The 72089-nt window shown below is 40.6% G+C and overlaps 1 protein-coding gene across 1 annotated transcript; it reads right to left on the bottom strand.

Annotated features, from left to right (window-relative positions):
• Positions 1 to 13979: 13979 nt before the first annotated feature.
• On the bottom strand, positions 13980 to 65969 carry GPRIN3 (GPRIN family member 3). Its single transcript, XM_069485510.1, has 2 exons — positions 65849 to 65969; positions 13980 to 16652 (listed from the first exon to the last, which is right to left on the bottom strand). The coding sequence occupies exon 2, from the start codon at positions 16537 to 16539 to the stop codon at positions 14236 to 14238; it is 2304 nt and encodes a 767-aa protein (XP_069341611.1). The 5' UTR covers positions 16540 to 16652; positions 65849 to 65969; the 3' UTR covers positions 13980 to 14235.
• Between the last annotated feature and the right edge of the window lie 6120 nt (positions 65970 to 72089).

Genomic DNA, 72089 nt, shown 5'->3' with positions numbered 1-72089 from the left:
AAAGATGAAATACGTTGGGTTTTTTTGGGTGGAACAGGTGGAGAGAGAGATGTCTCAGGCTTGTGGCAGGATGTCATCTTGGTTAATTATTGGGGAAAGCAAAGGTCTGAGGCTTACTTACCACTGCTTAAGAAGCCACAGTGCAGATCTAAGGAAAAGAAGACCCAGCATGGCAGCAAGGTAGAGCAGGCAGGGTGCAGGCTGTAGCCACTAGCTTAGAGAGCAGGTGTGGGCTTCGCTAGACAGGAGGGAGGTTGAAGACCTCCAGGGCCCACCGAGTCTCAGAGAGGGAGGCCATCCAAGCCTTCCCAGCAGAGGGCAGTCTATACTCAAAGACATTTATCTTGTGACAACTTAGTGCCTATTTCACACCAGTAGGCTTCTCCTTCACTGAAAATAACACTTGATCACATGGGAAAGAAAATCTTATATGGATATGATCTACATTTCCAATTTTATGCAGTATTACCCCTAAAAGTAGGTGAGAATAACAAACTATTAATAATACTGGAGGGTAAAGGGGCCTAGATGGAAGAAGTCATCCAAAAGAGAAATTGATCTGAAATCTCGTTTTCTGATTTAAAAATTGTGCATTTGGCCTTTGACTCCTGCATTAGTCAGTTCTGGCAAGGAACAGTTGGCATTTTCAAACTGGGTAATCGAGGGGAGACAGGTTATAAAGAGACTATTTATAAAGGTATAGGTAGGTTTTCGGGCAATCACAAAGTAACAGTGCAGCATCCTGGGTCTGGTGACAGGTTGGGGTCAGGCGTCACTCTCAGGCCTGAGAGTCAAGGGGAAGGAGAACTTGCCAGCACCCAGCCTAGTGCAGAGGTCTGCCTCGTAGGGGTTGTGGCTTTGTTGAGCTCGACGCAGCCAACACGAGGCACCCTGATAGCAGGGATCCAGGAACAAGTGCCCTCACCTTGCCTTCTTCCCTGCCACCATCTCCAGCCAAATACCTCTGGTTGGCTGAATGCCATGGGTAGCGCCACGGCCAGGGAGCCTTTTGAACCTGCCTGCACAAGCCTCCAGGTGCACATAACAGGATGAACAAGGGTGAAGGGCAGATAGAAAAGAGTGAATAAAACATATACAATACAATAAATTTATATTGGCTTCAATATTAGAATGACTTAAGTACTTACCCATTAAAACCACCACCCGATTTTTCAGGAAAATTGATGGTTCAGGATGGAAGAGTTTGTGTGTCCTAGTTGGGGTAGCATAGACATAAACAAGTCCTTGACTACAAAACTGGGTCTTTGGCAATTTGGAATCTCTAACTGAGTGGAATGCTGCTGTATTAGTTTTCTATGGCCGTGCAATGCATAGCAACTTAATATAACATAAATTTTTTAGCTCACAATTTCTGTAGGTCAGGAGTCTGGGCACAGTGTGGTTTGATTCTCTGTTCAGGGTTTGCCTGTCTCAAATCAACTGCAGGGTTGCAGTGCTCATCTGAGCCTGGGGGTCGTCTTCCAAGCTGAATGGTTGTTGGCAGAGTTGACTTTCTTGCAGTTGTATAACTGGGTTCCTGTTTCCCTTCTAGCTATCAGCTAGGGACCCCTATTAGCTCCTAGAGGTTGTCTGCAATTCCTGTAAATGTGACCTCTGTGGGCAGTTCACAGCAAGGAGGCTGAGTTTTCTCCAGCAGGCCAGCTGGAGAAAACTCTTATCATTTAAAGGGCTTGTGTGGCTATGTCAGGGCCACCCAGATAATCTCCCATTTTTAAAGTCAACTGATTTGGAAACTGAATTACATCCAGCCATTGAATAACTGGGAAAAGGTATGTGGAACCCCCTCGATTCAGCCACAGGTCATTCATAATTGCAAATGTAGTCTGAATTCAAATTAAAAATGCCCAGTCAGTCTCATGTAATAATCATGTAGATAATAGTGTATCATAGCACTTGTTTACAATTCAGGGTTTTCCTCTGACCAGCTCTATAGACCCTACATGGGGAAGGGAGTTGTGATTTTGATTTTTGTTTTCTCTTTCCATCCCTAGAGATTCTACCAGGGAGGGAGAGGAACAAAGAGAATATGGGAAGTTCTACTTTGCTGCGTGTTGCACTCTCTGGCTGTGGGAGGTGTTCACATCTCACTCGCTGTCATGGGGCTTCCCGTGGATTCTTTGCAGAGTCTGCCCCTACAGCTTCACACACTCACATGTCCCCGGGGATCTCCAACTTGCAGAGCTCTTAGCACAGGTGAAGTTCTCCCTTCTAACTCTTGGACATAAAGCTCCTAGTTCAGCCCCCATGAACCTGGATGGTCTCCCCCAGCGACATTCAGCTGTGGGGAGTAGAGATTTGTTAGTGAAGTTGAGCGTATTTTCCTACGTTTACGATGTTTGCTGATACAGTTTGACTAATCCCTCTATTGTATCTCTCATCTTTTAAAACTGATTTGTAGGTGTTCTTCCTATTTTCTAGATTCTAATATTTTGTCAGTTATATGACTTCTCTTTTCATTTGCATATGGAATCTTTTATTACATCTAAGTTCTAAATTTTAATGTAGTTGAATTTGCCAATTTTGTTTCCCTTTTTCCTCCTTTTCGGAATTGGTAGTATTTTTATTAGTATTTAACTTTATATTTAAAAAATCAGATGGAATGTGACAAAGTTAAACTCATCCAAATAGTTTTCTCATTTTTAAAGGTCTGAGAATTTTAAATGTTTAAATGCATTGCCCTCCTGCTTTAAACAACAAAGGAAAATACTTTTAAAGGTACATTTTTTGTATCTCATAGTCATACTTAAATCATTCTTAGTATTTATCTAGATTTATAAAAACTTTGTTAAATAGAAGAAAATGGCAAAATTTCAGCCTTTTTACAATAGAGTGATCAAGTTCAAGCAAAGGAGAAAGCAAAATTCAGAGGTGCAAGAGAAGGAACTAATGTTTATTTTGCTACAAATTTGCAAAGTATGTATTGTTATCCTCAATTTGTACAGAGGAACGCACTGAGCCCCCCCGCCCCCACCGCCCCCACCACAACAACAAAAAAAATTAAATGACTCAGCTAAGAGATTTAGCTTGTTTGATTCAAAGCTAAGATTTGAATCCACAGTCCTTTGATTCCAAGCTTAGGTATTTTACCACTATATCTTTTTGATCATCCAGTTTATATGTATTGAGTATCTGCTATTGGAAAAAAATTGAAACACAGTGTGTATTTATATACAATATCTCCCAAAGTTGAGACATTTTGCTGGAAATACCCAGCAAAATGTTTGACATGTAGCCATTATTTTTGTTTTGACTTTGGGCTAAAAGAACATAGCTAACAAGGAAATAGTTTCAAGCCCTTTAAGAAAGTCTTATCTTGCTTTTAAACACCTATGATATCTTTGGCAATGACATTCAGCTAATTAGCATTATTTTTAATGGTAGGCCAAGGCTCTTGTGTAATTTGATTGAGAGGTGTCAAGTGGGACTAAAAAAAGGTGTAGGGAAATATCATTCCTGAGATGCCAACGCTTCCATCAGAAATCTCTGCAAGCACTTTCAGCTTCTATCCCGACAATTTGAATTTCAACTATGTTAGTCCTCTGTGATATATTTAGAAAAACCAGCTGTAGAACATAGGACAGCGATAAGGGTCTAAACATTTTTAGAACTCTATAAATTAGCTCACTGATTGTCTAGAATGGTGTAGAAGAAAATTAAATAATGTTGGCATTTGTAAGTTCATTAAGAATGTGTGTGCTGTGGTCTGACTGTATCCCCCCAAATTCATGTTGAAATCTTAACTCCCTCTTCAGATGTAGCTGGCAGGGAGGAAAAAAAAAGACTTTAACTCCTAAGGTGATGGTGTTAGGAAGAGGTGATTTGCAAAGTGATTAATTAGTTCATGGTTACGGAGCCCTCATGAATAGGATTAGTGCCCTTATAAAAGAGGCCTGTATCCTAGACTGAGGCAGGAGGATTGCTTCAGGCCAGGAGCTTGAGACCAGCCTAAGCATAAGAGAGACCCTGTCTCCACCAAGAAATAGAAAAATTGGCTGGGCGAGGTGGCCTGAGCCTATAGTCCCAGCTACTCAGACGGCTGAGGCAGGAGGATCGCTTAAGCCCAGAAGTTTGAGGTTGCTGTGAGCTATGATGATGCCATGGCACTCTAGCCCAGGCTACAGCGTGAGAGAGTGAGACTGTCTCAAAAAAAGAAAAAAAAAAAAGAGAGAGAGAAAGAGATTCCTCACGTCTTCCACCATTTGAGGACACAGCAAGAAGGCACAGTCTCTAAGCCAGGAAGTGAGCCCTCACCAGACACCGAATCTGTCTGGATCTTGGACTTCCTGCTTCCAGAACCATGAGAAATAAATTTTTGTCATTTATAAGCCCCTAGTTTATGATGTTTTGTTAGAGCATCCCGAATGGACTAAGACAGTGTGGTTGACTGAAAATGATTCTATGTGGTTTACAAAAGGAAAACCTTCACAAAAACAAGATGTATTTTGAGTTCACAATCAGTCCAGCGAAGCCAGACTATGCTAACAAGGGTGTTCTACCATTTACTACTCAACATTAAAGATGTGGATGAGTGAGAAGAGTTGGCTGGAAATGGTACTGAAAAGACAAACACCTGCTGGTGGGACATAAACAGCTACAGGCATAAGACAAACTATCTCAGCCCCTGAGGACTGTTGCATGATACAACTTCTCCATGAATGGCATTTATCTCTCGGAGATGAGGTTTAATTTTGCCAAGAATGAACGTTTAAGTATACAAGAGTTAAATAATGGCAGCCCCAGGGCGCCATTTTAGTTCAAAATCGTAGGCATTTATACAAGCACAGTCGTTGGAGGGAAAGGATAGCTCCTGGAAATTTTGAAACAATTATGAAAGTTCACGGAAAATTCACTAGATCATTGTTTTGAGATTTTGGGTTCATAAATCTTGTCCTTCTCCTTCTTTCCAGTTCCTTTATGAGTTGAAGACAGATTCAAGGAGACAAAAATGGATCAAATTATACTGTTAGTTTGATTAATGGTCAAGCCAGACTGGAGGACATGGCTGGGCTTTCTCTTTCCTTCTAGGAATCCAAACTGCAGGATCCTAATTTACATACTCAGGCGTAGGCAGAGAGGCTGGAACTACACAGTGGACGCCTGGAAGGAGCTGGGCAAGAGGCAGCTGAGCTTGGACATGAGGCAATCCAAGTGCCCTGTACCTCCATCCCTACCTCGTTTCCCCACCTTGCCTATATTCCCACAAATGCTAAGCCTGCTAAGCTCTCCTCACTCTCCCCAAACCAGACAGCACAAACATACACATACTGCTCTGCCACCAAGCACAGGAAACTGACGTTTCTGATGGCCAGGCTGCATTGGTGATTCTATGGGAATTCTATTTTAATTAGAGAAAAAAAGCTCTTTCATTGTAAATACTTTCAGTTCCAGTGCAGATTCCTGGCAGAAATGTGTCACTTTGAAAATCAAATGATTCTGCACATCCAGGGCTAAAGGAACAATTTCAACAATCGCAGCAACAGCAGTAACAACATCGACCAAAACAGAGTAAATTTTATTCTATACTATGTTTATTATGGAAAGTGAGATGCAAAAAAAAAAAAAAAAATCATATTCTAAAGGTTTTAAGGGTAAAACTAAGTCATCAATTGAATTTCAGTATTTTTAACATCCGTTCAAAATGAAGGTGGAAGTATATGTAATTTCAAAATCTTTATCCTTGGATAAGTCAGAACATTTCATCTTTTTGTTCTAGGAAATGAAATTTTATTGGTCAATATCTGGAGGATGGGAACTTTCTTAAATAAACAATTTTATGACCTTTGCATATAGACATTATGAAAAGACATAACTTTAGATTCTAATATTGATACATTCATAAGTGTGCTTTCCATTTTGAATATTACTGTTTCTTCAGCGATTTAATATTACACTGTACTTTTGGTCTTTCTCAGCTGTTTATACACATAAATGATTCTCATATAGATAGTGGTAATTTTTCTGGGTATCATTTAAATTAATACACATCTTTCAAAATAACTACATAAATTTATCTTCTAAGCGACAGTAAATACTGACAAACATCAAGATATCAGGTATGCTGCACTTATAGACATGTATGATTTTAGTAGGTAACTACTGCCAGCTATAGTTGTAATGGTAGTGTTCTTATAGTTGCTTAACATTTTATCTTTATCTAAGACATAAAGATAGCACATTCATTGTCTAAAACATGAATATGTATTTAAACGTTATTCTCAACCTTCTATTGAGAAGTAGTTATATTTGTACTCTGCCAAATGGAATTCTGTATGAAGAGATGATTCTGGTATTTCCATTCACATCTTCAACCCAAAACCCAGCCAACATCATTTTTAGTGTCAAAGAATCAGTTTCAAATCATATTAGGTTTCAGGAACCAGATCTGACTTTTTGATCCCCAAGAGAGCATTTCCTTTGACAAGAAATGAGAGGAATTTGAACATCAATTTGCTGATTAGAATTGTGATAAACTGGTAAATCTTGTCCAGTGTTGACTCTTGCTGGCTAATGACTCTAAACTTGTTAGCAAGGTCCATGTCTATCACCTGGACCTTGTTATCAATAACACTAATTTCTTATTTGATTTCATCTTAAGGAACTCCCAATTGCTAATATCCTATTATCCTACCAACATCATCTGTAATTTTTAAAAATTTTAATCTTTCATTTCTTTTTAGTGTTGGTAAGCATTGTTTTGCTGATTTCAAGAGAAGAATGTCTGCAATAATTTTCCACTTTGAGTGATTATATACTCTTTTGAAATCTAGAGATACATCTCCACATCTCCAAAAAACAAACAAACAAACAAACAAAAAGTAGGGCTTTTATCCGTTTGTGCAAATTAACATACTAATAAATGTCCAAATGGAGTCTCTAGAACACAATTGTTTTTCACCAGTGTTTGCCATTTCCAGATATAAAGTTAGATGCTTAAAGATCGGCATTAATACTTGGAAGCTGCTTGGGTACCAGTCTGAGCTTCATTAGAAATGCTACCTAGATTTCTGTAGCCCAGGGAGGCTGGGCTTTTCTAAGCATGAGATCTGCTTCTAGGAAGTAACACCATTGAATGGGGAGCATCTGACCCAATACTCATGTTTGTACAACAGAACAGTCATGGAAAGATGTAGCTTTCAATTTGGTTGTTTTGATTTGTCATTTATTTGAATAACCAGTATGAATAAAATGCATTTGTGTGTGCATATATATGTGGATAAGCTATTTACAGTTATGCTATGGATACATTTTTCTGTGTAGCAAAGGAAAATACATATTGATTAGCCCTTTTGAGCTTTTGAACAACTATTTCTTTTTCCTGCTTTTCTGAAAATGCTTTGAGGATTTAGATAATTCATACAAGGTATGTACACAATCACACCCATAGTATGTACATCCTAGCCACACACTTAACACAGAGAGGATGTGTGAGGAATGTAAATCATTCCAGGGGTCAAAGAACTGACCTTACCTGTGACTAACGGTGTGTTTAATCAGCCCTGGCATATTTAGTAACATGCCAATGTACTGATTGCTATATTCAGCCTTTGTGATAATGATGCTATCTACTCAGAGGTGATTAAAAAAAAAAAAAAAAAAACGAAACCAAAACAAAACCAAAACAGCCCTTTTTTGCCCTGCAAAAATGAAAGGACAAATTCCATTACTGAATACACATGCACACTTTTGTTGGCTTTATTTGCTTTCATACATGTGCCTACCTGATGACAGAAATTGGCCTTTAAATGGGATACAGTAAGTTATTTTTTTTTCTACACGAAAATAGAAAACCAATCATGTACGGACTGTACACACTTACAGGATGTATTGACATACCACGACCAGCTACAGTATTATGCACAATATACTATTCACACATCAGTACAGCAGAGATAAATACATTTAGATTTTTGCAATTGCTAGTATATATTTTTGCTTGAGTTTTCAGGCTGTATTGGCCTTTTCCAACCTCAGTTAAAAGTATCTCCAGATGTCCTTAAAATAAGAATAAGTCTCTCCTCTCCTCTAGGGGTTGGGGAGTCTGACTATAATACTGCAATCTCCTGATTTACCAGCATAATTTTAAGACATGATGGAAAACATTACATACAATAATTTATGCAAAGATGAGATCTAAAATAAATATTAATGAATCTAAACTAAAATTATTGAAGATACTGATTAACATGGGTAAGCCCCTTCTAACTCATTCAATATAGTCTGCTGTATACACACTGCCTTTACATGTTATTAAAAGCAATGACATGAATTGGAAAAAAATTGTTTAACTGCTTAGAAGTTTTTCTAAAGAACAGACCATTTAATTTTTAAAGTAACAAAGAGTAATACTAGCAGCAATGTCAAAAAGCAAGCTATAATTTTCACCCTAGAAATAAATGGATGATATCTTCATATTTAAGCGATCAAGAATGAAGTTAGCATTTCTCTCCCATTTAATTCTCCCTAACACACTTAAATCACTAGGGTATCTCATTGTAATTATCACCATGCTGGTTGATCATCACTGTCTTTTTCTAGAGTGTAAGACACGTGATTTTTATTCCTACTATATTTCAGCCAATTAATTGTGAGCTTGAACCCGGAAAGATACTCAATGAAGAATTAGGATTTAGAAATGCCCATCTGGGACATCATTTTTGTAAGACATTATTTGAGGCCCCTTTTGATACAAGTATTCGTGTTTTGCCAATTTTTCATTTGGGATCCCATTTTTCATAGCTAAGGCTGATAATCCTCTGGGCAGAGTTAACTGAATTACTTTCCTACATGCTAGTGTCCAGGAAGAGTCATAACACAAGTTTTAGCTCCTCCATTTCATCAAAATTTCTGGTTGGAGCTGTCTTGAGTTTTAAGCCAGCAGGACTTTTTGTGGCTCCTCTTCTGTCTTGGTTAGCATGAAAACAAAAGTGTTAATTGTATCCCTACTAATTAATGCTCGCTAGTGCTGTACCTCTTTGTGGAACTCCTAAACAAGTTTTTCCAGGAAGAAAACAGAAATTATGCCTTCGTTTATTTTATCCTGTGGGTTACAGTGAGTCTTCTTAGAGCAAACCATAATTCTATAATGGTGTGCCCAGGATAGATGCATTTGCTGGTATAACTGCCTCTTTTTGGCACATTATTGCTTGGCTTCAGTTTCATTTTCAACAGTCTTTATTCTCATGATTAATATCTGAGATATCTGGGTCTTAAAAAAAAACCTCATAAGTAACATCTTGTTGCACCATTCCAGTCCCCACAGTCATTTCACCAAGGCCCGTGATTATTTGAATGTCCTTTATAATTATCACCACCTTGATTTACCTAACAGCTAAAAGTAATGTTTCAGGATTTTTTTTTTTTGTTTTTTTCTATCTACACGTATTTACAGATGTATTGGATTTACTTCGAGAGAGGTTATTTGGTTGTGGCAAGTGAGTAGTTTAGCTGGTGAGTGTTCACAGTTAAAAGTAGCTGTAATGACCTCTGGCAGATGTCACTGTTTTACCGGTGAGACAGAATTTTTCCACCTCAATCCATCTTCATTTACGTCCTTGGTATTGCAAACCAATCTTATCTGATTCTGCAGCCAAGGAGTTTTTTTTTTTTTTTCCAAGAGTAGGATAAAGTTCGTGGAAATCTGAGTCAGTATTTACAAGACTATTTTTTCCTCTTTTGCAAAAATGTCTACAATTTCGTAGACATCCTTAAGCCCATGTGTCTGTAATTATTCACCCAGTTGCGGAATTTCATTAAGAAGGATGTAGTCACAGAGGTGGGCAGGAGGTCCCACATATTGCCTGCTATTCGCCAGTGGCAGCAGCTGACCCCCAGTGGGAGAGAATCACCCAAAGGGCCAAGTATGACATCAAGACATCAAGGGGCATTGCTAACAGAAACAAAATGCTAGATAGCAATGTCAAACGACAAACACTGAAGGGGACGTTTGACTTCTGATTCACTGTGGAGACAAAACAGGGGTGGAGAGAAGGTGGTCGGTTCACTCATCCAAGAGACTGCTGAGTTCACTGTACTATGGCAAAGGGAAATTCACAGGCCTCATTTCTCAAACACCACTTAGGACAAAGCGAGAGAGTAAACAGCATCATCTCCACGGCAGCATTATAGACAAGTAGTAAATCAGGCAGGTAGAAGTCTACACAAGGCTACGAGTGCCCCATTTTCGATAAAAACACGTATACATGTATGCAAATCTTCTGCTAATATATTCTGTTTTTTTATATTGATTCTTAAAAAGTAGACAAGGGATGTGGTGCATTATGTGGTACTAGAAGTAGACACATTTTTAACACTTGGCAAAATAGGTAGGAGGAAGAGAAGACAGTAATTTCTCATTTTTGGCAACAAAACAGTAACAAAGTGGATACAGCAAAGGCCAAACAGTCTACACTAACAGCACACTGTACATATCCTCTGTAAACAGATTTGAAAGTCACATTGTCCTCTGTTCTTGGTGTGGTATATACAGGTATTCCCAGAATGACAGGGATCCGCAGAAATTAGAGGAGTAACATTAGTATAAACTAGGAACAGTGAAACTTTAATACACTAGGACACATTCCTCTTCTGCTTTCTACTGGAAGATGATGAGCTCCTATTAAGGGTTTGGTTCTCCAAAATCCAACTGCTAGGGTCCGTGTTACCCCTGCACATTCAGTCCAATTTATTTCAATTTTGATGTTTAATCTATAACATGGAGAACACTGGTATGCAAAATAATATCAGCTAATTCTCAAGATTAAAAAAATCATCAAAGATCAAATCACATTGACTGGAGCTAAACTTATCAAGGTAGGAAATCACACTAATACATTTTATAACTATTTAATTTCAGATGCAAACCAAAAGGTTTCTGGTTAACCTTGACTTTGAACAAAATGTTCAACTTATGCCACTGACCCAAAACACAAAGGTTAATTGGGATTTTTTCCTGTATGTAAAGTAGTTGGTCTATGGCATCAAAAGCCAATAATCTAGAAAGACATAATTAGGAAAGCACTCAAGATAAATACATGACAGTTGAAGTTGTGACATTTTTTCTTGTGGTCATAAGAATAGAACAATCAATATTAAAATGAAAAGTTCTAGTGTTCACTTGGTAAACAGTAGAGCATCTTAACACTTTAAATGTTGAACTACCTTCCAGACAGAGTTTCAACTCACTTTTTTTACTACTGATTTCAGAAGTGTTTTCTATTTATTGATGTAATGAAATATTTCCTCTGCATATTCCCAAAACTAAAATGCATGAAAAGGACCTAATCATATCTCAGAGAAATGAAGGACAAAACCAAACAACTTTCAACCCAATCTATGTCCATGTAGATCAAGGAAGGAACAATGAAGCAAGTTCCAAGAGCGTGCCAGGAAAATTGTTTTGCAGCTTCATTTGTTGACTGAACCTAAGGTGTCACAAATAATGTAGTACCAAATGTCTGAAGCCATGTCACAGATTGAAGTGAAGGAAAACTTTCAGAAAAGGTTTTATTGTAGGAGTAACTTAGGGTTGGTATCATAATGTAAAAACACTGCTGTCTTGAATAGTTTCCTATCTTATTTATCCATTTTCTGATATATATCTGTTACTCTCTCTAAAAGCTGTTAAACTACTGCATTAGCAACAAAACAAGCAAAGTTTTGTAATATTTTGTGACGATTTCTAGAGTGATGTAGAAGTACAGAATTTAGTTCTAGCACCAAAGAAAACCAGTTAAACTTGCTACATTGAACGTTTTTCTCTTAAAGTTTTAATTCTAAGAGAAAATTTAATTTTAAGAGGCACACTACAAGACTAAATTCAACAACTTTATTTAATGTGGGACACATGCCTACAACTCTCTTAGGCCTCTGCTTCATTTAACTATTTATAAATCATGTGCTTACCCCAGACTCATGAAAATAAATATTATTACAGGACGCTGAATTCTTTCTTCTCCTATTTTAATGCAGGGACAGCCTGTTCTAGCTACTCCACAGCCGAGGATTACCTGGGGCCCACCCATCTGGAGTGAGCACAGCTGACAGCTGCTGCCGTGTACACAGGGTGTACTCTGTGTCTACACAGCATGTATCTCAACGTGCAAGGGAGACGGCCAGCGAGTGAGAGCTAGGAGAGAGATTACGTCCTGGCAAAGGGATCTGAGACAGAACTGACACGAGTGCAACTACAAATGGGTATTAAGGCCAAAAGAGAGAGTTTTAGACTAAATTTCTAATCATCAGTGGTAATTTGATTAGTAGTTCGATGGTCATTTTGACTTTAAATAGCATTTTGAATAGAGGCCGATTGGTAAGAAACTGAAAAGTGTGTCTTCTTAAAAAATTCCTAAGTTCCAAGTATAACCATTGTCATTAACCACTCTCGGGTTCTGACAATGCTGTGACTCCACTTATGCGGGCTTCATCTACGGTCTGATGGCTGCGAAAAAAATCAAAGCCTTTTTACTAACTGACTTTGTGTCCAGTGTCGCTCGTGGTGTGGAAGTTCAGGTAGGATTTCCACACCCCTCCCCCGCAATATGTTCAGAATCTGCAAAATAGAATTAAAATGAAAAAAAGCCCCAACAGATATTGTGAATGGAACATACAGATGGGATGCATGAGTCTCTGGAGAGAGAATCCATGGTCAGAGCCTCTTTTGTGGCCCATCAGGGGAAATGAGTTCAGAGAAGGCAACCAGTGCCCTCCAATTCCCAACAGTCTGGTTTTCTAATGCAAGATACAGGTTAGTGCTTTTTCGACAGTGAATCCAGGAAGCCTTTCCAAGGCCCTAGCTTGTCCCCCCCTTTCCACACCACCCCAACGCTCAAGCCACTGCTGCTCATCCCAGGCCAGGGCCTTGGAAGACATTCACATGTCCTGGGCACACAGACAGGTGCCTGGGCTCTCAAGAAACACAACCCACCCAAAGCTCAAGCTGTGTTTTTGTAAAGGCCTCTTCTTTTGTTCAGGTTAAAGGGTGAGATATGATGGTATTTCTCTTAAAATCAATACGTTTGCAGAAGTCACCTTTTTATTCCCAATTATAAACTTAAGCAATTAGCTGATATTAGTCTACACACAAAAACCGTAAGGGAGCTAGTGTTCTATTTTGTGTGGACTATATTTGCTCTTATAAGCTACTGAACCAAATTGAAAGAAAAACACAAAATTGCATCCTGTTTACAGGAGTCTAAATTAAACATTGTTTTTTTTTACTCAGGAGGCTTTCCTTTCCTTTCCAAATACAGAAAAAACTGTATTTGGTAATCTCCTATTAATAATTCCTTACTAGAACATTGGCATTCTCAGTAGAATATTGGTGGAGCACACTTGTACAACATAAACTTTAGTATTATCCCTAATTTGGTGATTCTTGTTAAGAATTCAGTCTCGTGTATTTCCTCTGGGGGAAGAAAATATGAATTACGTCTGGTCAGAATCAGAGATACACCTTGCCTTCAGTGCAAGAAAATGTGTGCATACAAATACATCTATTTTTGATGTAGGCAGTATTCATATTCAAAAGCTTATCCAATTTTCCTAATATAACTTTCTTGCATTTATTAACAACTATAACAAGGTTTATAAAAAGGGTTATCTGAAGATGTTTACAAATGTTAATTTATATTAGATATTTTACACGTTGAACTGCTTTTATTTCATGTTATCTGGGCTAAGAATGAGTCAATTTTGTTTCAATTTTTTTACATTATGGTTCTTACCACCTACTTAAATTTTGTGTGATAACAGCCTTCTTATTGCAATAGGATTGGAAATTATAACAGTAGTTTTGCTAATAGTGTTTTTGCTACTTTTAATATAAAGCAGGGATTTTAATGGAAATATCATTGTATAATAAATTGAGGCAGTAATACAAAATGACACATGTATAATGATAATCCTATTTCTATAAGCAACACCATATTTATAAAAAAAAAAACAACCCAGTGCATATTATTTCCACTTAATTAAGGTTGCAACCCTTTCGTGAAGCTTGCTTGTCTTCTCTTATTCTTTCTTTCAAATTGAAATGACATTTTTATTTATAGAGCTCCAGTCAAAGGCCCTGATGTTTTTTTTTTTTAATAGCAATCTCCTATCGTTATTATAATACTTGCTTTTTCTTCCTGGTCTCACAGAAAAACACTAAGCCTTGCCACAGATGAAGACAGGAGCGCCGGGAGTGTGTCCGCGGACTCCCCCACGCGTCCCCTGTCAGTCTAACACGGAGGAAGGGGCAGGGCGAACGCAGCAGTTGGGGCGTCGAAAGTTCTGCAGCATGGACTGGAAAACTCGGTGCTGCCTTCCTTTGAGCTTCTTATGGGAAGAAGTATCCGAGGAAATGGACCTCCGGCTCTGGCCGCTCTGAGTTTTGGTTAATTTCTCATGTTCCCTGATTTGTCTTTGCAAATGGTTCTGGATGGCGATGCCCAGGGACTCCGGGTCCAGGGACGCCCCGTACACTTCCCAGGTCATGCCCTGCTCGTCCCACACCACGTCCTTGACGCGCTTGGACTGTTTCAGCTGGAGCTTGGACTCCGCGCCGAGCTGCTTCTTCTTCTCTCCCGGGGTGAGGCCCACCTGGGCAGCGGCCGCCGTCACGTTTAACTTTTGCTCCTTGAGGAACTCGCTGACCCGGCTGGGCCTGCGCGGGCTGGCTTTGACCGAGCGGGAAGGGGTCCTCTTGCCGGAACCCGGGCTGGAGTCCCCCATGGCGTCGGAGGGCAGGCTCAGGCTGGTGGCTGTCTTGGGCTGCCTGTTTTCCTCTAAGGTGCCCTCGTGGTTCTTCCTGACCGGGGAGGGTGTAGGGCTCACAGCCGAGCCCGCGCCTCCGCTTTCTGGAGCCTGGGGATTGAGCAGCACGGCTTTGGCGTCGGTGCCGGTAGACTCTTGCTCTTTTGCTACCTGGGGAGACGCGGGCTTCCTCTCCCTTGTGCTTCCTTTGTTAGCGGGATCCAAGCTCCCAAACTGGTCACCTTTGCTGGCAGGGCCACAGGAGTCGGACGGTTTGCAATCTGGGTCTGTTTTGTGGCCATTTGTGGTTTGCGCTGCAAGCTCAGGTGGCTTGCTCTCAAATTTTCCCGCTGCGCGACTTGTTTCGGCTTGACCGCCTGCACCGATGGAAATCTCGTCAGTGGGGCTAGCTTTCAGGGAGCTGGAATTAGCACCTGAGAGCCGGGGAGCGCTGCGTTCTTCCCTCCCTGCAGTCACTCCTGCTGACCCCCCATCTTCTTTCCAGGTATCCTGGGCATCACTGGAGGCCACGTTGGTGGATGAGGTTTCAGGGACCTCACCTGGTAGGCTCACTGGTTTACTTTGCCCCTGGCAAGCCGTGGAGACAGCTGCAGCTGCCTGAATGTGCACCTGTGGCATGATCCCAAGGCACCGAGCCGACTCCTGGGGGGCTGGCGCGCCGTCAGAGAGCTCTAACGCGTGGCCCCCAGCGCCACTGCCCTGGCAAAGAACGCACAGCTGCTCCTGCTCAAAGCGCCCGGGAGCGGGGCTGTCCTTTAAGAATGCGGCCAGGATGCTGGGGCTGGTGGAGACCGATCTGCTCTGGACACTTGCCACTGCCTGCACCTCCACATCTTGCTGAGCCCTGCTGGGACCTGCCTTGATGTCGCTCTCAGCTTGGTTGGTCATGGTACTGGCTTCTTTGAACCTTGACATCCGCTGTTGTGCTGGCAGCGGCCCCTTCTCTGGCTCTGGAGGATGTGCCGAACCTTCACGAGTGAGGGGTGGTGGCGGAGGTGTCACAGAAGTTATGCCTGGGGGGTCAGAGGCAGTGACAGAGGGCTGATTGTCCTCCGAACATCCATCTTCTCCAGCCGGAGGTTCCCGGGACCTGGTCTCGGAGTCACAGGTGGCTCCCGGCCTCTCCCCTGCAGGTCCCCTTCCGGGAGAGTGAACCGAACTGGACACCTCAGCTGCTGCGTTTGGAGACTGCACCCTTCCCGGGACTGTTCTTTGAGAAGGAAACTCACAGGACGCACGATCTTGGCCGCTACCACAGGTGTCTCCTGCAGGACAACTTGGCTTCTCAGGTCGCTGTTCATTTGAGGTTCTCTGTGATTCCACCGGGGAATCTTCAGGTGCCGATGAGGGGCTGGCACCGGACTGGTCACCTGGGATGGTCTGGTGGGTGTGCTGATTGGCTGGCGTTGGAAACGGCGCGTGCACAAGATCCTTTCCTGCTGCGGGACTTGGGGCTGGCGGCTGGGGACTGGCAGGAGAGATGCGCGCAGGAGATGCTTTCTCCACTTCACTGAGGGCACCAGGGGAAGGCATGTCTGGCCGGGTGCTGTCATGCTCGCGAGCCTGCATCAGGGGCTCGGCGGCTGCCGAGGGGCTGAGGTCTGCTTCTGCAGGGGCGCCCGCAAAGCCATTGGCGCTCTGACACAGGACAGCCGGGCGGTGCGGGGGTGAGGCCGTCCGCAGCTCTCCCAGATCCTCTTCTTTTCCAGCAGCTGCAATCAGAGACGATTTAGCCGCCCTCAGAGGGTCAGGTACAGTCCCCATGGACTTGCTCTTCGGGAACACTCCAGAGCTCTCCCGAGAGCACTGTTCCCACCGGGCTGCAGCGGGAGCTCAGAATCAGACCCAGTCAGGGACGGTTCTTTTGAAGATCCAGCCTGCGAATCAAGGAAACAGGACCATTAATACTGTACAACATTTAAAGGATTGAAAAATAGAGCAAATGGTCATTTTTAGAAGATCTCATGGGCACAGTAAACCTTCCCTTCCCTTATCTGTTGATATAAAAGTAGACCCTGAGAAGAAAACATTTTGAAAAAAATATTCTAATGATACAAATATTATTTTGATATATCAGTTTCTGCTTGCATGCTACTGACGCCTGGCAAAGAGGTATTTAATGTATCTGCTTAAGTTTGATAACTACCTCAAAAGTTACTTGTGTAATCTGTTTACTAGATATTAGAAAATCCTGTAAAGCTACTGTCATTGAATTGATAAGTATTGAAATACCCCTAACCAGATATGTGAAATAGGATATCTAGAAATAGATCTAAATATAAACGGGGGGGGGGGGGGAACAAAAGAGGCATTTCAATTTGGCAGCAAAAGGCTGGATTATTTAATATAGGGGCAGTTTATTCATCTGGAAGTAAAGAAAACTAGATCTTCTCCTTATTCCGATTCCAAAAATAAACCTTGGGTGGATTTAGATGGAGTAAAGGTTAAAATGTAAAACAAATCATTAAATATTTAATAAATAAAAATCCTATAAGAAAATCTAGGAATCATAAATGTAATCTAGGGGAGCTAGGCTTCTTTTGACAAAGTAGACGCTATAAGAGAAAACATAAACATAGGTGACTAAATAAAATTCAAAACTTTTGCATGACCAGAGATACCATAAAAATGCAATAGATTTGAAAAAAAAAAAAAGAGTTTGCAACTCTAAAGGACAGACAAAAATATCTATAATACAGCAGGAGCTCTTAAAAATTTATAAAGAGACCAAATAATCCATCGGAAAAATGGATAAAGAATATGAAAGCACAGTGTGCAAGATAGGAAATCCAAATAACCAACAAGCTTATGAAACGGTGATTAAATTCATTTATAGTCAAATACATGCAAATAAAGTAACAATGAGATTTTACTTCACACCAATTGCACTTGCAAATATTTAAAAAAATAAAAAAGGCCGGGCGCGGTGGCTCACGCCTGTAATCCTAGCTCTCTGGGAGGCCGAGGTGGGCGGATCGTTTGAGCTCAGGAGTTCGAGACCAGCCTGAGTAAGAGCGAGACCCCATCTCTACTAAAAATAGAAAGAAATTATATGGACACCTAAAAATATATAGAGAAAAAATTAGCCGGGCATGGTGGTGCATGCCTGTAGTCCCAGCTACTTGGGAGGCTGAGACAGGAGGATCGCTTGAGCCCAGGAGTTTGAGGTTGCTGTGAGCTAGGCTGACACCACGGCACTCACTCTAGCCCGGGCAACAGAGTGAGACTCTGTCTCAAAAAAAATAAATAAATAAATAAAAAAATAAAAAATAAAAAATAAAAAAGACTTTTAACACTACAGCCTGGGGAGACCTAGGAAAAGAAAGCATTTTTTTTATTAATTGTAGGCACAAATGTTTATTGTTACAGCTTTCATAGGGAAGCAGTTTAGTTTTTAGAACTAAAAATATACATGTCCTTGACCCAGTGATACCAACTCTACCAATAAAAATAAAAACACCAGCGTATGTGAACACAGATACAATTATGTTTATTGAAGTACTATTTATAGAGTCAAAACCTGGAAACAGACTGGTCCCCACGAATAGGGGCGATGGTAGAATAAATTATGACATAGCTCTACTACAGAGTATTATGCAATCGTTAAAGTAAATAACTAATTAGCCTATAATTTTTCCCATGGTAGGGATTTCCCTAAGGTATGGTCGGATGAGAAAAGCAAGCTACAGAAAAGAGCATGTATATTTTCATTTTTATAAAACAATGACTTAAAACACTCCATATGTATACACTCATATACATGCAGATATATTTGTGTGTGATTGCATAAATTCTAAAAATATTTAGAATAGGACGTATTAGGTGTTAAACAGAAGGAGAGTGATGAGCTGGAGACAAAGAGGGGAGATGGAGGTACCCAAAGGTGGGAAAATGCTGAATTTTAAGAAATATATCTGATGTGATTTAGGGAATATACTTATATAAAATTATATCTGTGTTTATATATAAGCACTTTTTGGAAAGGATAACTAGACACTAGGTCATGTGAATAAAGCTATGGATCAGACGTTAGTGGATGATTGTGTTTTAATATTGATCGCTCATAGGCTGTGTTAGTGCTTGACGCTTTCTGCTCATTCAAACCACTTCTCTCCAGGTTTATATTCCATTTCTTCCTTTCTGAGTTTTCTGTTGCAAAATCACTTGCTTTGCCCAAGCCAGCCTTTCTTGCTCCTCTTTTGTATCTGTGTTTATTATACCTTTCCTCTCACTGTCTGCCCTCCTCATTCTCAAAAAGCCTACCCGTTCTTCAAAGCCCCACTTAAATCCCACTTCCTTTCTGAAGCCCTCTAAAGCCTTCAAGTCATAAAGTCTCTCTGTTTTTTAAGACTCCTACAGGTTGGTTATCTGTGTCCTTTGTATTGTGCTCTTCATGCATTGTTTTTGTACCATTGTGATTGTATAAATGCCTCATTTCTCCAAAAATACCTCAAGCCCCAGGAGGAAAAGGGAGAAACTTATTGATTCTTTCCTGTTCATTCCACAGGACACAGCGCAGGGTCCTGTGCATAAAAAGGTGTTAATTTTTTTTTCTTATTTATTTTTATTTCAGGAAAAAGTTGTTAATTGATCTTCTTTTCTTTCAAAACAGCCATTATTAAAGCTGTCCCAAACTTCAAACTGATAGGGAATTTTAATCATGGCATGAAACATTAATGAAAACAATTAAAAAGAATATTATTTTTAGAAGAAAATGGCAATATCTTATTTATAAAACTTTATGTATCTGTAATCCAGATTTAGACAATTAAAACCAAGAACACTGGACACTTGCTTTGAAAAGCTGGAAGGTCTCTCAGACAGCCAGAAGCACAAACCTCTCCTGTGCTGTAAGACTAGTGCCAAGAAACCCAGTTTGCCAAAGACGATTGTAAAACATAAACAGCTCAAAGTTCAGCAACCGAAAAGTTAAAAGACTTAGCTAAAGATGACTTCATAAAACCACATAACGAAATTCTTGCTTAAGGCACAGTCAACCAGGGTGATCAGATATCAAGGATGGGGAATTCTCTCTAAACTGGCTTAGCAAGATTCTTGCTAAAACTGGACTCTGCAAAGGATGAACACAGAAACCCAAGCAAGGGTGAGACCTCGTTGGGAAGAGGGCTCAGAGAAGCCCGGATAAAGTCTTTATCATCTGCACCAGCAAATAAGGATTTTCTTAAAACACTCTTTGGAGCATTACAGATCCTTTCTGAACTGGGCATAAATCGCACAGAAGCTAATGGTATCTCTAAATGAGCTTGTCTTTTAAGTTGAGTGGGAACTGTACCCTGGATAGCAGATTCCTTTGGTACTTCTGTCCTTTAAATTGTGAGCAAAGAGTTAAAGCCTTGTTCTTCCAGCAATGCAGCAAGACTACAGGATAAACATTACCCACCTTTTACAGGGAAGGAAACTGAGTCCCAGAGGTTAAGTGGCCCCCTCAAAGTGGAATACCTGTAGCTCCTGTTGCATTGAATTCTAAGGGATACTAATGCCCCGGCCCTTTCTATAATACTTCCTTATTAACTGTAACTCCAAAAAGAAAATGGAAAGGAAAAATTAAAAAAAAAAAAAAAATATATATATATATATATATATATATATTTCCAAAGGAGACAGAACCTTCTTTTTGCAAGTGGTTTGCAATCGAGGGGCAGCCTAGACGGCATTAACACTGACTACAGTGACATTCAGAACAGGACACCTTAGGAAATGTCCAGCTTGTTGAAAGCCGACATTGCCACTGCTTACTCTGCAAATAGTGGGTTCCACTACTGTGCCACGCTGCCTATTTTCATAACAGACACCCACACTGAATAAGAAAGGCAGCAGGGAAACCCAGCCCTTTGTGACTTCCTCCAAAGCTGCGCTGCTGGGAAGAACGTTAGCCAGAAAGAATGGAGAGGGGCTTGGCGGCCCCAGATGCTGATGTCTTTATTGCAGGTCACGGCAACGATTCTGTGGGCCGCAGTTACCTTCGCCTGCTTCAGAGCTGCTGCACTGCTGGAACAAGGGCTCCAGGATGTCATCATGTCTCTTTAGTGATATTAGGAAAGTGTTACCGGGACCTCAGTGAGCACCCTCTGTCTCCAGCTACCTGACAGCAGCTTTTAGTCCTCAGACAGCTCATGCAGAGACCCTTAGAGAACAGCGATACAAAAGAGATTACTAATCCCCAAGAAGAGGGTAAAGAAAAAAAATGTCATCTGACATCCTGTTCCATCCAGTCTGACTTGCTCCCTTTAATCGAGAACCTTTGCCTAGATCGTTTGCATTCTGAACCGAGCAGATCTCGCCTGGTGCATGGTTTTAAGGAGCAGTGATTCAATCCCAGGCAACGCCCACAGGCTGAGAAGAGCAGTTCCTTCTTTCTTTACAAAAATCATACCCTGGCACTAATAGCTGCCTGAAATGCACTTTTCAAAGATACTAGCTGAAAAAAATCGGTTCTTCCCTTCAAACTGCGGCTACAGCAAATCAGAACAGTTGAAGAGAAAAGAAAGCTGCTTTGCTTCGTGCCGCTAACAGTGCCGCGTGGACTTTTCAATTGCAATGCTTGCTTTAATAAAAGGCTCGTGAGACATGAGCTGCAGCCCTTCTCCCTATTCAGTTCTTCTTTTGTCCAACATTGTTCCGGAAAAATGAGCGCACACCCTGTTGTCTTATTGAATTCCACTGTAAGCGGGACTGGCCACAACCCAAGGGGTTAAAAAAAGGGCTTGAAGGAGCACAAAGACCCCAAATATCCGCCCCCCTCCCCTCTGTCAATTTGAACAGATGGCTTCTAAATTCACAACAGATTAGAATCCTACAGCACAGCAAGCACTTATTTCCTGCTTTCTCTGTTCCAGACACTGTTCTGTATGTGAACTCATTTAATCCTCAGAACTACTCCATGAGGAGGGTCCTAACATGAGCTCTGCTTTGCAGATTTGGAATCGGAGGCAAAGTCACACCACCAGTCAGTGGTGCAGACAAGATTTAAATCGAGACCCGCTGGCTCCTGGGTCCACATTGTTAGTCACTTTTACAGAGTGGAGAGAGAGAGAGACATTTTTTGTGGAGGTGAGGTCAACCACTCGGGCAAGAAGCATCATCAGACAACGAGAGAAGCAACAGACAACTTGAAAAGCATAATGGTACAGGAACATGTAGTCTTTGAACCCTATTACTCACTCAGGCTAGGAAGGGTAAGTTAGGCAATATAGAAATTCCTGTTCTTCATAATGATCCACCCAATTTGGACATTTTAAAGGCCACAGACTCTTCTGAGAATGAGACAAAAACTAGGAACCCTCTAGAAACACACACACATCTGCAGATCATTCTAGGGGTTCGTGCTTGGGGTCGGGGAGGAAAAATTCTTTTTCCTGATACCTTCCTAGGTTCACTGGCTGGGGCCTGTAAGTTGGACTGACAAAAGACAGATTATCAAAAGAAAAGCATACGGATGTATTTAATGTAAGTTTTATGGGACACAGAAGCCTTCATAAGGAAATGAAGAGCTGAAGAAATGATTCAGCCTGAGCATTTTTATAAAGGGCTTGATGAAGAGTAGAAAGTCATGGAAAAAGGTGATAGAACAAAAGGGTGTGCATAAATGAAGGGAAACTTAGCAAGGCCTGTTCTTCAGATTGCACTTGGAGCCCCTCCGGTCATAGGGAGGGTGCCTCGCACATGGGGGTCTTATGACCTGCTTTGGGGACAAGAAGGAGATCAGAGAAATTCCTTCTTATACCTGCAATTTCTCAAATTCCATCAGCTTAAAATAGTCAATATGCCAAAGCACTATATTTTGGGGTAGCATATTCTGCGTCCTGTCATTGGAAATGTTTCCAAGACTACACGTTAATATCCTTTTCTCAAAGGCATCAGAAAAATGTCACACAATGGAATTTGCCTGCCTCAAAGAGTTGGTCTAGAGCTCAGGTGCGATAATATACGTTGGACACTTAGCACGGTGCTTCTAATATAACAAATAAGCAATCATGAAGTATTACTATTTTTAAAAATTATTATTTTGACATAGTTTACTTATGAAGGCAGAAATTATGCAACATATTTTATAGAGAGTCCATCTTAAATGGTCCAACATTTAAACAAGTTTACTCTATGTTCTTCTAAGCCCCAAGCCTAAATACTATCATTTGAAAAAGTAACAGTGAACTAACTTGAAAATTAACACAACAATGAGCTCTATTCTTTTTAGATCAGGTGGGAAGAAGAGACTTCTGTGTCCATTTTCAGCAAAAATCATTTTCTAAAAAAAATCTGAACTCTTCTTCAGAGAGGATGATTAAAATATTTAGGTTTTGTTATTTTTACCTTCTCTCATCAAGCAGGGCTCTTATCATCTACTTGGTTTGCCTGACATACATTCAAATCTGAATGTTTTCTTCTTCTTCTGCAACTGAGCTTTGAAGGACTTCAGTTGCAAGCTTATTTTAATTGCCAAGAGAATGCAACAGGATCTCGGGGCTAAGTGGTGGTTCAGCAACACGTTAATAGAAGTAAAACAGGCAGGCTTCATTTGCATGTTTTTGCATTTGCATCTTAAAATCCTGTGTGAGATATGATCAAAGCTGCTCAGCCTCTCAATTCTCTGCAGGCTATATTTGGCACCAATAACACGCCACTCAGACTCACAAACCGTTATTCTTGTCCCTGCTGCCCTTTTCCCTGGCTGCCATACTCCCTGTCTCCCCCACCCCCAACCATGCTGGTTCTCCTTAAAACCAGGCCTGCCCTCCGCCTGCTTTCGTTCCGGCCAAGCCATGTTCCAAGTGCAGCAGTGGACGCCTAAGTGGTAGACCCCTGTCCCCAAAGCAGGCTAAATACTTATTAGTGATTTCTGCTTTTAGCTCATGTGGGACACCAGTGAGAAGTCCCTCCCTAGGTTCCCACATTTGGGTCTTTAATCACATTGAACGATGCAAAAGTGTCCGGTGGCAATGTTTGCAGTGAGGAATGGATGTGGAAAGGAGCTGTTCATGGAGCTGGTCCACTGGGCCTCTTCTGCTCCCAGAGAACACAGACAAACCCAAGAAAAGGCAAAGTTGTGAAGGCCATTCCTCAGGGCCTCATGGTCTATACCTGCTGCTGTGCTGCCCTTTCGCTGTTGGTAAGGAGAACCCGAGTGTCTGGAGACTAAATCGTTTCTTTGCTGGGGTCAGGATTGGTCTATGAGTTGTGATGAAATACAAGAGAGCTAATGAAAGGATCTGACAGTCTCCTGCCTTCTAGTCTAAAAAACACTAAGTTCGGCATTATCAGTACATAAAAGTTTTGCTTTTTGCCTTTAAGGAGATTTCAATCCATTGGAGGAAATAAGACAAATTCAATCAGAAGCAAGAGTGCATATAATTAAGTGATGTAATCCTGTGGTAATAAACTATTTTATAGACATTCAAATCAGGGGAAAGGCCAATGATTCTAATTCAACTGAGGTTTCCCGGCACAACTATGATGTCGGCTAGGAAAAGTTGCCTGTGTAAGTCGAAAGAAAAATGGGCATTTGAAATTAAGAGAAAGGTGAATCAAGTAAGGGTAAAAAAGAATGGTCTTTGATTAGAAATAAAATAATCCCTTAAGTCACGTGGAGAGAATGAGGAAGTACTGTTGACATCCATTCATTCATTTAATAAGCTGAGTGCCGCCTTTGTGGCAGATATTCAGGATACAAATATAAATAAGGTATATTCGTGTTTCTGAGGAGCTCATAGTTCCTGCAAATCATTAACTTAAATAAAATTAAAGTGTTGCGAAAGAAACAAAACCCCCAAATGTACTATAGAAGCACAGAGGATTTGTTATTAACATTTTATTCAGCATAGATCTTAGGTTACAGTGGGGAATCAATCCTAAGCTTTGTAATAGATATTTAATATGACCAAAAGGAAATAGAAGTTTATCTAGGATAGAGTTTTTTACTGATATTTTGGACCAGATAATTCCGGTTGGGGAAGAGCAGAAGGGCAGATTGTCCTGTGCATTGTAGGATTTTAGCAGCATCCCTGACCTCTACTCGCTACGTGCCAGTAGCACCCCAGCTTCCAGTTGGGACAATCAAAAATGTCCCCAGACACTGCCGAATGTCTCCTGAGGGTGGGAGTCAAAACTGTCCCTGGTTGAGAACTGCTGATCTAGGAAGTGAGTGTTCACCTTTGATAGAAAGAATTATCTTTAGAATGAATACCTGTGAATTGATATAACCGAACTTATTCCAGCTGGATATGACTTAATGATATAGTTTTCCGCTCTCATGTCAGAGATTGCTCCTCATCCTCTACCTGTGAGAATGCAAATTACTACAACTACTATAAGGAAAAAAACTGGCAATATTTATCAAAAATAGCAGGTGACTTTGACTCAGCAATCCCCCTTTAGGTACTAATGTTAGGAGTAAAATAAGTAAATGTGCTAACTGATATATGCACAATGCTATTCACTGTATGAAATAACAAAGGATTAGAAGCAATCTAAATGTCCATTAACAGGGAGTTGGTTATAAAAATGATGGTGCTTCCATACAATGGAATACTAAGCAGTCATCGTTAATAATGAGGAAGCTCTTGGAGAAACTGATACAAAACAATCTTCAAAATATATTTTTAAGTAAAACAACAACTAAAACAAAACAAAACCGTAACAATAATTAAAAAAAAAAATCAAGATTCAGAGAGGTATATTTGGTATGCTATTATTGGTATTCAAAAGAGAAAAGCGAATATCTTTGCTTGCATACACAAAATATTTCCACAAGGATAAATAAGAAATTGCTATCAGAGCAGGGAAACTTGGTACCTGGGGACTAGAAGGGTGGAAAACTCGTCACTCTATATCCTTTTGTACTTCTTGAATTTTAAACTATACCAATTTATTACCTATTCAAAAACAATAAAAAAATTAAAACCTGGTGCTCCTCACGCAGGCAAAACTGAACAAGCGTGCACCCCGAAGCTTTTCTACAGCAATGATGAATTTGTGCTAGTCTGTTCTTCACCAGCCTTTCCATCTGCTCTTTGCTGTGCAAAGCGGTCAGCCTGGCCGTGCAACTAAGGAGACCATAATTTCCTTATCCATCTTGGTTATCTAAAAGCGCCAAGCTGAGCAATGAGAGTATTTTTCAAAGTCAACAGCTGAGAAATGCTTTTTAAAGTGATGTCTGCTAGGCCACAAAATAAAAGTTTACTTAAGTTACTTTTCCCAGACTCTCTGACTCCTGTTTATCAGTTGATTTCTTTTTTCTCCCCACTTTCCTATTCCTGGTAGCTCTAGCAGTTGGGCTTCAAATCATACATCCCTCAAACAATAAATCCAAAGATGACCTAAAGACAAACTCTGTGAAATTGGGTCAAAAGATCAATGAAAGGGATGAAGAAAAAAATGCATTTATTTTTATTTCTCTGTCTATATTTTGGGAATTAACTAAATGTCAAGATATAAAATTTAGAAAACATGTTTTCATTGCCAGTCATTAAATCCTCTTCTTTGGTCACCAGGCTTAACTGAATTTATCGTATGTCACAACAGTGTGCTATTATACTAATCGGTCTCATTTAGTCAATTCCAAAAATTTACCCTCCACTTGCTACTAATATTATCTTTTTAAAAGAAACATACAAACATGCCATTTCTCTGTGCAAAACACTTTTAATAGTTCCCCATCCACCTAACAAAATAAGAGGCAAATGTCCTTGCACTGTTTAAAAAGTGTTCTTCGCTATCTGATCCACTTCCGTTTCAAGACTGGTATCTTTTCTCATTACTGTTGGCCAAACCCTGTATGTTATTTAGTTATCTGACAACAAGCTTCCAAGGTTTATTGTCTTCATTTCACACTGAGGAAACCGAAACTCGGAGAAATCCAGCTCGCCAAAGGTGCACATTCAGTAAGCGGCAAAGGTGAAATTCAAAATCAAATGAGCCTGAGTCCCAAACTCATGTTCTTAACCGCTATTGTCTCCAAGCATGAAAAAAATGGGAGGTAAAAACGTTTTCATGATGTATGTGGATAAAAGAAAATAAAGGCAAGAAGGGTAAATTTCAAAAGCAGTTTTTAAAAGGTAATTCCTGCCCAAGCCCTTTTCTGATGACATTAAACTAAAGCTGCGGTTCCCAAGCCCCTGGCTGTGGACTGGGATCGTCCGTGGCCTGTTAGGAACCAGGCTGAAGCCACTGCCAGCTCCCCATTGTTCACACCACTGCCTACGTCTGTGCCCATCCCTGTCCTTGGAAAAACTGTCTTCCATGAAACTTAGGAACCGGGCTGCACAGCAAGAGGTGAATAGAAAAAACAAAGCTTCGCTTCCCTGCTGCTCACCTCCTGCTGCCAGCCCAGCTGCAGCTGCCCCCATGGCCACCACCACTCCCCGTTCTCCAGCCACGGCCAGCTCCTCATCTCCCCATCGCTTGCATCACCACCTGAGCTCAAAAGTGGTCGCTGGTGCCAAAAAAGTTGGGGACTGCTGAACTAAAGCAATTGTCCCATCTCTCTTTCTCCTGTAGTGGTTTGTTTATTGTTTTACTGACTTCAGGGCATTTTGCACATTTTGCCTCTGCTACAGTTTGGATGTTTGTCCCCTCAAACCTCAGGTTGGAATTTAATCCCCAATGTTGGAGGTGAGGCCTGGTGGAAGGTGTTTGTGTCATGGGGGTGGATCCCTCGTGAATAGATTAATCCCCTCCCTGGGGGAGGGAACGGGGGTGCATTCTTACTCTCTTAGTTCCTTTGAGAGCCAGTTGTTGAAAAGAGTCTGGCACCTTCCCCCCAACCTCTCTTTCTCTTGCTTCCTCTCTCGCCATGTGATCTCTGCACACGCAGGCTTCCCTTCCCCTTCTTCCTGGAGTGGAAGCAGCCTGAAGCCCTCACCGGATACGGACGCTGGTACCAGGTTTCTTGTACAGCTTGTAGAACCATGAGCCAAATGAACCTCTTTTCTTTATAAATTACCCAGCCTCCGGTACTCTTCTATGGCAACACAAACAGACTAAGATAGCATCATACTTGGTTCTTTTTTTTGCCCACCTTCTCTTCCCCGCGTGCTTGGGGAAGAGAATTCTAGGCAGAGGGCACAGCTAGTACAAAGGCCCCAGGCAGGAGCCCATGGGAAGAGTGAGCAGCTCAGAGTGGCAGCTGGATCTGAGGGAGAGAGGAGAGAAGAGGAGGAGAGCTGGAGATGGAAGGTGGAGAGATCAGGTTGGTTTAGGTCTTTGTTCACGTGTCACATTCTCAATGAGATCCCTCAAGACCAAGCTATTGTTAAACTGCAAGTCCTTTGACTTTCACTCTCTGTCACTTCTGAAGCATGGATGTACCTAATTATTTTTTTTCATAACAGTAATCTCCTTCTAAAATACAAAAACATTTACCCTCCTATTGTGAGTATTGTATATCGACTGTCTTCCCCTGCCAGAATGCAGTCTCCGAGGGGGCAACATTTTTGTCTTTTCTTGGTCATTGATACCCTTAGTGCCTAGATCAGCAAACAGCCCATAATTTCCTTCAGCAGACATGTGTTGAATGAATGTGTTTAGCCTGCCTTCACAGTATGCTACGGTTTCTACAATTTTCACTTAGCTTTTACTAATTACATTTGAGGATAGATTTTTTTCCCATCAGGACGTACATAGGTGAGGTAACCATCCATCCTGGATATTTTGGAGATAATTGTAGTTCAGAATACTGAGTTATATTGCCACTGTAAGTATTCTTCTCCTATCCTCAATTTTCATTTAAGAAGATATGCTTTTAATATAACGGGGATATATATCATTGTTCTTTCTTTTTCTGGCTGGCTAATTTAGATAATAAATTCTATTCATCTAAAGACATCTCCTATGGAGACAGGAAATTTCTAATTCCGTCCCTACATGGGGTACATCTTCTTTGGGGACTTGCAAGTAACTGATTATAATGTCTCTTTTTTTGTTGTTTCAAATATTTTGGAGAAAATGTAATATATAAATAAATTTATAGAAAAATGTCAAAAATTAAACAATATTCTTTCAGATTTGTCTTTTTAATCTAGGGACTATTTGTAACTATATTTGCTCCTTGGATCTTTTCTAGAACATTTGAAACTTTGTGATAAATTCACTAAGGTAACAGTGGCTAGGAACATATATTAACACTGCAGATTACTAATGATTTTGTATAAGGCTAAATGTTAAAATGTTTCATTTGCAATAACATTTCGGCTAATGCTTATTTACTGTAGCACACATGGTTGGACTGACTTTCCTTGTTTCCTTCCTTCCTTCTCTCTCTCCAATCCCCCCCTTTTTTATTGCTGGCATAGGAATAAAATTTATTTTATTTTCTAATATTTTATAATTATAACTATTTTTTCTATAATTAATATTTTATGGTTGCCAATATTTTATAACATTTTAAAGCAAGAAAATAGATCAGTACACTATTTTTCATTATTTATTTTGTAACAATGTGATACAGTCTATAACTAAAATTATAAGATACAAAAATTTTTAAGAAACTTCCTAGGTGAAGCTCATATGTATGCAGACTTAGGGTTCATTACATTATATAATACCCCATTAAGGTAAATGAACACAAAATGCCATATTTTTGGTTACTTAATTGGCAAAGATTAAAAATAATGTTCAATAGTTGTAAGGGTTGGGTGAGACTGGCATTCTCAGCCCTGCCAATCTGAGTGCACAAGTTGGCCCATAGATTAAGGATGTTAGAAATATCTGTGCCCCTTGAACCAATAATTCTACCTCTGCGAATTGAGCCTAAGAGAGCTAACAAAATAGCTGGTAAGGGTTACGAACAATGAAGTTCATTGTAGGGTTATACAGTAGAAGCTCTCTAAATAACCCGCACCTACTGGACTGGCTTTGCAATCCCCGTGCAGGACTTACTGAGGAGCCTGTGACTTGTGTCACCCTGGCAGCTGGTAGACCCCTCTCTGGAGGGTCTGCCCCATTCTGTCCCTGTCACTGACGCTGTATGCTGTATGAAGACCAAGAGTCAGTGGTTCTTCCTAAACTTATTCATGCCAGTTTTTCTTGTTCTTGTCACCACATAATTTAACTACAATTATATTACATAAAAAGGATGAAATATGAGTGCAAAAAGCATTTTTGTTTCCTTGCAACTAAGTTGAATGCTTTGGAAAAACTTGACAAAGGTGGGTTGCTAAAAGGAGTTGCTATTGAATTAAGGGTGAATGAGACAGCTGTAAAAGATAGGGACATCGTTGTAAACCCTTAACATTCTTCTTCTTAATTAGAATTGCTGTGCTTCACTGTAACAAAATTGAAGTAGAAAAATATTCAGAGTCCATTATGAGTTTATGTAAGAAAAACAATACAACCCCCCAATCAGTGGATCCATTCTCAAAGAAGACATCTGGCTCTGTATCAAATGGGTAGTGAATGACATCATTTTTTTATAATTTTTGCAATTCTTCATTTTTTTAATCTTTTAATTTTTTATTTGAGTATTACAGGGATACAAACGCTTTGGTTACATAAATTGCCTTTGCACCGCCCAACAAGTGTGCCCATCCCCCAGACAGCATGTACTGCATCAATTAGGTGTGGATTTACCCATCCCCTCCTCCCCTCTCCCACCTGCCTGACACCCTATGAATGTTACTTCCCATATGTGCATATTAGTGTTGATCAGTTAGTACCAATTTGATGGTGAGTACATGTGGTTCTTGTTTTTCCATTCTTGTGCTACTTCACTTAAAAGAATGGGCTTCAACTCCATTCAGGATAATACAATAGGTAGTTTACCATCTTTTATGGCAGAATAGTACTCCATGGTATACATATGCCACATTTTGTTAATCCTTTCATGGGTTGATGGGCACTTGGGTTGTTCCCACATCCTTGCAATTGTGAATTGTGCTGCTATAAACATTCAGGTGCAGATATCTTTTTGATAGAATGTCTTTTTTTCTTTTGGGTAAATAGCCAGTAGTGGGATTGCTGGATCAAAATGGTGGTTCTACTTTTAGTTCTTTGTGGTATCTCCATACTACTTTCCATAAAGGTTCTACTAGTTTGCAGTCCCACCAACAGTGTATGAGTGTTCCTTTCTCTCCACATCCATGCTAATGTTTGTTGTTTTGGGAGCTTTTGATAAAAGCCATTCTCACTGGAGTGAAGTGATATCTCATTGTGGTTTTGACTTGCATTTCCCTGATGATTAGTGACGTTGAGCATTTGTCCATATGTTTCTTGGCCATTACTCTATCTTCTTTTGGAAAGATTCTGTTCATGTCCTTTGCCCACTCTTCAGCAGGCTTGCTTGTTTTTTTCTTGCTGATTTTCCTGAGTTCTATATAGATTCTAGTTATCAGCCTTTTATCAGATGCATAGCATGCAAATATTTTTTCATTTTTAATAAGTTTTGATAAATTATATCAATAAGTTGTAGTGATGCTATAGGCTGCAAGGAAGATATATCTAATATAATATGTAGAGAAAATATATATGTAGAAAAAATATTAGAAAGAAGTATATTAAAATATTAGTGGGTTAATATGCGGTGGGATTATGGGTTATTTTTAAAACTTTATTCTTGTGTATTTGAAAAACCCTGGATACACAGCCTTAATTCAACTGTGTAAAATGTAGCCAAAAAAAAAAAAAAAAAAGTAAAGAAGAGTAAGACTGGGGAAATAAGATTACCACTAAATGGAACCTCATAACCCAGAGGTTTCCCATTTTGTAATCCATGTTAAATCTTTGAGTTTCCCATTGTAAGAATATTTACGTTGCAAAATTGGAAAAGGTGCTCCTCTTTGCAGGTGCACTTTTAGATTTTGTTCTATCTCAGTACACTCTCTGGGTTTTCTGATACTACACCAGTTCTTTATTGTGTATGAACCAATGCTGCACATGAGTATCAAGTATATAATAAGGCAGTATTATGGGATATTGGATATCTGGGAAGAAATATGGTATTAAACCTGTTCAGCTGAGGTACTTTTATACATTGCTGCTTCACAGTACTTAGCAAGGTTTACTATCACCCTGACATGGGGACACCTTTTGGCTCTGGTTCAACAGCATTAAAATGCCTTTTCTAGGAGATGCTTAGGACTGTTCCTCAGTGGTCCTTAACCTTCTTTCCTATCTGGGCATCAGTTAGTCTCTGGCTTCTGGTGTAAGCCCTATAGATGCCACAGTCATTTCTCTTTTATGTCAGATTTTAGGAAGTATTATCTCTTCTTTTTGTTTCTTAATGTCTGTAAGTACTACATGCATTCGAATTGGACCTTCAATGACAGGGAAGATTTCAACTGTACAGGAGGGAAGACTTCAGAGGTGCCCACACAAAGAAAGGAGAGGTGCGTATGATTTTGAGGTATGAATGACACACAAGACTATCAAGGTTCACAGAAAGTGAAATGGCAGGATTTGTTCCCAACCAGAAGGGATTGCTAAACATTTCTGGGTTAGTTATTGGTTCCTTGAGGGAAAATTTTCTTTCGATTTTTTAACACAGTGACTGCCACACTAGAAAAAAAAAATTTTCCCTGGGGCCACAGTGTTTTATTATGAAAATAGAATAAAAACTTTGAAAAAAAAATGATCCTTCCTAATTTAATGAAGAATTTTTTTTTATTATTTTCTGTGTGTGAGTTATATGCAACACAATCCACGCTTTTAAAATTAAATTGTCAATATTAACTATAATAATAAGGACATCAACAAGTAAGATTTTCACAAACCAACTGCAGGGCTTTGCTTCACGAGGCCCCGGACTCAGAACCAGCTTGAGTTAAATACAACTCACATGGCAGTTAATGTGTTAGACAATACTTAATATCTGACATAAATTATGTTTTTCAAAAATGACCATTGTTTCTGTTTCTTATTCTTCCTGTCGGAATGGTCCCACTGGATTTCCTCTACAAATTAGATCACTACATCAATTGAGCAATAATGAATTTCTTCAGCAGGCTAGCCTTCTGAATGCGTGAAACAATTATTAAAGAGAGAGAAAATCACCACTATAGTATATCATTAAATTTCTCCTTCAGGGAACCTTTTCAGAGCTAGATCTATGTTACAATATCCACCCCTCCCACTCTGCAAACCCCATCTGGCCAGTCTTTCTCCTACCTCTTGCAAAAGGCTAGTGTATTTTCTATTCAATCTTTTCATAATGAATCGTGTCTAAGGCTTAATCCCTCCACTGTGAAATTCATTACAGAAATCATTCACCAGAGCAGGCAGGATACAAGAGATGATTATGCCTAAATGACATTTGGATGGGATGAAGGTTAAGATACTCATTATTTAGAACCATATTCTCCTATACAGGACAAAATGTGGTTCTTCAAGCCTACGCAAGTGTGGAGAAAAACCTGTAGATCGTGCAACAGGAATTCCCATTTTATTCTCAAGAAAATGATTAGGCATTACAAAATAATTCAATCTCTTGCTACATGCTTTGAGACATCAATGGTGTCCAAAAATGTTTGTGGAAAGAATAGAATATTTTCCTGTAGTAGTACAGTTCCATTGCATTAAGCTTTAAATCAAATAATTGAGGAACTAAGAGAATAAATGTTCCTTTCACTTAAAATATTGCCTTAGAACTGTCAGATTAATTTACTCAATCAATAACATGTAAATCTTGCACATTTATTAATTTTCTTAGTCAGCTTGGGCATCTTCAATTCTCATTTGAGGAGAAAATATTCAGCAAGACCTGTCAATTGATTACCATTTTAAAGTTACCAAAACAGAATACATGGTGACATTAAAAAGTATAAAGGAAGTGAGGAAAGAGATGTGATACATTTATTCATTGTAAAAAGGGCAAAGGGAATAGGAGAAATAAAGATTAAAAGGCTTCCCTTTATCTGATGGTGATGTAGCTTCTCAGGGCTGAAGAAGTTGTATTAATATTGATGACTTCTGAGGTCTATATAAAACCTGGTGACTAAGTCAGTCTCCCTCCAATTCTCTTTTATGACAAGAAAATAAAGGTGAGTTACCTAAAATCAAATAACTTATCTGAGTTGCCAGACACATGTAGTACCTCTCTGATTCTGGAAGTAGAAATGACCCACCTATATCTTATTCTTTTTCTCATATGTATTTTACCATATTTGACATTTAAATTTTTTTTGTTATGACACCCTTCCTGTAAATTTCATGTACCAAGATAGACATAGGAGAGACAATAACTAATGAGACATTTTGTAAAAGGCCAAATGAATGAAAGAAAACAAGAAGTACTATGTAGAACTTGGAACCGGTATAGCCTAGAAGGAAAGACATGCATTGTGGAAGGGTTGATTGAGGGAGGAGATATTTCAAAGGCTACAGTGCCCAGGGATAGGCACAGTGGTCAGGCTGTGAAGCAGGAGGATCTGATACTGTTATGAATACATTGTGTCGACTGTGGAAAGCTGACTACTGCCCTAAAGAGTAGACACCCCATCCTGTAGGGTAGCAATGAGTTATGATGTGGAAGCATATTTTATTGAGCAGTTATTATGCTCCATCTACTCTTATTTTCTAAAGACTTCATGAGCTATATCTCATTTAAGCCCCACAATAATCCTAGGAGATAGTACTCATTTAACTCATATTTTATAGTTGAGGACACTGAAGCTCAGAAAGTTTGCTCGCCCAAAGTCAAATAGCTAAAAAGCAATACTGCAGACTTCAGAGTCTGCATTCTTTGTCAACTTACTGACAAGCTTCCAGGATAGGAATGGCAGGATCAAAGACCAGTTGGCAATGCATGGGATGTATGTACAGTTGTCCCCTGGTATCCACTGGGGATTGGTTCCAGGACTCCCCTTGAATACCAAACTTCATGGATGCTCAAGTCTCTTACGTAAAACTGTATAGTATTTACCTATAACTTACGCACATCCTCCTGTACACTTCATTTTATTTTTTTGAGACAGAGTCTTGCTCTGTCACCCTGGCTAGAGTGCAATGGTGAGGGAGGCAATAGAGTGACAAAATGGCAATTGCTGGTGTTGGGTGTTGAGTGGGGTCACACTCTACCGCACCGCACACATTTCCTTTTGAAGTTTCATGATCAGTCATACCAATATGGCGGTCGTGATGATCACTGCACTTACAAGTTTAGGATTTATAAAAATGCAATTTTCTTTCTATGAGTACATTCTCAATCACTTTTTGAGCATTCAACTCAGACTTCTATTTCCCTTGAATTTGTGTGGTACTTTTCTGATGGTATATTTCTAATTGTTTCAAAATGGTTGTAGTTAATGGAACTTCTGCTTCAACGGAATATTTGGAATATCACAAACTTTGTCTGTCAATCAGCTATACTAGTGGATTTCAAGCTTTTTTGACACAATACAGGGTAAAAAAAATTTACATAACCCAGCACACATTCATATCCAACTGCTTATCTATTTCACCAAAATCAAATGTTAATAGAAACAATGCTACTGATATTTTTAATTCAATTCTATTTCATTTAGAATTGCTGACTGAAACTCACCAAACAGATTATTGTGGTGACCCACAGATTGAAAACAGCAAGCTTAGCTCGGAGGTCCACATGAGTAGGAGACCATGTGATCAGCTTGGGCCCTCTGGTACTGAGCACAGAACCTAGCATTTAGAGCTTTAGAAACGTTGCAAACAAGAAAGAAGGAATGAATCACATCTATTTGGTAATCATTTATTCTTCTTGATTTGAGAAACATTTGGTATATTCATTGCATGGCAATCTCACTCAGTTTACGCCATCTGCAAATTCAGTACATTTGTTTCCGAGTCCCAAACGCAAGTTAATTGATAATCCCAGTTACAGCACTAATCCAATCATTGCTAAAAATTGGGGAGTAAATCTACAAATTGAGGTTTCAGTCTATAGATTGGGGTTTAAATCTCCTGAAGGTGATAGTCCTACCAAAGCAGAATATCACATTGATTTAGGGAATTTTAACAAGCTGCAAGGAAAGTTAATCTGGAGAACAACAGATTGATTGCAGTCGAGCCTCACCATTCCCACCCCTGCAGTTGCTAGAACATATATTATACCAACTTTAAAAAACATGCATAATGACTACAGAAGCACTTTCTCACAGCCTCTCTCTTCTACCAAGAAAATCTGTGTGACACCTGCAGATGACCTGTGTCTATAACATCCATGACTTAGTATGTTACATGTGTCTTTCTTTCCAAATGGCAGATCTTCCTTGTTGCTTTGCCCAATTGCAGTTTAATTTGGTTCAACTCATTAAAAACCAATAGGCACTGAGGATACAAAATGAATAAGCACGGACTCCGCCCAGAAGAAGAGCGTGATGAAGTAAGGGAGAAAGATGTCTAAACAAATGGTAATTACAGGGTGGGAAAGGCAGACATTGAGAGGATGAGACAAAAGGGGGAATGGTCCTTGACCAAGACAGACAAAGACCCTGCCCGATGGGTGGGGGGCATTTCTCTCGAGCAGCACACCGAATAAATGACTGGTGATTGAAGAGAAAATAACCCCCAAGTGCTTTGTAAATGTTTTGCTGTCAAAGTGAAGTATGCTCGCATTTACTTTTGCTTGTTGAAATGCAAGTGACTGATTTTTGCCTATTAAAATGAAACATGTTTACTGTTGCCTGTTGTTGCTATCCTTATTAAGGTGTGGGTAACAGCAAGAAAGCTGATTGTCTACGTCAAGGTTCTCAGAGTATATAGTCCGTGGGCCTTTGGGGGCTGCAGAGTCTCTTTGCAGGGGCCCATGAGGTCAGAATTCCTTTCATAATAGTACTAAAAAGTTAGTTGCCTATTTGACTATGTTGGCATTTGCACTGATAGTGTAAAAGGGTAGTTATTTGATACTCATCATGTTGACGTTCACACTGTCCTGGAAAGCATTTCCAAAAGAAAATTTGCAGGAAGGCAGCATGGGGCAGCAGGAAAAACACTGTTATTTAGAAGACACAGACTTGATCTTTTGGAGCAGTTGGCCTAGATTAGTGGATCCCAAATTTAGCTGTGCATCAGAATGATTTGGAAAACTTTAAAAAAAATTACAGATTATGTGTTCCCCCAACTCTACAGAATCAATCTATATGTTAATTAGGTAGGATCAGCTCCATATAGAAGCCAGCTAAGATGGAGGTGGGGTTTACACCCCTACCTGGAACTTCAGGTGATCAAGGTGGGCCTTTTGCCTGGTTAAGAGGCCATCCCACAGACTGGGTCAAAATTTTCTTCAGAAAGCTAATATGGTTCTGCTCCTGATGGTCTAGGCTATGATGCATGGCTGCAATGGTTTAATCTTGGAAAAAGATTTTACCACCCACTGCAGACACAATCTCAATAAAACCATGGAACCTCCAACTTGAAGCACGGGACCCCTCTGGTGAGCGCAGCCCCGGGGATCTTAGTGAGTTGGCTTCCTCTCAGCAATGTACTTCCTGGGTTCACTCTCTCTCTCACCTGCCAAGCTGTGCCTCCACACTCCCTAAACCCCCAACCACCCCAGCAGTTGCGGCTGCCTGGATGGGAATTGGAGAGTTGGCGGTGGGCAACAGAATAGGGGCATTGGTGTGTAAGGAGCTGGAGTGGATGCAGCTCCTGAGGAATCAAGGTCAGTTACTTATGGGATGAGGCAGAGATGGAAACCTTCTGGGATGATGCTCTGAGTGGGGAAGGGTAGAAAGGACTCCGTATGTCAGCAATTGCTTCTCTCCCAACCCCTTGTCTTTCCAGTACTGCCTGCCTTCCTGACAACCTTTCATAGCCAATTAGATCAGCATTAAGATGGCAGCGTGAAGACCAGGTGGCTGCTGTCCTAAACCCTGGTGATGGTCAGTTACTGACAGATAAATATGAGTGGGTGTGGATGGCTGGTGTTTGGCACTAGATACGAACCCTGAAGCAGGATGGGTATGGGAGCTACTGATGTGGCCAGAGGGGCGTTAGCCTCTTTGGCAACTCCAAGTCCTGTTGGTTTCCACGTTTCCCAGGGACCGAGGCAAACTACGTTCCCAAGGGATTAGGCAAACCCCTGTGTGTGTGTGTGTGTGTGTGTGTGTGTATGGTGTGCACCCACACATAGGAGATGGGTGGGAAGCAGTTACCCTAAGAGTAAAGCAATGGCTTTGTTTGAGAAGATGACTAGATTCCAAGACAGGTTTGGCCCCATGATTTGAGTAATAGACCAAAAGCTGGATATCTAATTTTAAATTTTCACTGATAATTTCTACATTTTGCTAGTCAAGATATTCTAATCAATACTGAAATAATAGTACCCTGTCTAGAGCCAGCAGGCACTTAATGCTAGATAGAGTTAGCACTTTCTTTGACCTTAGGTTGTAAGCGGGTATCCTGGAATCAGCAGAAAAAGGAAGCAAAACAGAGATAAAAGACAAAAGGATAGCTTTCCTATTCCTTCTTCAGAACAGATTCCCTGACAGTTGGATAAGATTTGCTCTGGCAGTTCTGCGCCCTGGCTAACAAGATAATAATTGCATCCACTCTTACAGGAGGAGCAGAATCCAGCTGTCCTTCCTTGTCACCCATTTCCCGCCAGCTCTGTAAAGAGCTGCAGAAGAAACAATTTGCAACCCTTTCCTCGGTGATTTTTTCCTTCCCCTAATAATGTGGACCTTTGTTTGCCTCCTTGTCCGTGTCACCAGAAATGACGAACTGCAATGCCGTCCCTGTAATGCAAGCTGGATACTGATCAGATGAGTTAATATTTGCCAACACATTTCATAAAGAAACAAGAAAAAAAAAACTCTAATCTGCCTAACAGATCTTAACGGGGGGTCAGTTTTATGTGGAGCTCTCAGTTCCACAATGAATAGTGTCTATAATAAACCTAGGCCAGGCAGACCTGATTTCAAGGAAAGGTTCTGTGAACTTTACCTGCCTCAGGAGAACTGAATTCCAGGAAATTCTTGCTGTAATTAGTAGAACAGGGATAAACAGCAAGACTTTTCTCTGAGCTCAGAGCTATCTTGTCCCTCTGCCACACAGCAAATAGTACAGGGTATTTTTTGATACTAAAAATAAATTGTGAATACAGCAACTATTCTTTAACAAATATTCATCGAGCACCTACAATGCACCAGGTATAATCAGGTATAATTTTATTTTATACAACTTTTACTTCTCTTCTTATTGATTCTACAAATTGCCTATGCACTGATATTTAGGTTCTCTTTTGGAATATTTATTTTGATAAGATTAACATAGCTTTTGCTGATGACATTCTAATTCATCTTTTAATGTCATCTTTCTTAATTATAGACCCCTTTCATAAATACTGCACTAGTCACTTCTATTATTACCTAGAATTTGGATTTTGCCTTTGTTTATTATTTATACATACCGAAAGACTAGTTGACAAAGACATCAACAACAGTTAATTTCTTTTGAAAAACTAGATGTCTCTCTTATGTCCCTCTACAGGAAATACAGGTAATTTGTTACACGTGAGAAATACAGCCTCCTTTCACCCAACTGAAAGTCTCGAGAGCTAAATGAGAGGAAACATAAATGTATTAGAAGATAATGTGAGTGGACTGCAAACTGTAAATAAATGGGGAAAAGAGGGATTTTTATTATCGGCAGGCATATGAACATAGTGTAATTGCCAGCCTCTTCACTGTTGCCCCAGTGATGGAAGTTCAAAGTTGACGGCGTCATTTCTCGTCCTCCCATGTGTGCACGAGCTCGTTGGCAGGTGGCGGTCTGCCTGCCGAGAATCCAACACGAGGAAATGGGCTCCTGCAGCTTTTGCGGGAACTCATAATTAATATTCCCGAGTCGAAGGGGGAGGACATGTTCTGTGCAATGAAAGCTGATAAGGCTATGTGTCTAAGATGCTGGTTTGGGTGGACCTAACTCTAATAATTTTCCTTTTTTTTTTTTTTTTTTTAACAATTTTTAATGCCTTTTGTTTTCTTTGCAAGAATTCATTCTGGTAGATTTTGCTTCACACATCTTGGGAGGGGTCTTCAGCCCAAACGAGGAATTTTTCTCCTGGAACCATTAAATTTGGGGGATGTTGTAGCCTCAGGAGAGTCCATTCTCCATCCCAGTGGTTTTTAGGGCCATGGCTGGGTTCTCAAAGTAGTTTAAGAATTTTAGATTGCCACCCAAATTGTACCTAGGGTGGCCAGCATTTCCTCTATTTGTGGGATAAACTCAAGGGAGAAGTGATAGAATTGTGTCTAGGTGGCAAAGATAAAGAGAGAAAGTGTTCCCAGGGGAAGGCTTTGGGGCCCTGCACGAGCACAGCATCCGGCCCCAAGACCCCCAGGGAAAGCAGGACTGAGCGTTTCCTGCTTCAGAACCACTGCAGTTTCCTGTGCTGATTTAGAGGTCACTCTCGGTGGCTGCCTGCCCCTCCCTCCATCCATCAGACCTACAGCTTGGCTTTGTCCCCTTCATCACAGGGTCTTGTATGACCAGCGGACTACGCTGACCTTCATACTACTTGTCTGCCACAAGGGGGTGTCACATCTGCCCTGCCCGCTGACTGCTGGGCCACCCGACATGGACAGCTCAGTCATTCCAGACTCCTTTTCCACCCTCTGCCTTTGGGTGTCTGAGCCCCCAGACTCACTGTGTCGTCACCAGTCGACCATGATTCGACTCGTAAAGTCCAGCCTTCACCACTGGATTCCATTCAGCCTCATGCCGTAGTCCCTGGTGACAGCAATGGGGATGAATCCAGAACACTTTCTGCCTTCATCTTAGTTGACCTGGTAGCGACATGTGCACATTTCTTCCGTGAAACATGTGCTTCTCTTGGCCTCCGTGACCCACTCTCTATTTGTTTTTTTCCTGTCTTTCTGTCCAGTTCATCTTGGGTGGCTCCTCCTCCTCAGCTCTAAAGCTACTTTGTCAGATTTATTCCTTGGCCTTTTCCACCGCCCTCTTTATTCCCTGGGGGAATCTTCCCTAATTACGCAGCTTTATAACCCAACTTATCAGTTAGCTACTGCAGCAATATTGCTGTGTGGCAGATTACCCTGAAACTGCGTCAGACAGAAGTTAGCATGTTCTGAGCAAGGAAACTGAGGCTCAGTGAGCAAAATTAGCTTCTAGGGGACAGAAGCGATGTGAGCCTCCAAAGCAGATTCCCAAGTCACTGAACATTCCTCTGTATTCTGAACTTACAAACAAAGGATCCTTCACATCTCATTTCTATCAAGAGCCAATGGAGAGCTATCATATTTCAAAACCATTTTTAAAAACTCTTCCATATTTCTGTTCTCCAAAATTCAGTACAAACAGGCCATTAACATTTCTTGTTAACTGCCTTTATTTGATTCTTAAATGAGAGCTTTTGCCCCTGTCCTACAATTATAATGTTATACTGAAATCCCCTTCTCGTTCCAAAGGGTCCATCTTTATGAAATGATTAATGATGTCTGCATTTTCAAGTTCGGTATAATAAAACGTTACTAATTTGGAATAAAGGAGGTGTCCATTAGGATTCTTTGGTGGCATGTAGCAGCAAATGATTCTGGCTAATTTATAGAACAGAGGAATTGATTGGAATAATAATAACCAACACCTGTAGCACTTGCTCAATCAAAGCACTGGACTCACTAATTTCTAGATCAATTTCTATCTGATGAGTACTGTTATTGGCCTCACTTTATAGATGTGAAAACCAAGGCACAGAGAAGTTAAGTAACTTGCTCCAGGTTGCATAGCTAGGGTATGGCCACATCTGGATTTGAACCCAAAGCCATGTGATTCCAGAGTCTAGGCACTGTAGCCTGTCCAAGGATATGGGACAGTCATAGACTTGAGGGGAAATCTGCAGAAGCAGGATCAGCAGAAGGTAGAAACGAGGACACAGCAGAAAACTGTCACTGGAATAAACTCTAATCATCCCCAAAGCTCTTGTGTCAATTTAAAGGCTCCAGATCAAAGTCCTGGGAGAGACGCCCGGGTGGCCCTTGACAAGGAGAAGGCAGCGCACTTTGATCGACAGTTCCACCAAAGCTGAACACAAAGGGAAGAACTGATTCCCCAGGAGGCAACAGAAGCATTGTAAAAAGAAAAGGAATACATTTAGGAAGAGTGAGCAGAAAAAAATGCCCATTACCCAAAGCATGAAGAAAAGATTTCTACAGCGTTGTGTGGGAAATCCCTCAACTGCCTTAAAAACATGTCCTCGGTATACTCCTTTACTTGGAAGCGATGTCCCTGCTCCTTCCGGTCCCCTGCCCACCCACAAGGCCACTCTGCAGAGCCCATGTTTTCCCACTGACTTGGATCCTGCCTCACTCAAATCTCTGCCATCAGGGAAAACTCCTTCCTAACCCATGCAGCTGCTGATTTCTACATAGCTCTGACTTGCTAACACTGCAACTTCTTGAAAAGACAGCGTCCAATCCCCACGCTCCTCCTTCCTGCCCAGTTACTCCCAAATCCATGATGTTGCTTCTTTCTTTGTCATTCCCGTCATTCCACTGAAACTGCCCTTGCTAAAGTCACCAATGACTGGACTTTGCCAAAACAAATGAATAGTTTCTCTCCTTATCTTTGTTGACTTCTCTGCAGCACTTGACCTTTTGACCACTCTGTCCTTCTGGAAGCTCTCCTATCTGAGATACGCTTTGACTTGGCCGTCTGTCCTCTTTTCTCTCCATAGGTCTCCTTCTTAATGCCATTCTTGGGCTCTTTTTTCCTCACTTCATTTCCTAAATGTTGGCATTTCCCAGACCTTCGGCTCTTCTCACTCTACACTCTCAACCTGGGGGACCCAGTTACTCACATGTTCATAAATCTCAAATCCATCTCTAGCCAGGACTCCCTATTCACCTCCAAAATAGCAGTTTTCCATTTCTCATTGATATATGAAATTCATTATGTCTAAAACTCATCCACTTTGAGCTCTAAGGATGTTCCTCCTTCTTAATTTTCTCAGTGAATGTGACCTTCATCTCCTCACCCAAGCTGGAAATTTCAAAGCTATTCTTACTTCTCTCTGCTTATTCTTCAGGTCTAACTAACCACCACGTCTTGCAGATTCTTTCTTTGTAATATCTCTGGCATCTACTCACCTTGTCTCTGGTCTTCCTACTCCTGATTTAATGCAGGCTCTTATCTTGCCAGAATAATTTCAAGAACTTCCTAAATATTCTCTCTGCCTCCAGTCTGTACCTTCTTCAATTCCCTACATTGCTGCCAGAGAGATTTTTTCTGAAATGCAAATATGATCATGTAACTCTCAGAATTCAGATCCTTCAATGGCACCCACACATTTCATGATGAAGTTCAAATTCTTGAGCTTGGCAAGTCTCTTTGAGATGAGGCTTCTGTTACCTCTTAAGCCTCATGCTCTTGTTAGGGCCCCCAGAGCCTTTCAATCCGTCCATTGAGAAGGAATGACGGCTGCTCAGATATGTCGTGGCCTTTCTGCCTTCACCCACGCTGCTTCTTGTTTCTGGAATGTTCCCTGTATTGAACTGAATACTGTCCCCTAATATTTCAGTCCACCTAGAACCCGTGAGTGTGATCTTACTTGAAAATGAGGTCTTTGTAGATATAATCAAGTTAGAATTAGGTCATACTGGGTCAGGATGGGCCCTAAATCCAACATGACTGGCGTGCTTATAAGAAGAGAGAAATGTGGACATAAACACAGACACACAGGGAAGAAAGTTCTTTGAAGATCAAGACAGAAATTGGAGTGATGCGTCCACAAACCAAAAAAAATGCCAAGGGTTGCTGACAACCAGAAGAAGTTAGGAAAAGAAAGGGCATGGAACAGATCATCCCTCAGAAACACTGGAAAGCACCAACCCTGCTGACAGTTTGATCTAGAATAAATTTCTGTTGTTTTAAGTCACCCAGTTTGTGTTAATTGTTTACAGAAGCTCCAGGAAATGAATACATCCTCCCTACTCTTTATTCCCTTGCTAACAACCCAACTCAACTCAGCCTTTCCTCCTCTGGGAAGCCTTCCTTGAACATTCCCATCCCCAAGCCATCCCAACCCCTGATTTACATGCCTTTCCTCTGGTCTCTCATTGGATCTATGTATATCTCTATCATAATGCTCTGCTATGCTGCTATTATCTTTTTTTTTTTTTTTTTTTGTCTCTCCAGAAAGAGAGAGGAGAGAGAGAGAGGGAAAGAGCGAGAGCCTACCCGAAACCTCAGTAACCTGCACAGCGTGTGTAAGAAAAGAAAAGGAGGGCAGCTACATGTTTGAAAAGAAGCATGATTTTATTTTACTTGAATAGAGTATTACAAACCATTAAGTAGAGTGGAGTGGATGTAAGTTAATGGGAAAAATAAGATCTCATGTAAGGTCAATAATGGCTAACACATTGCCCACAAAATTACTTTAACAGAAAAGCATAGCTGTTTCTATTACTGAGGTTAATTTTCTTTCCCTAGCACTGAGGAGAATGATGTCCATGCTATCACAAATCACGAATTATTTGCTTTGAATTAGTTTTACTGCTTTGAATAGCAGTTTATAATAAAAACCAATATCATATGAGGATCTAAATACTAGAAATATCCTCTGTAAACAGTAAGATAACTGGAAGTCAGGGATGTTTGCAACACGCCTTGTTAGTTTGGCCATGGAGGAGGTGTGGTCTCTCCCCTGCTTCAGTGGTGCACGTCCTTTATTGGGATAAACCCATGGGTTTGTAAGAGCTCCTAAGAAAGGAACAATCCAGAGTGTGTAGACTGTTAGCCTGAGAAATCACTTGTCAGAAGCACAGGCACTTTAGTCACTAAAAATTATTAATACTTCTTCATGGCCTGAGGTGGCTTAGGGAGCTATTCCCACTTTGTTGTCATGGGAATCATGAATCACAGCCTCAGAGTTTACACTAAAGACCTCACAAATCTATGAAAATTTGCCTAATCAAGACAGCATAAGCTGGACCTGTTTACTTTGAAGAATTCATTAATTATTTGCCACGCATGCAATTCTATTACCCTCAGATGGTAATGGAAAGCATTATTTTTTCCCTAAAAGTGATAAGAACGCTGTCCACATATGTTCGGGCCTAAGACGACCACCGGTTATTCATAGTCGAAAAGCGAGCTAGTCTCTGAGTTTTTAACAACAGCAGTGAAAGGAAGTGGGAATTAGCAGGAACACCAATTTGCAAAGTATGAAAGCTTTTCAATAAAACTACAGTTTCTGTTCATGGTCTTAATAAAGTTGCACAGATGAATGATGTCATCAGGTGGGTGTTGAGCATTGTAAACTATGGGTGATGGTGATTCCCCAAATCTTGTGTTCCACTTTCTGATTCCTTGTTCTCTGTCTGGGGCCTACTTCAGAGTTGACTTTTCCCTGGTGCTTGCCTATGTTCTGTCTTTATCACAGCAAGTACGCTTTCTTTTCATCTGAGAATTCACCTCATCATATTCAGGAAGCTTTCTTTAAAAAAATTCTATAGTTCTTTTGTCTTTTTTTTTCTTCATTTTTTTTTTTTTTTTTAGAATGTGACCCTAATTTCAATGTATTTCCATTTCCTATGTGGATGTCCTCTTATACATTAATTCCCTATTTTTCTTTCGTTCCTTGTTACTGGTGCTAGGAACTTCTCGACTTTCAGAATGAGTAGAAAACAAAAATCTCTAAGAAAGAAAAGTCACGAAGTACTGATAGGGAAAATATGTGCTTTCTCTCGTTATAATAAAGATATAAGGACACATTAAAAAAAAAGAACAAAAGCAACTGTTAATCTTACAAGGATTTTGAAGGTGGAATCACAAAAATAGTTACAAAGCAAATTATTTTAAAAATCTATGACTCCAGCCTCAGGATGCTGAAGAATTCAGCACTGAACTCAACAGAGAATTGGAGTGAATTCAATAAATATGCATTGAGGCTTTCTATGTATAGGGCACTGTGCTAAGTTCTGTGTGGACTGTACAAAGATATATAAAAGATATATAAAAAGCCGCTCTGCAAAACTGAGTATTTCAGGGAAGATATATCCCTAAAAATAACTCTTGTACTAGAATTATAGAGGAAAGTGCTATGGGAGTACAGAGAGCAACTGGTTAGCACCAGGGTGAACTTAGGCATTTTGGAGGTGTTGGTAAAGATTTAAAAAATGTATGCATATAATTTTATTTGGTTAAGCTCTTGAAATCTGGAGGTTGTATGTTACAGAAGGTAGCTTCCTGTAGTTAATACATCTAAACAGACTGAATTGAACTGTGTACTACTTCCTAGCACAGGGTAAAGATTTGAGCTGAGTTTTAAAAGCTGAGCCTTTGGGCAGAGGGAAAAACCTAAGCAAAGGTTCAAAGACAAGAAGATACAGACTTACTATGGTTTATGTGGTCCACTGTTACCTGGAACCGAAGAGTATATGCAGGAAGAGAGCTGGGGTGGGGAGTCGCTGGGGTGGAGGCTGGGATACTGACTCGGAAATTCAGCTCTGGGACCAAGTCTATCATGGATAGACTTCAAGGCCAGTTATGAAATAGGATTTAATTCCAGAAGTTATTTCAAAGTTCTGTAATTTGAAATGAGTTAAAAAAACAAATGATTCCATTAAATAAAATGTAGACTGAAAGAGAAGAGAAAAATGTTGGGCATGTTTAGAAGTATTCTTGCATATTAGGAAAGTCATAATAATCTCTAAAGTGAAGAAAGACTAAAGGGTAATTCCACGATAATCTTGATTTTTACTGACTTCTGTAAATATAGAGGAAAATTTGTGCATGTTTCAGTGTTTGGCTGGCACACTTATATCAAATGATGACAACATTTTCTTGGGAATGCCCACAATGTTTGATTAATCCTTCGAGCATATGGAATAAGGTACCATTGCATTTCAGTGACACGAGGGTCCTTAAAGATCACCGAATCCTGCTCTGTGCATGGGATGGGTTTTCTCAGAGTCATCACAGATGTCCCTGAGCCTTGCCTGTTGTCTCACTGTGACTCCTTAATTACACACATGTTTAAGGTGGCCGATTTGAGAAGAGATGCAATATATGATCCTGAAAAGAGGGACTTGTTTTTTCTCTTGGCAGAGGAAAGTGGCTCTTGCATGAATCCAAGCTGAGAGGCTGGGCTTCCTAGATAAAAATTATAGAGTAATCAATATGACACAAACAGGCTTGATGGTGGCTGTATGCTGTCTTTGTCACTCATTCTTAAGAAATTGCAAAAGTGTGTCTATTAAACCAATATTCTTTTTCATTTTTTTCTTCATCACCAATGATTTCCTGGCTCTATGAAGTTTTCATAAATGCATCTCATTGCCACCTGCAGCTGAAACTCAGCTTTAGTGCATTGTTGTTCTTATCCTGTGTACCTTGATAGGATGCTACTTGGGCCTGGAGGACAGGAATTTGTTTTTCCATGCGGGACACTCTCCTGAGAGTTACTGAAAAACAGTATGCTCTTGTCAGAACAGTATGCAGTTCTTCTAAAACTAGGGATGAATGTTTTACCCTTTAAAGGTCAGGAGATGTTATTATGCAGCAAATTTAGCCTATGATTTATCTAAAAAAAAAAAAAGGCAACATCACAATTAACCCTCACAAGGTCTGGGTTACATTTTTTAAAATCCCTAAAGGATGTTGAAAACGAGGATAAATTTTCAATAACAATACTATTAATAGCTCCTACTTTTAAACCCACTGTATATTAGAGATGACACTGAGCACTGTGTCTTATTTATTCTCCAGGGCAAGCCCACAAGGAAGGTATTAGTTTTTTGGTTTTAAGATGAGGAGTTGGAATTTTATTCCTCGTCCACCTTGAAATCTTGGTATCGTTTTCAGCACTGGTCACCTCTCGCTGACATTCTCCCTTGTCAACTTTTCTTTCCACTTTCAGATCATCCCTTTGTAGTTTTAGATCAAACTAATTCCTTCTCTGACTGCTAAATATGGGTTTTGCCAAGAATTCTCTTCTTCAATCCTCTTCTTCCTTTCCTTGGTAATCTCTTTTACTCTCAGGATGTCTAACTGACTCTAATTGCTGTCAAACCAGGTATTTCCCTTTTCCTCACTTCCGGGTCCTCCTCCATTCTACCCAAACTGGCCAGATATCGGACCTGCATATTGGGCCAGGATCCCAAACTCAACGTCCAACATTAGACTAGACATCATTCTGCCAAAACAGACTTCCGCTCTTGACATATCTACTTCCGGTCATGGCGCCAACGTTCTCCCAGTCAAACCCTGGAGTCGTTTTGACAGATTTTGCTCCTTTACCCTCTAGAGTCATGCAGTCACCAACCCCTGTTGCATCTCTGCCAGAAATATTTGCAACTTCCTTTCCAACCGCTGAGATTCCACTAACAATGCCTGTTATATTGATATAGCTCTTTAAAATATACGAAACTCCCACAGATACTATTTCTTCTAATTTCCACATTAACTTCATACATAAAACACCTGAGACTTTAGAAACCTATGTGATTTGTTCCACCATGTAGAAGCAAAGTTAGGACGTGATCCCAGCTAGGTCCGCTGACTCCTGGTTTCCAGTTGCGATATGCCACCAACTGCTTCCACCCAGTCATGCTGGAGGTACAGTTGCCTCGCACAGTCTCTACTTTGCTCCAATGCATTTTATATAATCAGTAATAGTCCCTGTCTAATAATCACTGGCAAATGACATCTTTTAAAAACACAGATCTGATCACATCACTCTCAGCTCAAAGATCCTTCAGTGGCTCCTTATACTGACAATATTCTCATTCTTTAACCTAGAGCTCTCCAACACAATTTGTTACTTCCAACACAGTTTTGGAACTTTGGAACAGTACTTCCTTTAACCCCACTATACTTTAGCCAAATTGAACGACCCTCAGTTGTTCAAACGTGCTTGAAGCATTTGCCTGCATTCCTCTGCTCGGGCCATGGCCCCTGGAATGGGTTCTTTGCCTTTGAAAATGCTACTTGTCCTTTCTTTCTTTCATTTACTAATTCCAAAGCATCCGTGTAGGTATCAGTAGTATATCAGGGACTGGGCTAGGGATGGGGAAAAGCCAGAGAATAAGGCAGAAAAGATCCATTTCTGAAAGAGCTTAGAATCTACCAGAATCTCTAAGTTTCAGGACAAATGCCACACTCTCCACAAAATAATCCTTTCCAGATACCCCTGGCAGGAAGTGATGACTTCCTCCTCTCAGCAGCCACAGTACAGTGATGGAACCTCTATTACAGGATTTACCATAATCTGATTGAATTATGGTTTTTCGAGCCATATGCCTTATCTCTCACACTACGTTATAAGCTCCATTTTTGATAGGGACTCTGAGAAGCTCAATATTTAGCCCTCAGAGCCTATAGTGCAGCGCTTGCCATGTAATAAGACCTTGATCAATAATTTTGGAATAAATAATTTCTTTCAGTGTTTGTGAACATGAGATTTGGGAGAGGAGCAGCATGCCCCGTTCACACAGACATAGCAGAGGACACAGCGAGCACACACTGTCCCCCACACCCTCACCAGATGGTTAACGTAGCGTTATTTTAGGCAGCGGAATTGTCAGCTGACATGCCAGGTCCCAGGACACTTGCCTCCGTCCATTTAAAGAGAGTTTTGAGATAGAAACTAACCCAAGACTTCTGGACATCAGAGTGCAAATCTGTTCCGTCTGCACATTTTTCTGTGTCAATAAACAGGGAACAGGATTAGCATTCTCTCCATATGGCCTGCTTTTCTGACCTCAGAACCAGGAGGATGCTATACCTTAGACTGTAATGCGAGGCTGAATTTTGTTTTTAAGAATTAAAACAGTTCACATAGCATCATATTTACTCTTTCTTGGTGCATAGGTCTATGAGTTTTGACAAATGCTTACCCATAACCACCCCCACAACCAAGACACAGGATGCTCTTATCCCATCCCCCCGCCCCAAGAAATTTCCCTCGGTGACTCCTTTGTGGTCAAACTCTCCCTCACCTTTACCACTCATCTGTTCTCCACCTGTGCAGTTTTATTTTCTACAGAATGTCATATAAATATCGAAGTACATAACTGTTTGAGTCCAGCTTCTTTAATTAGCATAATATATTTGAGATTCATCCCTGCTGTTGTGTGTATTGATAGTTCGTTCCCTTTTTATTGCTGGGTAGTGTTTCATGGCCTGAAAGTGCCACTATTTGTTTATTCACTTCCTAGTTGAGGGACATTTGAGTTATTTCCTATTTTTGGTGATTATGAATAAAGCCACTGTGACATAGGTGTTTATGTTACCATAGGCTTTCATTTCACTTAAAAAGAGTGGGATTGCCAGGTCATATGGTAAGTGAAGGTTTAACTTGATGAGAAACTGTCAAAATACTTCTTCACAGTGGCTGTGCCATTTTGTGTCCCCTCTACCAACATAGGAGCATTCCAGTTGCTCCACATCCTTGTCAGCACTTGGTATTGTCAGGATTTTTTTTTTTTTTGTCTTTGCCATTCTAGGTGTATAGTGTGGGATGGAATTTTAAAACTTCATCTTTTTAGAACCATAATATTTCCACTTTCATATTGCCCACACTCAATACTTCCTCCTCTCTCTTCATTTGGTTCTTTGTACGATCTTTCCCACCAGAGTACAGATTTTTCATGGGTAAGGAACAAGTCTTAGTCATCTGTGTATATACGAAGCTCTGTCACCCCATTTCAAGGGCAAGGATTTGTAACAATAGGCAAATAACACATGCTGCTCACATACATGCTCCTATATGATCAGATTTCATGAACATACACAGTGACACAATTAATGCATCCAAAGCCTAACCTAGTATAGCCTAATTTTATCAAATGTGGAATACTAAAGGAATTTTAATAAAACTATGCACTTTCTTCCCTTTTTATGGATGTTCCCATTTTTATTTGCTTTTGTGGGTATTTGCATGAAAAAAATAGGCTTTTGTTTGCTTGCTTTACCAAGGGGTAAACTGGAAAACATGATTGGGACAGTGAAATATTTGAGCAATGTATTTCTTGTGCCTATACAAAAGGCAAGATTTTTATTACCAGTAACTGATTATGGATTATTTATTTATTTTACAAATTAGATTACTTACTTGTATTTCAGTGTGCTTTTTTAGGTGAGAAAGAAAACAGTGGAATTACAAGGGAGACTCCTTTACCAAGGGGTAAATTGGAAAACATGCTCAGAATAATGAAATATTTGAGCATGTAAATATCATTTATCAAGTGAGTTGGGACAAGAAAAAGAAGTTGGGAGTCACTGATAAATACTCAAAGAATCTTGAAAATGAAAAGATTTTCAGAAGATCCAGAGGCCAACCTCCCATTCACTGTAGGAATCCTGACTATAGCATCTGGCCAAACACTTCCACTGTTGTTGGTAAGCTCCCCAACACATACGGCACCAATTCGTACATCCTTCCAAGCAAGAGTCTCACCACAAAACAAAATAAAACAATAAAAGAAGCTGAGGTGGCAGCTCCTTTCTAACTGAGCTTTCGCTTTTCTGTAACATGATATTATACGAACTTTCTGTAGCACCTACGGAAATCTAAAAATGGAATTTGGAATCTATTGTGGCAGAAAATATGTTCATCACTACATCACCCAGCCATGCGCAGAGTTAATTAATGGCTCATTAATTTTTATATTGCAGATGATACAGACTTTGAAGTGTTGACTTCAGTGGCTTAAATGACATGAATCTTGGTACTTTCTTCACAGTTTACCTCTTCTGAAACTTCAGTTTTTGAATGGAAGCAAAACAACTTATAGGTGCATATAGAAGAAAATGTGTAGGAGTCTGTAGAATTACATAGAAAACTTCTTAGTTGTAATCCACGAGCAGGATGCATTAGGAATCCTTTGGTTGAAAGGCTTTTTGTAGAAAAAAGCGAGAGACTTCCTGACTGTAAACATTTCTCTTTTTTATTGGCTAGCTTCTGTAGTGGTTTTGTACAAGGTGCCAACTTAGATAAGATGGAAACCAGTTCCCAGAATGCCCTTTGCTAAATTGTTCTTCATTACAGTTAACTGCAAAGGAAATGCATGCGAGATTTGGAAGGTAGAAGTGAAACAGCAGCGTTATGCTCTGAAGGTCAGTGTAGAGCACCAAGCGCAGCTCACGACCTCCCAGCTCACCTTGATGTCAGGTAGCGGCCAGCCTGCTGGCCCTCTGCCTCCCACCAGATCGTCTCCTTCTGCTTCTGGGCCAAGTGCATGAAGGGCTTTGCAGCGAAGAGTACCGGCTCCTTCTGTGGTTCTCCGGGTCAGGTCGTTGAGGTTGGAGGAGATATGAGTCAAACACAGGTTCCAGTTTGTCTTTATAGGTTTCGGTTTGTCTTGCAGGATCCAGTTTGTCCTTGCTTAGCTCCACCTCAAATCTCACTTTTCTCCCCAACTGCCAGCTCTGCGAATCTACGATGACATCAACCCCATACCAGATGCAAAAGCAAGGGCAAAAGCAAGGGCAAAAGCTCCCACAATTGTGTAAGGTCTAAAACTTATATAATTAATCCATTATTTCCATATCACCACAGTGGTTCTGCTTCCCTAAGTGATACGGCTTCCGTTAAATCTTTCCTGTTCAGACTTGGTTACAAATATTCCTTTGTACGTGCCTTTTTTTTAAATTTATGATAGAATCAAATGAAATAGTACTGATTTATTAGGCCTAAGTATGTCATTTTATTTTACCTTGTTTTTGAGATGGAACTTGGATTACGCTTTTTTGCTCCATTCCCCTCAAAAGTAATAAGCTGAGGAACAGGGAGTTTGCTCTGTAACCAGAGAGCAGAGAAAAACTGACAAACTAGTTTGGACTTCGGTGCAATCACTAGGATTAAAAACCATCTGAGCTAACTAGCCGTTGCTTCAAAATACGTTTTAATGTGACACTTGGGAAGTTACTCATGATAAAATATAAACATAAAAAATTTGAAAACAAATTCAATGGATCAGTTTTATCACCATGTATATGCATTGAGAGGAAATAAGTACTGCCCTGAGTGCTTCAACCTCTTTACATAAATTCCTAATCTTTTATTTAATTTCTTAAGATCTGATGGTCCTTCCAGGCAGGGACAAATCTTTGCATCTTTACATTTTCCCATATTGTCACACAGGAAAGCCCTTATTAAACGTCAATTGCACTAAGTAAAGAACAAATTTCAGTTTCCTGTTTTTTACAGAAAAGAAAAGAGCAGCAGGCTACGAGCAAACCACCACTACCAACTGCATCCTCTGATGCTTTTCTCACTATTATATAGAAACTCCCGCAGGAAACCACAGCTATATCCTTTTCAACACTACAGCAAAATCTTATGAATTGCTGGCGACCGTAAAATAGCTATAGTGACATTATATAAATGCTTATGACAATTTCTGCTCACCACATTCAAGTGCTTTAACATTTTACTAATGTTTCTCAATGACAAATTCCCAAGGAAATATAGTCATAATAATAGTTATACCTTACCCACTTTTTAGGGGGGTAAATTATATGAAAAAACAATAAGCACGATTGAAACTCAACTCTCCTGCCTCAAAATAGCTGATTTTTAAAAAAAAAACCCTAAAGAACTCAGGTGTTAAAATTCCTCAGATGACTCACTTGTAAAAATTTCTAACTGACCAGACATGTATTAACGTTAAACTCTTCCCCAAATCATGAAAGCACTAGTTTTTTTTTTCTTTGTATTCAAAATGGCTCAAGAATTAGACATTTCTAGCTATGAGATGTAGGAGAAACTCCTTTTGTCCATTCTCACATGTAATCTCATTCAGGATGGACAGCAACACACCTTTCACATTTGTGATATGAGCCTTGATCATGCATTTTATCAATGAAGGGACTTTCCATTGAAGCACTTTTAGTTGTTCAGGAAGTTCAAAGAAATGACTAGGTGGCAGAAGCCCAGGGCTTTCAAGGGCTTTAACTTCAATGTGAATCTCAGACGTGGATACTCATTTAACACAAAAGTCAGAGGTATGGAAGTCCACAGCTCTTGTATGCCCACGTATGCCCACGTTACCTGGTACATAAGTTCTCCAAAGGGTATTTGTTTACTGAGGATATTTGTAAATGAATGAAGATATCCGTGCTTGGCAGTGAGGGACAAGGAGAGATAAAAAAAAAGGGTCTCTCTATGTTTCAACAAAGGCTGAAGAGACCTGAAAGTCAGAAAACAAGCCCAAGAATGAAGAAAAAAACAGTAAAATTGTTAAAAAAAAAAAAAAAGAAAGAAAGAAAGAAAGAAAGAAATGGAGCACGTTAGAGCTAGAATTGATCTTACAGATTTCTAGACCATCCTTGTCATTTCTAGAGAGAGCCTGAGGTGTCTGAGGGTAACGACATGACTGTGTATTGCTCTCACAGAGGGTGGCATTTGTGTACCCATTTCATGACTTTTGCCTTACATGCTTATCTAAACTATTTTTTTTTTTTACTTCATGTTTTTCATTAAGTTGACTTTCACTGGTGCACTAGTTGAAAATATTAGCCTCATCCTAGGAAATAGTATCTGTGGAATCACGGGGTTAATGTGTCAGTTATATATTTTTCATGAAACCTATTTTAAAATATATACTTCAAAATGTATTCTGAACATATTTCTAAAATAAATTCAGAACGATTAAAATAAAAAGCAAATCTGCATTTCCCCTAAGATCCTCTCACAGGTCACTGCTGGAAATTCTAACTTTAAACAACAGTGCTCTCCACAATGCTATGTCCTAGAACAAGGGTTTTCAAATGTTACAAGGTGGTAAAAACATTGCAGATTGTTGACAAGGGTCCAGTAAGAGGACTAAGGCCTGTAGGCGACTTCTGTCAATTCTTTTTTGCTAGGGGAAAAAAAAAATCAATTGCTTATTAAGGAACTAAAAAGAAAAAAAAAAAGGCAGAAATCATGGCTTTTTTTCTTTTTTACAATTAGTGGATTTCTATCTTCAAAGTGCACAGAGATACATATATTCTTCCTTCTATTCAGTAGCATTAATTCATTAGAACTATAATTTTAAGAAGGAATTTGTCTCAAATGGGTGTCCTATGCATACATTACCATTTTTTTTGGTCTTCCATTTGCAACTACAATACGTAGCTGTAAGCTATAATACGGAGTTACTTAACTTTCATAAGTAAATGAATGTCTATGATTAAAACATCAATCACGGAAACACTAGTTCTATAAATAATTCCTAAGTCCAAAGTCCGTAGGCAGAGTTAAACAAAGACACATGCCTGGTTTTTCTTGCTGTGCACGTGTGTTTGTGTGCACACACACGTGACTGTATGAAATGTGTTTGGTTTTTCTTTCGAGAAACAAAGAAATGTTGTTTGCTGAACGTATGTGTCACCTGGCTATTTTGATAAAAAGTTATATTTGTCGATTTTATCACCTACGCACCGATCTATAAAGTTTTAACCTAAAATCTCTGTCCTTGAACTCACCCAGTTTCTTTAAAAAAGTCATCGCTGATTTAGAAGCTCTCACGTTTGTTTTTTTAAGCAACACAAAATGAAATCCAAGATAGAAGAAAGCATTCCATAAAATCCTGCTGCTTCCTCATATTTTGACCCAATGTTAATAATTTCTGACGTTACCGACACTCAACAGAACACTGCAGTGTAGCATTGTGTGAAGCACGAGGCTTTTGGAGTTGGACAACTCCGAATTCACAAACAGTTCAATCAATTACCATCCCTGGGACCCCGGGCAAGTTATTTAATGTTTCCTCACCTCTAAAATGGGGAAAATAATAGTACAAACTTCATAGATTTGTTTAAATGAGAAATTTTATGAGGATGCCACTGGCAGAGAAGTCTAAGAATAAAGTTGTGAAACAGTAATATCTATCCATAGTCTATCCCTCATCTATTTCCTTTGGAAGGTAGATGGACAAAGATAAATTTATTAAGGTTTTCTTATGCTCTAGAACCAAGACTGCAAAGTGCCTCAACCGGTTTCTTTTAGTCTCTTGCTTCCTCTTTACTGAATTCTACACCCTTTTCTCTCATGTGTTTCGTTGGTCTTTCATTCTTTTCCACTTAACCATCATTAATCCTACAATCAAGATTCCCTTCCTTTCCTCTCATTTCTCCTACACCACCAGCCCGCGGGCTGCAAGGCAAAAGAGGTTCTCCTCTTGGTCAGGGCAAATGCACAGAGATGGAATCACTCTTGCCAGGCATTCCAGAGATGTGAATTACCCCCTTGAACTTCCAGGGTCACAGGTGCACACCTGCTTTAAAGGAAGAGGAATGAGCATCTCCTTAGAAAAAACAGACGGCAAGAGGGCGTGGAGTATTTCGCACAGCAGCTATGCAAACAGCGGCATAGTTTCAGTACCCAGGAATGGGTGCATTCCGCAATAACAATCTGATTCAAGATCACCCCCCCAGGGGCGGAGATGATTCCTGATAGTCTAAACAATTATCTTAAAAGTCTTAACACACACTAGTGCATCACTAACAATTTATGAGCAAGGATGAAGTGCCAATGACAGCAAATGATTTATTAAAGGAATCATTTAGAGTAGTTTTCTAACTCTCTCTCTCTGTTATCCTAATCTTAATAATAGTTATTTCTATAATAATGTCATTCTCATTCATCCCACTTGCATTTGTAGATGTTTTCTTGAATAGGAAAAAAAAAAAGGAATGAAGTTACATTAAGGTCCTGGTACACTTATGAGGATGAAATTTCTTGTAGTATACGGACCAGCCATCAGAGAAACTTCTAAAATTTCCTAATCCTACACCTACCCCCCACTTTGTCACTTTTGCATCCTTCTGTTTCTGAGCTGTTTCTAGCAGAATGAAGTTGAAAATGCATGTGTCCGTGTTTTTATTTTCTGCAACATTAAGGAAGTGTGGTCTGGGAAAGGCTTCCTCTAGTTTTCAAAGTTGGACTTGCTGGGAAGAAAAGAACCCAGGTGTGGCGAGCAGGTGATGAAGCTGTGAAGAGGAACGGAAATTTAGCAGAATTGTTCGGGCAAACAGGAAGGAAGAAGGAGGTACAGGGGGTGTGTGGCTGGGACAGAGGAGAGACCTTGTTTGTTAGGCTGTTAGGGGAATTCTCTGAGATCCTGACCACGGCGAGAGCCCATTTTAACTTTGCTGAACCGTATTTATTAGTAAGTTTATTCCGGTAGTCTGAGAATTATTTGAGAGTTAAGACTACGTTTGGTTCAACTTTGGATCCCAGTGCATAGCACAGGGTTGAACATATATATCAAGTGCTCAATACAGATTCAGTAAATGATCCAAGGAAATCACCTTCCTTAGATCAGGGCTTTCCGCCAACCCCATTCCACATTCTGTATCTTGCCTCCTAAATAAACTCCTATCTCCAGTTGGAGGCAAACTGTTCTTGAATTTGCAAAGCAGAAGAAACTGACGTGCCCTCAATCTAGTCCCGCTCAGGCTATTAACTTTGACCATCCCTCTCGGAGACTGAGATGCATCACTCAGAAGCCACAAACCCCCAAGGGACGATCTTTCAAAAGCCTATCATTACAGTTTCAGACATCAAAATAACCACCAGAGGAACTGGAGAATAGTTTCTTCATAGAAGAGCATAAAAGTTTCAGTGTAACTAAATAGGTGTTATTTAAAAATCACCAGGGGGAAAATAACTCTATCTCTAAAGAATTTCAATACCCATGGTCTTGTCCATATCGTGAATGCATTCCGGTTGACATGACACCTAACACTTAAATACTCGGAGGTCGTTCTATAAGGAAATGCCACTCTCTGCAAAGAGAGCACAGGGTTGGGTGGCACTGTGTCCTCTCTTAGCTCCAATTGATACTATTCTCAGCCCTGTCTTCTTGGAGTGAAGCTGCTGAGGCACCGACAATTTAGGATTAATAATTAGGCGAGGGGATGTTTTTAGAAGTGAAGTAGGAGGCACGAGGCGGGGGTGGCATGCAGCGAAGTGTGCACGGGGACAGAAAGTGGCAGCAGAAGTTGACAAAGAATGAGAGACTTCAGAGAGCTATTCAGACAGCTTTCTCTCCTGAGGAGATCTGCCTGGGTTTTCCATCTTGTTGCCTCCAAAGGGCATTTGTCTTTATTTACAACATAAATAAATGAACCCTGACATAGTTCACCTCATTCTTTAGCCATATGACCAGAGCAGTTCTGTGCAATCGAGTGGCCAGACTGGGCAGGGATCTGACACGCTTCAGAGAGGGGTTGCAAACACAGCCAATTGTCATCGTTAGATGAGCATTTCTCAGTTGTACAGGCACAGCCAGAAACTGAGATTTGAGTCCATACTACTCCTGACAGTTTGTCTCAACCACTGGGCCTACCAGATAGAACGCGCCATTCCTCGAAAGGTTGGGTCACGCTTTGGGCTTTCGGGAGGCCATGCAAGTTCGGTGGATATGTAAAGAGTTGTACATAAGATAAAGATATGATGCATTAAAAAAAAAAAACCTGTGAAGCAATCCAGTGTAAAATCTTAGTCATTGACCTTTAAAGAAAAAATAAATTAAATTATTGTTAAAAGTGTTAATATTTTTCATTTGCCACACGGGGTGCAGTAAAAAGCAGGCAACTAGACAAACAAACAAATGAAAACTCCACTAGTCTCTTCCTAACAGACCAAAACAACTCAATTTGTATTCACTGAACTTTCGCAGACTCTACATATTTTGATGATGGAAACTTTTTAGACACTTGCTGTGGTTCATGGGAGTTATATTCAGTACAATTATCTCTCTGCACGGTAGGGACACATCAATTTCACAAGTACAGTCACAGCATTTTAGAGCATGATGGTAGTTAGAGAAAACACCTAGTCCAGACTTCACAAACTCAGTACCTACAGGCTCTGGGTAGGTAACACAATGACGTGAAGCTGTTGGGTTACAAGTGACTTACCTGAAGCCCCAATGTCACAGAGAGGATATGAAGTGGGGACTATAGTGAAGAAATGAGATAGCACATACTGCTGTTTAGCTCCAGCCTAGAGAACGTGGGTTAGGGTTTCAATTTTCAGAATAGACCTTCTGATTTTTAAACATTGGCTTAATCAAAAATAAATACCTGCAGGCTATGGTTTCCCTGCTGGGCCCACAGACTGCTGGTTTTCAATTCTGATCTGGCTCATACATTCCCTAACCTGAGGTCCAGACAGGCTAAGTGAAGTGCACCAGGTCTCCCAGATGCTCATGGCAAAGCTCCCTTCTGCTCTGAGCATCTGTTTGTGCAGACCGTCCCCCACATGAAAGGAGATTGCAAAGGCATTTTCACTCACCTCATCAGAGCTCAGCTCCTGACCCTGACAGTGACAGATTTCTGCTGACTGCTCTCAGAGCATGTTTGACATGAAAACAAGAACAATCATCCCCACCCATGTGTCCCAAGCAATTTTTACTCATCCAACGATGCAGGTGAAAATGGACGCCCTTAGCGCTGACCAAAATTCTTAGGAGAATTTCAAATTCTTAATTTTAGTTAGTAACTAACATGCCAGTGCCTTCATTTTTACCTGCATTTTTCAAGGAGAAATAATTTATAGAGCAATTCAAAGAAAGGCAAGGCTTAAAGAACAATAGAACTAAGTGGAAATAAAAAATTAATGCTATGTATAAAGCAGAAATTAGAAACAGGTCGTAGGAATCACAGAAGATTTGCTTCAATAATGAAGCTTTAAGCCATGTTTTCAGTGAGCTGAGATACTGATTTAGAGTAGTAACAAGCATTTCAAAATGATGTAAGAGCAAAGCAAAGACCAAACTCCAACAAAGTGGAACCCACAATGAACCAAATGTCTTGCATTTTTGAACAATTTTTTTAAAAAGGGTATAATGAGAAAGCGTATATAATGAGAAAGGAAGGAAACAAGAAAAAAACTTCTATATTATATTCAGCATCTCTGTCCTACATAGCCATAATTCAGAATAAAAACCCAGAGGCAATGTATTAATAAAAATCTGAATCCTGATAGTATTTGCAGACTATTACATTTTAGAAAAATTGTCAACAAGAACTGAAGCAAAAAAATATGCTCTGATTACTCAGGAAATACAGTTAACACAAACACTTTACTTCCTTTAGCATTTCATTTAACCAAAGTTGTACATTATAAAGAAAGAGAAGTGTCTCCCATAGATACAATACAGTTAGCTTAATTTTATGCTATTTCATAATCAATATCCCTGAAAAACAACCAAGAATCTGTCAGCATAAAGCATCTGATTACTCCTCATAAACTAGATACTCTCACTTTGATAGACTATTTGCCATTCAAGCTTAAAAAATAATTCTCTGCAACTCTTTTTTTTTTCTCCAGAAAATTAATAGATGCAAATGTGATTTTTTTTCAGGAGCTTTGGAGATAGATCTCTGTCCAGCTGTCCTGAATTAGCAACAATGCTGAGGTCCCTGGTGACGCCTGTGACTGTGGGTTTTACTCTTTCAGTCTCTAGGGTTTTTTTTTTTGTTTTTTTTTTCCCCAGGGTTTCTGCAGGTGTCAAAGGCTGTGAGTCCTGACTAAACCAATTTTCTAGTGGTGGCTTGGGTAGCCACTCTGTTTAGGAGCCAAGAATTAACATTTCTCAATCGAATCTGGTGTGTAAGGCCAAGAAACCGCCTTGCCTCAGATCATCCAGCTGATGCCCACAATATTTCTGCCACATCAGACCCTGGGGACACAGATGAGATCACCACATTGCCATTGAGAAAGGCTCACTGCATTGATTCTCAGTTTTGGAGAAGAGGTGCATAAGTAATCTGACTCTCAGACATGGTCTTCTGGTCCAGCTTCTTCTGCCCTTAGCCAAGAATCAGTGGAGAAGAGGAAAGAGGAGTCCTGCATTTTAGCTCCAGATCTAACAATGTCTACCGACAAGTTATTAAGTTCCTTGGGACTCATCTGTAACCACATCATTTCCTTGTAAATAGAGGCATAAACTGAGCAATGGTTTCCAAATCTGGCCATGGAATCCTTTTAGCGCCATTATAAAAAGACAGATATTTAAGCACCCCCTCAGATTTGGATTTGGATTAGGGTCAGTTATTACTGCTCAGGAATAATAATTTGGGCCCCAAATTATGCTGCTAGCTTCAAAATAAAGCCAATAATCTTATTACAGCTATGAAAAATTAGAAAGCCATTACTGCGTTGCCAACTCCGATACACCCAGTTAAAAAGCTGTGAAAAATTTTCTCACTGGCATTCAAGACAGTTGAGTAATTTAAATTGTGAGAGTATATATATTTTCCCCGTGAAATTCAATAAATGTCTTTTCAATCCAAATGCAGCCTCTAAATGTTTTTATTATTCCAGACTTGATTCTTCTACAAAAAGGTTAGATTATCCCACTAATCCAAACACTGTGATGTGGACAAGAAAAATGAGTCTAGGTCATTTTTATTAAAAAAACAAAACAAAATAAATTTCCATATTTGGCTACACTCCAAATCAACTAATTCACACAGATGAATCTCCTTGAACTGGCACTGTTCCTCTGGTTAAAGGTGTAGTTTTGTTCAAAAGAGTATCAGTATCACAAGATTGTTTTAGTCCAGAGGATCATGAAAGGAGACTTGTTGAAAAGAATAGAAAGGTTTGCTGAATCTATGACAATCCCCTGATCATCTTTGCTCCTCTGTGCCAATGACCGTAGTTATGTTCTGAGAAATGACAGAATCATTCCACAATGCGGTGTATCCCATAATTTCAATAGTGCAACCATCAAATCCGATTGAGTCAAGGCTCAACCAGTAAATTACTGCAAAAGAAAAAGATGGCAGGAGTGGACAGATTTCTGATGTTACAGTTATTCTGGCTAGATTTTCTTAAATAGCATTAGGAAAAGAAAGCTTAGACATAAAATAGTTAGAAACTCAAAAAAAAACATCACATATGCAGAGATAGAGAACAAAAGTGGTTAGATGCCTCAGGCTTGGGGGGAGGAAATGGGGAGATGTAGGTCAAAGGTTACCAAGTAGCAGATATGTAGGCTGAATGAGGCTAAAGTTCTAACGTAGGATTGAGAACTACAGTTAATAATCATGTATTGTATTCAGGATTTTTGCTAAATGAGTAGATTATAGCTGCTCCTGCCACAAAGGGAAAATGGGTAACTATGTGAGATGATTTATATATTATTTTGTTCCACTATAGTCACCATTATACTATATATATGTATCTTATAGCATCATGCCATGTACCTTAAATATACAAAATAAAATTTATTTAAAAAAATAGCAACTCTTAGCTGGATGTGGTGGCACAAGCCCGTGGTCTCAGTTACTTGGGAGGCTGAGGAGGGTGGAGGGAGGATTGACTGAGCCCAGAAGTTTGAGTCTAGCCTGGGCAACATAGTGAGACCCCTGTCTCAAAAAAAAAACAAAAAAAAAAAACTGTTGAGTAATATTTCAGTTTCAACAGAAATTCTTTTGCAATTCTCTTCCTCCAATTTGATATTCATTTTTTCTTTTCTAAATGATTCTTAAATACACTTGCCCTTACCCACCTCAATCTTTGCTTTTTCCTTCTGTATCACCACACCTTACTCACTACCCATCCAGATCTATCCATCTTTTATAAACTCGCTCAAATTCCACCTCCTCCTTGAAACCTTTCCAGACTAATTCAGTTCCCAAAGATCTTACTTGCTGACTTTACTGTCATGCATGTGCCAAGTCATAAGTCTTGACTTCCGCAATCAGGCAATTCTGCTATGCAGAATATTGCATAAATGCTTATATATCACATCTCTCAGTCTACTCTTGGCATCTTGCAAACTGGAAGCATCTTTTCTTTTCTAAGTTTCTTAAAGCAGAAGCTTTCGGATTTTTTGGAATATGATGCATAGTGAGATATACATTTTACATCCCAGTCCAGTGGGCACATACATATAAATACATATTTAATTAAGAAGTTCCATCAACAATACTTACTCATGCTTCTGTTTTCCTCTATTTTACTTTTCAAAACAAAAAATGCTGATGACACCCACTAAACTGACTTCACAGGGGATTAGTTTGAAAAGTACAGTTCTAGAAGGGCACTTATTGTTTACTTATGGATTACTATAAATATTTCTCTCATTTAAAAAATAATACAAAAATATTCTGTGGACTTTGGGCTGTTGTTAGCCCGTGTTCCTGAGTTACTTGTTGGCTCATTCAGTTTCTCACACCATCAGACGTTTGCCTTTTGGAGTCATCTGGGAGTCAATTAAGTGCTTAGAATATACACTATTTTCCATCCATTTTCCCTGAGCTCTGTTGTTATAAAAATAAGTTTCTCTGCATTTTTATAACTCATTTCTATAAAACTCAAATCTCCAGTTCCTCATTCTCTCTTTTATTTTCATAATATGCGGAGTAGGTGGTGGACATTTCACGGATGAAGTAACTGAGGCTCGGAGAAGTACAACTTTCTGAAGGACTCTTTTCTGCTTTCAGAGGCTATCGTAAATTACAGCAAATATGGTTTCTTCAAAGATATTTGAAGGATATGAACTTGTGTGATATGAACACCATATGAATGCATTCAGCAGATGCATAACTTATCCAGATCAAATGGTTAACTGCCCAGATGAATTAGCTCTTCTGGACTTCAGTTTGTGAGGGGATCCTGCTGCCCTCTCCATTCCCCTCTTTCTACCTTTATGTACTGACACTGTTTTCCAACCACCTAGAGCTACCTGTTTTCCTCAGGCTCTGCATATTTGGGTCCCCATGCCAGGAGTGCCCTTCCCTCTCCTCTTGCCCAGGATAGCTCCTCTCATCCTTCAAGTCCATGGGCAACTCTCCCTGTGCTTCCCACTTCCACACCTGGCCTCCACAGCACTTCACTAGCTGTTCCAGGCGGTCTCCATCTCGAGTTCTGCAGGCTGAGACTGTGTCTTGCTCATTCTCCTAGTCCGCAGCCTAGGATCACGCCCAACCCAGGATAAATATATGCGGAATGCATGAATGAACAAGCGAATGAATGAATGAATGAATGAATGCAGAAAGGGGAGAAGCAGCTGCCACTGAAAGAGCTCAAGTGTGAGCTGGGACTAGAACCATGTGTCCCACTCTCTGAGGCCAGTATCTCAGGATTCTGTGATTCCGTGACAAATATTTCAGTACTGCCCCGTAGGCTGCAGCTTTTGTGAGCGGAAATTCAAACAGCGAAGGGTAGCTGGATCTTAATATAGTCTCTTCAGCATATTTGAGACATAATTAAGAAAATGTTGCAGGAACAAATAATTAAGCGTATTAGGCAAGTCTTTGGAGGCAATTTAAAACACTCAAATTTCAAAACAGCTTGCTGGAACCCTCCCTGCCCTCTAGTTGACACTGATCTGATTCATGTAACTCTTCAGTCCCCCACTTCCCATGTGAAGCTGATGCACTTGCGATTTTGTCCTAATCGTTTTCATAAAAGTCAAGTTCGAGCTTAGGCCTCACCACACCAGAACACCCTGTACGTGACTCTCCACGAGCTCCTCTGTTTCCAAAACAAATTCCAGTGATATAATTTGCAATAGCAAATAACCACCTTTTTATTTCTGTTTATGAATCAACAACTTCTTCCCCCTACTAAACACACACAAAAACCTGAAAAACTAAACGCACAGAACAACTTGAAAAAAATGTTCTTGGGGCTTCTACTTCAAAAGAACATTCTCTAACGCAAAGTCCTGTCTTTTGCAGATAGCAACAGAGAAGATTTTCCCCTTTGTGATGTGACTCATATATCTTTATTCCCACAATTGTTACTCAGGGCAGGCCAGTGGTGAACACAATGGGAAAGAAAGAATAGTTTATAACTGGAAAATGAGCACATTCGAGAGAAGTACACTCAAAGCATTATCAAAGTCAAATATGCAGCAGCACCAACAAGAGCAAACAAAAGCCCACGCAAGAGATGTGTAAATATTTCATGAAGCTAAGCCTTAATCAACTCTCTCTCCCAAATCTTGCTGAGGCTGTAAACACTTCAGTTTCTTCTAGTCCCACCATGACCCAGATTCCTTGCAAACCCAAACGGAAAACAGGGTCCCATAATGGACCTTTAACAAATGTGTTGTGAAAAATATCTAGATGGAACCTATCCAAGTCCTGTTCTCACAGCAGGAAGAAGACACCTTAACGAAAGGTGGTTGCTTCTCGAGTGACCACTCGGAGCTCCATTTCGCCCCTCCCCCTCCGAGCCCTTGCTGTGTCCACTTCCCCCTGCCTTCTGGACATTCACAGCATCTTAACCTTGAATTGCTTATGCCCCAAGCTGTGATTTCTCTCAATGTCCCTCCAGAAGGCCCTTTGAATCCAACCTGGATTCGCTACCTTCCCACCACCCAAAATTCACTTACCAGTGTCTATTTAAGTACCCCGCCTGTCCCCCTCTTTCCCTGCCCATTGTTGCGTCTGCAGTTTTGCCTCCCTCTTTTCCATCTGCCTGGAGAGCGTGAAGAGGGGCCGGGTTAACAGTCTTCTTCAGACGTTTTCTAAAATGCATCTCTAAAGAACCGTTTGTCACCTCTAGTCTCTAGCCTCATTTAATGTGGTTCCAAAGTTCACCTCTATTACTGAACAGGTCTCTACAGTGATTTCCTTTTAGCAACCTCTACCCGCCCTTCCTCGTCATCTGCCTACCGCAAGAAAAAGTCTATGTATGTAAGTGTATATACATATGTGTGTGTGTGTGTGTGTGTGTATATGCACACAAGCACACATATAAATGCATGCATATTATATGTGACTATAGTGTTTTGACCTTAAAGGGAAGAAGCACAGGAAAATGAGAAAAATGTCCAACACAGACACACACGCGGGCACACACACACACCTATTCGGATATTCGCAGAGTGTGCAGACCCTACTGAGCATAGGATTGATTATAAACCCCCGCACCCCTCCCACCTCCGCCCCCAAACGGCAGGCGTTTAATTCCATTTACCTTCAAAGCCAGAGCCTAACGGAGCAATGAATGACCTTGCAGAGAATTGATCACCTGCGAGAAAGACGGCCCCACCTGGAGCGCAGGATGGGACGGGGACGAGAGCAACAGGCAAAGGATCCTCGGGCAAAATGTGGGACCGAATCTGTCCCCTACCTCTACACAGCGCACCGCGACGCTCGGATCCCCCCTGGCTGGACGCCGAGCGGAGGTGGCGCGGGGGGGCGTCTCCTCCGGCGGCCGCGGGTCGCCTACCTGCTCTCGGCCGGCTCTCCCCGGCGTGGCGCGGCCGCTGCCTGCGCTGTGGCTGGGGCTTCCCGTCGCATATCCCAAGCACGGGCTCTCGGGCGCTCGGTGCCACACCGCTGGCTCCTGCCGGCCCGCGAGCCGCGGTGGTTTTCAGCCGGGTCCCGGAGCGAGCTCGGTGCGTTCAGGAACTGAAATTACTATGCAAAGAGCAGAGGCGGCGCACAGCTGCCGGGCGGAGACCGAGGGGACTGCCCCCGCCGCAGGGCTGCAGCCGCCGCCGCCGCCGGGCGCAGAGCCAATCTGGAGGGGGGAGTGCACTTGCCCGCCTGCTCCTCGGTCAGGCCCGGGGTGCGCCCATCTGTCCGGCGCTGCCCAGCCCGAGCCCAGAGCAGGAGGCGGCAGCTTCGCAGGCGGCGGCAGCTGCAGCAACAGCAGCAGCGGCGGCGGCGGCGGCGGCGGCGACAGCAGGACGCCAAGCTCCGCCCCCTCTGACCCCCTCCCCCGCCTCCCCGGTCCCGGGGGAAAGTGTTGCGGCCCCGGCTGCTGCTGAGCGCCGGGCTGGGCAGCCGGGTAGGGGCCGGCAGGTTGTGCTTCCGCTGCAAGGAGACCAGCGGCAGATGGAAAGTTAAGCAGCGATTCAGGAACAGGGCTGGGGGCCCAGAGCGATTCAGCGGGAATTCTGGTCCTTGCTTCCTCACACAGGTCGCCAGACTCCACCGCCGAGTCTAGACTCTAACCGACAGACGGTTTCCAACGAAGCCACGTGCAGTGAGGACCTGAAAACAAGGAGATCACCCGATGTGTCCTATGTGTTGCAAAGTGTACAGTATCCTGCGTATCTGGAGATGGCATTGCTGCCGGAGCTCCTGTCCCCACCCCCTCCCACCCTCACGGCTTGGATGGCTTTGGAAATCTTTCCCGCTGAGCGGCTCCAGCAGTACTGAATGGATGTGTAATGTGGTTAGCAGCCGTAGATGGTGCAAAATGATACAATAAAAAGCAATATTATTAACGGAGTATCTGTTGGCAGCCTCTGTGCAAATGCCTTATACACAGCCTCTCTAATTATTACCACGACCCGATATTGTTCCCCGCTTGCTGGATGAGCAAACAGGCTTAGGCGATCTGACAATTTGCTTAAGGTCACGCAGTAGTAACCTGCTCAGCTGGGATTCAAACCACTCCAAAATGTATCCTCCCAACTAACACACAGTACTCACCTGGGGACCTTGTTAAAGCGCTGACTGTGATTCAGGAAGTCTGGGGTGGGACCGGGAATCCGCATTTCTGGCAAGATCCCAGGTGATGCCCTAGCTGTCGGCCACGAGAACACACTTGTCTAAGCAACTGGGCCAGGCGTTTTAAATAAGTCTCTTCTTTTAAGCCAGCTGTAGTTGATTGATAGCTACTTCCCGAAGGTGGGTTACGGAGGATTCTAAAGCTGTGTTTTGGCTCTTGGGCAGAGAAGGTACAATCAGCTAGCCGTGTTCATTTTGGCTGATGGAGAGAAGGTTGTGACAAGGGAGCTGGGTGGCCTCCCCCACACGGGGACTCTCCTAAAACGACATCTTAATTACAGGAGTGGTTACGGCATCGTCTTTATGTGATCAGAGCGCTAAGGACAGGTGCCCTTATTCCAGGTCTCCCTCTCATTAAGAAAACCAAAGTTTTACACCTAACATTTGTATAATGTGAAACACTTTACAAAGTGCCCACATGAGTAATTTTATCTGTCTTCGTAACAACACAGTAAGGCAGATACCATTTCACTTTACAGGGAAGACAACGGAGGTGTAATCTCAGAAATCTCTTCCTGAGATTACACAATTAATATACATGTGGCAGGGGCTGGATTGTGACAGATCTCTAGTTCGGGGCTGTTTTTGCTATATTACTGTATTAGTTTCCTATCGCTGCCATAGCAAATTGCCACCAACTTAATACGACACAAAGGTATTAATATTATCTTACAGTTCTACAGACTTCTGAGTCTGAAAATGGGTCTTTGGGGGCTAAAATCAAAAGGCTAGCAGGGGCTGTGCATTCCTCCTGGAGACTCTGAGGGGACAATCTGTTTCTCACTTGTTTTTTCCAGCTGCTAGCGGCCGCCTGCATTCCTTGGCTCGTGGCCACATCACTCCAACCTCTACTTCTTTTGTCTCATCTTCTCCGACTCTGACCTTCCTGTATCCCTCTTAGGGGGACCCTTCTGATAACATTGAGTCTACCTGATAATCCAGAATAATCTCCCCATCTCAGTATTCTTACCTTAATTGCATCTGCAAAGTCGCTTTTGCCATGTAGGTAACATCCATAGGTCCCTGGGATTAGTATATAAATCTCATGTTATCGGAGGGTCATTATTCTGCCTATCAAACCACAGTTAGTACTTATTCTACAATTTCTACTATACCTTACTCACCTTTCACACCTGCTTGAGTTTCAGACTTCTGGGAAGTTCTTTCCACTTAAAAATTCACAGGATAGTTATTCAAGAGACAATAATAACAAATGAGTACTGGCAAGAAATACTCCAAAGTCATGAAAAGGTCATGAAAAAGACCTGCAAGACTCAGAGCTGTTTTTGGCCCGATTAACACTGGGAAGGAAATGCAAGCCTCTTATCAAGGAGATTTTATTGACTACTCCATATAAATAAGCAGATTCTGCACTTACCTGCCATATTTTCTATCCTTCTTACACAGCTTCATGTTTTTCTGTTGGACTTACTACTATATCTTGATATAGTATACATTTGTTTATTGTGTGTCTACCTTCTATTATATGAGGTCTCTTTTTTTTCACAGCTATATCTCTATTGCCTAAAACAGTGTCCCACACTTACTAAGTTCTCATTAAATACTTGTTGAATGAATCATTATCCCCAATTTATAAATTAGGGGACCCAAAATCCAGATGTTTAAGTGACCTTTACAGTATTCCACATCTATGAAGTGGCTTTACCAAGACTAAAACCCAATGTTCAGCCCAATGCTTTTTCCATATTGTGTTTCCCTTCCAAGTGAAAATCATTACTGGTGTTTAAACGGGGTCACCAATGTATTTCAAAAACATAAGATTATGAGACTAGAATCTTCTCTAAATGTCACATCTTTCCTAAAAACTCCATCAGTTTAACTGGATTGGCAAGAAGAATTGGCAGGACAAAGTAACCAACAGTGGATTCTGGAGGGCTGCCATTGGTTCGGCGTTATTTGGCACTGAGTAATACTGTAAGTTGCTTTGTAATTGTTCTCAAGCTCATTCGTGTGTTCATGTCTTGACACTTTGTATTATAGGGTCTTTGGGCTCAGGAACCATGACTTCTACTTCTTTTGTATCCCTGCATTCTGCCCAGTACTGGGCTCAAAATAGACTTGTCACTGCATGGTTACGAGACGGCTGCCATCTCTGTGAAAATCCTATCTTTACAAACCACACTCAAGGCAGGAAGAAAAAAAAATCCCAGTGGAAAAGGGAGCTTCTATTTAATTTTTTCATGGAAGAAAAAATATTTCCCGGAACCCATTGTCCCATCCCCAAGTCACGGGCCAGAATTCGGTCACCAGATCACTGTGGAAATAAGCACCTAACCTTGGGGAATGGGCTTGCTTTGCTTTTCTAGGCAAGACATCTGCAGCCTCGATCAAAACTGAGCTTGTGTTGAGAAGGAGAGAGAAAGCAGGCTGGTGGATCACCCCACAGCAGTGTCTTTCACGAAGAATCAGTGGAAGAACACTGAAGACTCACAGTAAGGTCCATTTTGATGTTACCTGAATGCATTTGAATTGCTGGGAGACCATGGCAAGCATGTCAGTCAGGCTTCTGCTTATTTCCCTCCCTCCCTCCAGACCTCCCCTCCCTTCCTTCTTTCTTCCCTAATCCCCTCTTCTTTCTTCCCTTCTTCTCTTTCCCTCCCCCTCCGTTTTGGCTTTGATACTAAATGGCCTTCTCCAGCATCATTTGTCGTCACACTTAGTGTTCCACGGTATGCTTAATCAATGCCCTATTGTCCAATGTTTGGATCATCCCTCTCTGGAATACTCTTCAGTAAGGTAGACTCATCCAGCTGATTGGATAATAGACACTCCAATGACTACTCGTCCTACTGGCTCATCTCTTTCTGCCCCTCCTGCCCACACTTCCATTCCTGCAACAGTAGTTTTTATAACGCACTAGTATTATGTTCCAGAACATCATGAATTTGTTTTTATTTGTTCCCCACCCCACGCCCTCCTGAAATGCCCTTTCCTCATAGTCACTTGTGTTAGTCAGGGTCCTCCAGAGAAACAGAACGAATAGGATAGATAGATAGAAAGATAGATAGATAGACAGAAAGAGATTTATTATGAGAGACTGGCTTCCACTATTAGGGAAGCTGAGAAGTTCCATGATCTGCCACCTGAAAGCTAGACGCCCAGGAAAGCTGATATCATTCCAGTCCAAACCCGAGGGTCCAAGAACCAGCAGTGCGGACATCCAAGGGCAGGAGAAATGGACGTCCCATTCCAAGCCCGGAGCAAATTTGCCCTTCCACCAATTTTTTTTTTTTTTTGTATTCAGGACATCAACTGATGAATGGATACATAAAATGTAATATACCCACACAATATCATATTATTTGGCAACAAAAAGAATGAGATACTGATACATGCTCCAATTAATGTTCATGGATTGATGAATGTATTCAGTTTGCCCCAGATTGGTTAAGTTTATCTAGTAACACTGAAATTGCACAACTCAAGGTGTGCAACTTGAATTGTAGTCTATGCAGATGGTGCCTTCTGGATTATATAAAATGGAAAGTCTTATTTATCTAATAGATCTTCTACGATGCTAGGGGAAACAGGAACCTCAAAGAAAAACGGTTTTTCATATCCTATCCTTTCCGTTGCCCATTACACAGAAAAAATATACACAAATCCAGGGATCTATAAAGTCCAGATACAAAAATGATATGTTTTATTTTTTATAGATCAAAAGATGTCTCTGATAAGATTACATTTGGCTAAATGTTGCCAGATTTTTGGAAACCTTTTATACACATGAAAGAAGAATGCAAAAATGTCTTGTCTAGTTAACACTTGATTTTCCTAATCACCTAATGGGTAATTGTTTCAATTTGTTGTTTCTAGAAGTAACTTATCTCTCTAATTATCCATTTATAATACCATAGGGAACCTCCATGTTTCCCTGTAAGGCATTTGTAGAAGTTGTAGCATAAAGCATATCAGTGTAAAGTGGATCCTTTTTCTCCATAGCAATAATGTTATAATGAGGCCTGGCTTCTCTGATCAGGAATATAATAACAAAATGATTCAGAGTTTAAAATCTAACCCTGTTTCATAGAAACAAATATCCAAATCCCTATGATCATTTGATATAAGATTATGTTCCAAATTCTATGAAATGATATAAATAAGATATATACATCAATTATTGAAGAAATCCCAATGTATTACAATGTACATATATAAAATTTAACAGTTATAACTATACTGTATCACATGACTTATTTAAAATAAATAATTCAGCTATAATAACCATTGTATTATTTATACATAATTCAAGGAATACCTTTTTTTTTTTTGCATCCTTAACAATTCAGAAGGAGATGGGAGGAATACTGTTTTGCCAAATACTAAATCAGCTTTGGGCAGTTTGTGTAAATGAATTTTTAAAATTCAATTTTCTAGTCTTCAAAATCATTGAAAAGTTCTGATTGGCAGATATTCATTAAGATTCTACAACATGCCAGACATTATACTATGATGAGGGCACAAAATCAAGGACTACGTGGCCCTGTCCCAGTCCTATGGAGAAATTGTCACATGAGCACTTGATTTCCAAACAGACATGAGCTATGCAGGAGGCACAGGGCAGCTGGAATCTTGGGAAAAGAGAGGACCCTTGAGATTAGTCTTGAATTTAAGATGAAAAGGAGTCAGTGGGATGAGGAAGTGGAATGGACAGGAGATATTTTGGAGAGAGGATGCTATTTTAGATTGGTGGTGGTGAAGCGGGAAATCTAAGAGGCAGTTTTGAGCAGAGATCTGAATGGAGCTGGAAGGAAGCCACGTGAGTAAGTAGTGAGGAACAGCATTGCAGATACTGGGAACAGCCTGTACAAAGGCTCTGAGGCAGGACCATGCTTAAAGATCAGCAAGGAGGCCAAAATGGCTGGAGCACACTCAGTGAGGGGAAGAATGACAGGAAACGAGTTGGTAGAAGTGGCCAGCTTACATAG

Source organism: Eulemur rufifrons, chromosome 13 (genome assembly GCF_041146395.1).
Source record: "Eulemur rufifrons isolate Redbay chromosome 13, OSU_ERuf_1, whole genome shotgun sequence".
NCBI classification, from domain to species: domain Eukaryota; kingdom Metazoa; phylum Chordata; class Mammalia; order Primates; family Lemuridae; genus Eulemur; species Eulemur rufifrons.
The sequence above is the reverse complement of the archived record's forward strand: the minus strand, read 5'-3'. Positions and strand labels throughout refer to the sequence as shown.

Bases quoted from the DNA above. Each gene is read 5' to 3' on its own strand.
- GPRIN3 (XM_069485510.1), bottom strand. From the start codon at position 16,539: ATGGGGACTGTACCTGACCCTCTGAGGGCGGCTAAATCGTCTCTGATT.